The sequence below is a fragment of the Jaculus jaculus genome, chromosome X (genome assembly GCF_020740685.1).
Source record: "Jaculus jaculus isolate mJacJac1 chromosome X, mJacJac1.mat.Y.cur, whole genome shotgun sequence".
In the NCBI taxonomy this organism is placed as follows: Eukaryota; Metazoa; Chordata; class Mammalia; order Rodentia; family Dipodidae; genus Jaculus; species Jaculus jaculus.
In genome coordinates, this window is record NC_059125.1 from 44781612 (window position 1) to 44853700 (window position 72089).

The 72089-nt window shown below is 38.5% G+C and overlaps 1 protein-coding gene and 1 pseudogene across 1 annotated transcript; both read right to left on the bottom strand.

Annotated features, from left to right (window-relative positions):
- Positions 1-13654: 13654 nt before the first annotated feature.
- Positions 13655-14182, bottom strand: LOC101594120 (annotated as a pseudogene).
- A 19389-nt stretch (positions 14183-33571) lies between these two features.
- Positions 33572-36511, bottom strand: LOC101604582 (ATM interactor). Its single transcript, XM_045140572.1, is given in 3 exon segments — positions 33572-35804; positions 35806-36144; positions 36182-36511. Coding segments are annotated over 3 exon segments (2463 nt in total). The 3' UTR covers positions 33572-34010.
- Positions 36512-72089: the final 35578 nt, after the last annotated feature.

Here is a 72089-nt window from a genome sequence, read left to right on the forward strand (position 1 = left end):
TACCTTTTCAAACACCATGGATGTTATAGGTTTATTTAGGAGAACAATCTGCTCTGAGTTTAGTTTTGGTAAGTGATATGTATCTAGAAATTCATGTATTTCTTCCAGATTATGTAATTTTGTGGAGTAGAGATTTTGGAAGTATGCCCTGATGATTCTTCCAATTTTATTGATGTATGTAGTGAACTCTCCTTTTTCATTTCTGATTTTGTTCATCTGAGACTTCTCTCTTTGCTTGATCAAATTGGCCAGGGGTTTATCAATCTTACTTATTTTTTCAAAGAGCCAGCTCTTCATTTTATCAATTTGGAAAATTGTTTTCTTAGTTTCCAATTAATTAATTTCTGCTCTAATCTTGATTACTTCTTTTCATCTTGAGCTCTTAGGCTTGGATTCTTCTTGTTTTCCCAGTGCCTTTTGATCAGGTTTTCATTGGTTTTTATGTTTTCATTTTGCAATTGAATTTCTCTTGATTTCTATATGGTTTCCTTGGAGGCTTCCATTGTAGGAATAGGCATCCTTGGTGGAGGTCTTTCAATTTTCTGGCTTTCCTTGGTTCTTTTGCATTGTGGTATACCTACCTTAAGGAGATACTTTATTTTGTCCTCGTAGGATCTTCAGAGTGTGTTATGTTTTAAATATGAACCAGATTGGTATACTCGTGCACGGTGGGGCTATAACCACAGATGTGCAGATTGTGGAGACTGCAGGTACATCAAAGGTACTTAGGGAACTGGCCTACTCATTCCACATTCCACTTGCATGTATTTGTCATCCCATGGGTATGGTGAGTTTCAGAGCCAGATTCCAGGGAGCTGGAGAAACAGAGGCAAGAGGCCTGCTCCTACATTGGCCTGTGCATCTTCTGTCTCACAGGAATAGGGATGTAGATACTCAGGCTCCAGTCAGCATACCAAAGCTAAAGACCTGTCTTCTCAGCAACCCCTCCACCACAGGGACTAGGCCTCACCAAGCCAGGCACAGGGGCATATTCAGGGACCAGAAAAACTGAGAGGAGCCAGGGACCAGGGATCTGGCCTAGTCATTCTGCACTGCACCACACACACCCTCTTGTGCACACTCACTGGTGCAGGGTATCTGCAAGTTGGGCACCCAGAGGCACTTCAACCAGGAAGGCAGAGTAAGGGCCTACTTCTGCAATAAGCTCACAGGATCCAAGCCTACTTTATTATTTCTGAGAAATAATAATACTATAGCTATATATGATTCAGAAATATTATAAAATAATAGTTCCATTTGGACAGAAATTGCAAAATCTAAGCTACAGCAGTGCAATGATAATGGAAGTATTTTGAAGTTAATGCTAATTTACCAACTGACCTTGACTTGTAGAAATATGACACTGACCAACTTTAGTGCACATCCTTATAACTAAAAGATAGATCAGGATTCAGGAGTAGTGGCACACACAAGAAATTGTAGCAATGGGGAGGCTGAGGTCATAGGATCATGACTTCAAAGCCAGTCATGGCTAGACAGGAACACTCCATCTCAAATATGAATATGATATGCATATGTAAATATTATTATATATATTCATAAAATAGAATATAGTGTAAGCTTAGTCAAGTAACTGGAAAGTTTCTGTGGAAACTAGGACAGGCTATAAAAATCTACAACCCATACTTACACAGTTCTACGTCTGTTTAAGCTGTCTTGCTCATGTTAGTGAGGTAATAATGGACCATAAAACATGACACAAGTAGGGTTTAACTAGCTCCAACTTATGGAAGGGCTGGGGAGTGTTGGAGGAGTGGATTGGATTGTGTACAAAGGATTAGCCATATGGGAAAATAGCTTGTAATAAGAAAATGCCCAAGTCAGTCTATGGACCTTTACCAAGTTGGTGTGACTATGTGATATTAGCAAATGAGAAAGAAAGAAAACCATTCAATTCACACAGTATTGCCAACATCTCTCTCTCTAGATTCCTCTTCAAGTAGAACTTTTTTAGAAAGAAACTGAGAATAACATGTAAGAAACAGTAATTATTTCTCTGTTTTAATGTGCTTGGAACTCCAGACCACAGAAAATTTGCTGTAATAAAATTGGCACTAAGCAATTACTTTTATCAAATAGAAGCAGATAGATTAATGGAAGAAGGAATTAAAACTAAACAAACAGCTGAAATTCATGAAGGGGTCATTGGAAGAAATTGTAAAATGTTAGAAAATTTGCTACTAGCTAAGCCATAATTATCTTCAGAAGATTCAGTGGTGTGAATTAAGAGGCCAGGGAACATTCTATTGTGATCAATAAAAGGGCCTTTGAGTCTTAGTGGAGGGAAATGGATAGAATAGTGTCATGGGCTCACTTCTCATACACTACCAAACTCTTGCTTTGTAAGGTGCATCCTGCTTCTTTCTCTTCAGTAGTTGTGATAATAGGTATGGATTTGAGATTTATGTCCTTTTTTGCTTGGTTAGGTTAGCTAAATATTTGTACATTTTGTTGATATTTAAAAAAAACATTTTTTATTTGTCATTTCAATCATTTCTATCATAATCTTGATCATTTCTACCGTGTTTATATAGGGCATACTTACTCCTCACTCAAGAACCTCTTTCTTTTTTAAAACATGTCATTTCTTTTTTTAATTTGTATTTTTTAAATTTGCTTTTGTTTTTTATTTATTTATTTGAGATGGACAGACAGAGAGAGAATGAGGCTGAGAGAGAGAGAGAGAGGATGGGCACTCCAGGGCCTCCAGCTACTGCAAATGAACTCCAGATGCGTGAGCCCCCTTGTGCATCTGGCTAACGTGGTTCCTGGGGAATCGAGCTTCGAACCGGGATCCTTAGGTTTCACAAGCAAGCGCTTAACAGCTAAGCCATCTCTCCAGCCCTAATTTGTAATTTTTAATTTAAATATGGAGATTCTGGTATCATTCACTCTGGCATTTTTAAATAAGAGCAATTTTTGATTCTGTCTCCCCTACTTTCTGCAATTCTCCTCACACCTGTATCATATGTATCCTTTTGCTGTTCTTTCCCCTTACTTCCAGCTAATCTCTTTATATTAACTTTGGTTACAGATATATCTTTATAGTTTTAATGACCATTTACCTGCTATAAGCAAAAACTTGCAGATGTTATACATTAAGCCTCACTTATCAAAGAGAATGTGTGATTTTGGTCTTTCTTCCAGTCTCTTCACTTAACATACTCTTTCCAGAATCATCCAGTCTCCTGAAAATTTCACTTTTCTATATGCTGAATAGAATGCCATTGTGAGAAGGTTGAAATAAACCCATGCTATTGAAATAATTTTAGCTATCCTAACTTGAAGGAGATTTATACTTTTCAAAAAAAAAAAAAACTCCCTTGACAGAAGTCTGCCTTGGACAATCAATGGGCATGAATGAAGAATTCAATCAGTGGGAGTAGACCTTTGACCTGGCTCTCTGGCTTATCGCCTATTTTCATTCTCTGCTCATTTGTCAATGGGCTTCTTTACTGATTCCTGTTCTTAACTACTGTAAATCGATCCGTAATAAACATGGGTGTGCAAATATCTGTAGCAGAGTGTGGAGTCCTTAGAGTATATTGCTAGGAGTGGTATAGTTAGGTCATATGGGAGGTCTACTTTTAGCTTTCTAAGATATTTCAATACTGATTTCCACAATGATTGTACTACCCGCACTCTCACCAACAGTGGATGAGGATTCCCTTTTCCTGTATGTTTGCCAACATTTGATATCTGACTTCTTGATGATAGCCTTTTAGACTGGGGAAAGGTGGAATCTCAAAGCTGCTTTGATGTGCATTTCCTGATGGCTTGAGATGCTAAACATTTTAAAATTACTTGTTGGCATTTTGGGTTTTCTTTTTGATTTTTTTTAATTTTACTTTTGTATTTATTTTTATTAGATATGGACATATTTATTATGTACACAACACATGCTGGTATCATCATTTCCCTCCTCCCTGTCCCTTTTCTGAAGAGGCCTTCCTCATTGGGGGATGCAGATCTACCCTATGGGGATTATGGGTCATGTATTATGGGAGGGACAGGCAATGTGTCTGTGCAAAATGTCCCAACTTGTGAATCTAACAATCTTTCCACCCCCTCTTCCACAAAATTCCCTGAGCCATGCTGGGCACATTTTAAGTGTACTTCAGTGATGGGCACTTAGGAGCCTCTGGATCTCTGGTTTGGTAGGTGTTGAGTGTCCTCAGTATCTATTTCCATCACCCTTATGCTGATATCAGATTCACTAAGAAAGCAGCACTCCTGCTCATTTCCCCAGTTCCTCTGTGGTTTTAGCTGGGGTTAGGATGGAGTACATAGGGTCATTTATGTACTCAGGTCTAGTACCCATCTGAAAAAGAGAATCAGATTTTCGAACAGGGAATAGTCAGTACTGGTTAAATGGGATAACCATTATTAAGTTAGAGAGAGTTAAAAGGGTGTAGACCTCTTACAGTCTAAGGTTAGTGGGAGCTTGACAATAGAAAGCAGAATCATTATCTGGATATGATTCTGACTTGTTTCCCAGTTCCAGATATGGTTTCCTTTCCACTGAGCAGACATGTTAACCAATCCAAGAGCAGTTGGTTATCCACCATGGCTGTATGCCACTACAGCACTTGTGTGACCATCATGTCAGGTTGTTTGCTTCTGAATCACTTAGACTATGAGTTGCTTGGACAGATGTTGACCACTTTCCTCCGATGGCTCATGAAGCACCTTCCAGCACTGGATGGGCTAATTGTCTGGGGACTGGCTCTCATCTGGATTCCATCCAGTTCTCTCCATTGTCTTTGCCAACAATGCACGGTGTCTTCAGCAGTAGAGTCTTGCCATTAACCTCTGGTGCATAGTCAAGCGCTCTGATAGAAGTCTGTCTTGTTTGTTTTGGGAGATCTAGTAGGTCTCTCTCATCAACAGCTCACTGTGGATATAGACCACATCCAATTACAGGGAATTACAGGCCAGTGACAAGAAAAAAGGACAGAGAAGAAAGAGAAACTGGAGAAATTTGAGAATAGGTTTTGTCTTACCCTCTCCAGGGGTCTTCAAATCAGGTTCCACTTGAGGGTTCCCCCTTCTAGTCTGACTTCCAGAATATAGGATTCTATGATAACCATTCAATTTTGGTTTAGTTTTGTGTTCCCCCACTCTTTCCCTTCCCCCAATTCCTACTCTCCCTACTGTCCAAGCATTGAGATATTATTCAGTTATGTCAGCAACTTGGGACGAACCAGGCTAGGAACTGCAGATGAGTGAGACCTTGAGACAGTTGTCTTTCTGTGATTGTGTGAGTTCACTTAGAGTGATCTGTCCTGAGTTCAATCATTTTATTTTCCACAAATTTCAATGTGTCATTTTGTCTTACTGCTGAGTAGAATTCCACTGTGTAGCTATACCATGTCTTCATCCAATGATGGCACCTGAGTTGATTCTAGTTTTCAGCTATTATGAATTGAGCAGCTATAAACAAGGTTGAGCAAATATCTCTGAACTGAGATGTGGAGCTTTAAGGGTAAATGCCCAGTAAGGGTATAACAGGGTCCATTGGTGAGAGAGAGAGAGAATGGGAGCCCCAGGGCCTCCAGCCGCTGCAAATGAACTACAGACTCATGTGCCCCCTTGTGCATCTGGCTAATGTGGGTTGTGGGGAACCAAGCCTAGAATCAGGGTCATTAGGCTTCACAGGCAAGTGCTGAAATGGTAAGCCATCTCTCCAGCCTTTTTTTTTTTTTTTTTTTTTTTTTGGTTTTGGTTTTTCAAGGTAGGGTCTCACTCTAGCTCAGGCTGACCTGGAATTCACTATGTAGTCACAAGGTGGTCTCAAACTCACAGTGATCATCCTACTTCTGCCTCCGGAGTGCTGGGATTAAAGGTGGGCATCACCACGCCCAGTTTAAGATTGAAGTTTTTAATGCACGTTGACTTGACATTTGTACAGGGAGACAGATATTGATTTATCTTTATTCTTCTGCAGGTACAAATCCAGTTTCACCAGTCCCATTTGTGGAATAAGCTGTTTTTTCTCTTCAGTAAATTTCTGTCATGTTTGTCTGCGAGTTGGTAGCCAAAGCACTGTGGATGTACATCTGTGTCCTCTATTCTGTCCCATTGGTCTCTATGTGTATTTCATCACCAGCAACATGCTATCTTTATCACTATATCCCTATAGTATAATCTGATATCAGGTATTGTGCTGTGTTCTTTTACTTTAGGATTATTTTTTCTAGTCACCATATTTTGTGGCTCCATATGAATTCCTGGATTGTTTTTCCCAGCTCAGTGTGAAAGATCATTGGAATTTTGATGGTAATTGCATTGAATCTGCAGATTATTTTAGTAGGATAGCCATTTTCACAAGAATATGCTGATTTGTTTTATCAAGCATAGTTGATTAGTTCCTACTTTTTGTTCCGTTGGTTTCTTTCAAGGAGTCTAGCTTATTTTGTAATGTCAGAGATAGAGATATCTTTCTTCTTCTTCCTTATAAAATATTTCTTCCAGAATTTTTTTTGTAGAATTGGCTTGGTTGATTTAGATTACCTTAGTTTAATGTTTGTTTTAAAATATCTTTATTTATCCATGTATTTTGAAAGATAGCTTTGCTGCTATAGCATTCTTGAGAGATAGTTGTATATCTTCAGAGCTTAGCATGTACATTCCAATGTTTTCTGGTGCCTAGGGTTCCTGAGGTTATTCTTATAGTTTTGCCTTTGCATGTAAGTTGGTGTTTTCCTTTACAGCTTTTAGTATGAAGACAGAAGGGAGGGGAAAGTAAAAGAATAACTAAGTCAGTCAACAATAACTACATAACAGAACGAAACAAAAAAAAATCAAAAATGAAAAGAAAGAGCTGGACATGTGATCCATTAGTTATGGTGCTTGCCTGCAAAGCTTGAAGCCCCAACAAGGTTGTGATACATGCATCTGGAGTTTGTTGCAGTAGTTAGAGGCCATGGGGCATCCATTCTCTCTCTCTCTTTTTCTCTCTGTCTTCCTTTCTCCATCTTAAATAAATAAATAAAATGTTTTAAAATATAAAAGTAAAAACAAATCAAATACACAGGGCATATGAGTGAGGTTCTGGCCATATATATGAACAAATGCCCTTTGTTCCTTCCCTTAGTTTGCAGTCTGTACCAGTAGGGCCCCAAGTCTATCAGAGTAAGTCTACTGGTTGTTCAAGTGAGAATACTTTAGTAAATTACTTGTCACTTGCCTGGCCATAATAGCCCTTCCCCCTTGATAACCCCTGAGTATACAGAACTCCCCCTACAGGGCTTTGTGTGGGCTGGAGTAATATGAAAGTCTTACCCACCTGAGAATTCTTCTGTGTTGGCTAGTGATGTTGATTTCCACCTCAGTTAGAGGCAGTGAGTATCCTACATTCTGCTAGTGGAGAAGGGCCCAGAGTTTCCAATCCCTTCTCCATTTTCCCCACATGAGTGCTTACCCCATGGCCTAATTTTCACTGGAAAATGTCCTCATTTTTGGATCTCTGGGGCTGTTTCCTCATTAAATTGGTCTCTGGAGTCCACTGGTGGTAGGGTGGCTGTAGCCTGGCTTTTGGAAGGAAGCCTCTGGGACCCTCAGAAGGTGGTGGTGGCTTGTCAAGAGAATGTCTTGCTAATAATTGCACATCTGCAAGTTGGAAATTTCTGGGGTCATGCATTGCATAAGCCTCGGGATTGGTTCCTCAGAAAATCTTTACTTGCTTTTCTGTGATTACTGTGGGTGCCTAGAAGTTGGTTTTCTGTTGTGAGACAAGAATTGTGGAGTTGCCACAAAAGCCATTGTATGGAGCTCAGGGATTAGGAGCTGGTAGCTTCAAGGTGCATTGCTGGCTGGCTTCAAGGTGCAGAGTCCACACTTCGATCCATCAGTTCAAAGTCTGTTAGTTTCAAATATTCAAATCCTTTTTCTGGCACTCGTCTGCAGCCTCCTGGGGACTTTATAGCTTCAGATTTTCCTTTTCAGTACTACCTCAGGTACCAGCATGGTATAGAACTCAGGGCATAGTGCCTATTTGCTTAACATAATTGTATATTCCAGACACAAGTCTCTGAGTTCTGGTGTCTCTCTCTTTATCTTCTTTCTTTGGTATAATTTCTTTATGGTTTTCTGAGGATCTTCTTCATTTTCCCTCTTTGGGACAGATCTTTTTGTTGTTGTTAGGTTTTATTTTGTCTCCTCAATCTGGTCCTGTTTCCAATTGCCTTCTTATCCGATGTCCAGAGAATTTCTTAAGGTAGAGAGTTAGATTATTGATTTGAGAACTTCTTAATTAATGTTGGCATTATTTGATTATGTTCTCCTCCCAGCACTGCTTTGATTGCTTACTGGTTTTATTCTTCATTTTTGCTCATATCAGATAACTATAGAATTATACTGTGATTGGTTCTTTGCATTATTGGTTATTTATATGTATGTTGTTTAATATCTATAGAAGCATATTTTTTTAATTTAATTTATTAGTTTTCATTTCAGTGAATACAGGCAGTTTGGTACCATTATTTAGGCTCATCTGTGATCTACCCCCTCCCATTAGACCCTCCTTGTTAATGAAAATGGGTCGTGCATTGTGGAGTTAGCCCCCAGTTATTAGTATGATAAGTGTCTCTGCAAATCATGACCCAACATGTAACTCTGACATTCTTTCCGCCCCCTCTTCCGTAAGATTTCCCTGAGCCATGTTGGGTTCATTTTTGGTCTGAGAAGCATAATTTTTAAATGTTTCTTTTGTTATTGATTTCTAAGGCTTAGTTCCTTCAGTTGGAAAATATACATTTTATGATCTGATTTCTTTTTATTCAGACTTCAATTATAGCATAAAATATAGTTGATCTTAGAAAAGATCCACTCTGTACTTATTTTGTTTTAAGAACTGTTCAAAGTTTTGCTGCAGGAGTAGTATTACCAGAGCTGTTAGGGTCAATAATATATTACATTGAACTTATAGTTACAAAATTAAAGTAGCAAAGAAGTCTCTGCTTGGGATTCCAGCCCTCAGCACTGACACCCCTAAGAAGCTAGGTTCACCGACTTGTCCTCAATGCCAACTTTTTTAAAAAAAGTAGTAGTTAAAGAATAAAAAGAGACTTTTTCAATGTGGCCACATGAGGAACAAAGAGTTACTGTAAGCCTTCCATCTAAGTCCATGTTTGGGGTCCTTATATGAGGTCTAGGTTTAAGTATAGAACAGGAGGTATGCATAACTAATCAGTCTTGCTCTATGTGTGGCTGTATCTCTCTTCATTGTCTGGGCTCCTGGCTTTCCTGCAAGGTGGTCTGGAGTGGTCAGCATTGTTTGAAATATTTCTAGGGACAACAAGCTTCCACTCTGGATAGCAGTAGGCTTCAGCCTTTTCCATTTGCAAGCATGAGGTTCCTGGGGAAATTCCGATGGTGAGGATACATAGCCTCAATTCTCTGAGAGGCAAATGAAGAGAGACTAGTGGACCTTTAGAATACTTTTATCTCTTCCAGCAGAGCTACATTTTCAGGTAATCAGGAAATTATACTTAATAGATATATTGGGTGAGCATGGCAGTACCTGCCTATCACCTAGCACTTGGAAGGTGGAGGCAGGAGGATTAGGAATTCAACGTCATCCTCAGCTACACAAGTACTTCAAAACAGCAGCAGCAGTAGGAGCAACAAAAATTCAAATAGTTATGCTAATTTTCTACATCTACCATTGCAACATATAACAACATGAATGGCTTAAAACAGCAGAAATATGTTTTCTCACAGTTTGGAAGCATAGAAGTTTAAAATCCAGATAGTAGCAGCAGGGTTGGTTCTCACTGGAGGCTTTAGGGAAGAATCTTTCCCTTACTTCTCCCCTAGCTTCTGGAAATTATGCTAATCCCTGATGCTCCTTGTTTTATAAACACAACTTTAATCCCCACCTTCATTTTTACAATATTCCCCCTTTATGTCTTCACATGTTCTTCTCTCAGTGTACATCTGCATCCAAATTCCTCTCATCTTAAAAGACTACTGAAATGTGACCTCAATGTAACATGATTACATCTGCAAAAACCTCATTTCCAAACAATATCACAACCTGCAATTCTGAGTGAACATCAATGTTTTGGGATGTTATTCTACTGAGCACAGTAGTTAGTCAAGATAGGCACCTCTTCTGACAGCACCTTGGCAAAAATAGAGAATCCCATCCAACAAAATTGTATTTGAAGTACAAAAGGATAAAGACGAATAGCTTTATTATGCAAGAGCTCAGATAGTCATTTCCATGAACACTTACTGGAAGACAAGTTTAGGAATAAAAAGGATGGGCTGGAGAGATGGCTTAGCAGTTAAGCACTTGCCTGTGAAGCCTAAGGACCCTGGTTCAAGGCTCAATTCCCCAGGACCCACGTTAGCCAGATGCACAAGGGGGCGCACGCGTCTGGAGTTCGTTTGCAGTGGCTGGAGGCCCTGGTGCGCCCATTCTCTCTATCTATCTGCCTCTTTCTCTCTCTGTCACTTTCAAATAAATAAAAATTTAAAGAAAAAAAAGGAATAAAAAGGAGTGAACAAAAATTATGGAGAAAAAACTCAGTGATTTCTATATGTACTTATCAGTAGGATAAATCTAAAACATATATGAGGTATAAATTGCAGAAGAGACTATGAAAAGTATATACTAATTGTGGGGGAAATTTCTCTAGATGTGATTGTCAGTGTCCCATCTTTATCGCTGTAGTCATTCTACTTCAGTGTCTTCAAGGGGACTTCCATCTACCAATATATATACCTGAGGACAATTTTCAAAAAGTTACAATGAATTAAAGTCTATGGAGCAGGAGCCCTAAGCAAAAGATTGATGGGAGTTGGTAATTCTTAGATTCTTGATCCTTTGGGAGATCATTATAAGTTATGCTCATTACAATTTTTTCCCAAATTTCCCCACAAGATTAAATTTCAGTCACCCACAGATATAAATTGTTTAATAATTCTTTTATTTGTTACAATAACTTGCTATGTATTTTCTTTTTTTAAGAACTCATGGCTTTTAATATACATATGTAGATTTAATAAACATATCATAATCATATACTAACAAAATAATTACACACAGTACACAGGCCCTGGCCTTCAAACACGTTGACTCACTAAAGAGAATGTAGGTTCTTTGGGCAACTGGCTTTGGTGGGGGCAGGGGATAAAATAATTCTGGATTATCTTGGACTACAAAGTATTCAAATTATGATGGGAACACATGGGACACATGAGGCTTAGACTGTTTCTGTATGCTGACCAAAGGTACAATGTTAAGCATCAAAGTCATTAGAACCATAGACTTTTTTAAGTTGGCATGCAGAGATGTAGGTATCCTGGCATTTTAAAATAATACATTTCCATTCACTGAATACAACAGAAATTATGAGTGTAAACAGATATATGTATGTAAGGAGATACGTTAAAACAACTTTCTCACAAGATTTACAAAGAGGCACTTTATGCTGGGGAAACCCAGAAGACATGACCCGCAATGGGATAAATGATTCTGAATGCTTGACAGAAAATGTTAAGAATACAGCATTGTTTCTAGAATATTTCTGATGATGCATGATCTGAATCTGACTGTGAATGACTCAGATTAAATGTCCCTGTAAGATTCAAAAAAAAGTTGTAAAAATCAGGGAAAAAGTAAGAACTTGTCCCACCCATACTGAAGTAAAATAGACAACTGATCTCTAAAAAGGCATGTCTTGACTGGGGGTTGGGGGGGAGCTCCTTGCTTTAAAGAACACTGTTTGGGGAGCTGGAGAGATGGCTGGGCTGTTCAAGGTGGTTGCTTTCAAAGCCTCATGACCAGGGTTTGATTCCTCAGTACCCATGTAAAACCAGATGCACAAAGTGGTACATATGTCTTGAGTTTATTTGCAGTGTCAAAAGACCTGGGTGTGCCTATTCTTTTTTTCTCTCTCTGATTACAAATAAGTAAATTTTTTTTTCAAAAAGCACATTACTGGGACTACCACTTGAATATTATTAGGACTATTAACTCAATATGGATGGCATGAAGATTACCAGTACAAATGTTCATGCAAACTTCCTAATTTGAATGGGTGGATTGTGGTTATGTAAAAGAGACTTTTTTAAAGTGACAGGGTGTCATGTCCTCAATTTATTCGCAAATGGTGCAGGATGAAAAAAAAAAAAACACGTGCACTTCACTTGTCAGCTTACTAGACATTTGAAATTATTTTAAGAATTAAGGGGCTGGAGAAATTGCTCAGTGGTTAGGGTGCTTGCCTGCAAAAACCTAACAGCCTGGGTTCGATTCCCCAGTACCCACATAAAGCCAGATTCACAGTGGTGCATGCATCTGGAGTTTGTCTGCAGTGGCTGGAGGCTCTGATGTGCCCATTCTCTCTTTTCTCTCTCTCTCTGCTTACAATAGAAAAATTTTTATAAAGAAAAAAAAAAGAACTAAGCCAGGTGTGGTGGCACATCCCTTTAATCCCAGCAACCAGGAGGCAGAAGTAGGAGGAGAGCCTTGAGTTTGAGGCCAGTCTAAGACTACATAGTGATTTCAAGCCTGGCTGTAGTGAGACTCTGCCTCAAAACAAAAGAACAAAAACAATTAAAGATATAAATAAAAAGGATTTAAGTTTGACTATTCCTACCTCCTTCTCTGAACTGCTAAGGTCAAAATATCACTGCTGGGCTGGAGAGATGGCGCAGCAGTTAAGGCGCTTGCCTGCACAGCCAAGGAACCCAGGTTTGACTCCCTGGGACCACGTAAGTCCACAAGGGGGCGCATGCATCTGGAGTTCGTTTGCAATGGCTGGAGGCCCTGGCATGCCCATTCTCTCTCTCTCTCTCAAATAAATAAATAAAAATAAAATATTTTAAAACAATCATTGCTCACAGTCAATGATCTAGATTTGCTTTCTGCCACTAACAAAAGACACCCAGTGACCATTCTTATTTGACTACTGTTCTTTTGTGTTAACCCTTGCCTGTTAAGGTTTTAACTATTTTTCAATCTTTTGAAATAACAAAAAGAATATACTAGTTAAATCTATTTATTAACACTTTAACAGTTACCCTTAATAGTTTTGTGCATTTTGTCTATATGTGTGTGTCGTGTGTATACATGCAGTATGCATGCATGCTTGGGGGTAGGGTGTATATGCACATGTACGTATGACAAGGCAGGTTCTGTCCACTCCCGTCTTTACCTGGGTACTAGGGCTCAAGCTCAATTCCTCATGCTTGTGAAGCAAGCACTTTACTGACTCATCTCCCAGCCTCCCCCCCTTTTTTTTTGCTTTCTTACAGTTTTTTTTTTGTATTATAATGCCCTTGTATGAACTGGCATTCTTAGACAAAAGGTTATACAATTGCTATTTAGAAAAAATTTATTAAACATTATTCCTGTGACACACTCACCAAAAGAAAAACTTAATTTTTCTGAAGGCATCCTTTTGTATTATCTTCACTCCAATGTTTTTATAATAAAAAATACAAGTATGAATTTAGTAAAATATAGCATATAAAACTTCATGCTGAGCAAAAATAATTCCAAAAATTACCATACATCAGTTCCCACGGTACATTTTCCAATGTAAGTCATAGTTGAACATTTCACAGTTGGCTAGCTGCAGGCTTCCATGCTCTTCATCCACCGCACACTATTGCTCTAAGTTGGCATCGTTTGCTCGGGTCCACAGAAGGTAGCGAGAAAAAGAATAGCAGTCATTTTTCAAGGTTTGAGAAATCTGGTCCACCTTTGGTGTAGTTTCCTGAGATTTCTGCTCCACTGAAGTCAAAGCCGGGATTCTCTTTCTGGAATCTCTCTAGTGTAAGTTTTCTCTGCATTTGGTCTTGTACCCAAGGGTCAGCTGCATACTCAGATTCCAAAAGAGAAGTCCAACAATTTGTTGCATCTCTCTTGGTCTTTGTGAGGACAATGCGGACCATTTTTCTATCTTCCAATGCCCGTGTTCCCTCATCAGCTATTGTAGAATCAAAGCGTTTTCCCTTGAGGATCTCGCGGCCGCCCATCTCCAGGGCCACATGGAGTCTCTGCAGGCCGCATTGGATGTCCTGCGCGCGCGTGCCCGGGGGCACCTGCACCTCGATGAACACCTCCTCCATAATCTGGTCCCCACTGGCCCCACGGCGAACCGCAGGGAACCACGCCACTCCGCTCCTCAAATGGCGCGGACATACTCCAATCTCCTTGCTATGTATTTTCTTACTTCCTTACTGGTGCTTCTTGTTCTTCACAAATCAAGCAGTATACATAAGTCTTTGTACCCTGGTCTGCCTCCGAGGAGCCCCAAATTAAGACAATAGGCAAAGTAGATAGGGGCAGGAGAAAGTGCGAAAGAAATGTTGTATATATCAGATGGTTTCATCTGTGATTACTGGGAGTCCATGGGACTCCATGGAAATAATTTCAACTTTCAGGTGAAGTCACAGAAACACAGGCCTTCTTAAGAATAAGTTGTGGGCTGGAGAGATGGCTTAGCGGTTAAGCGCTTGCCTGTGAAGCCTAAGGACCCCGGTTCAAGGCTCGGTTCCCCAGGTCCCACGTTAGCCAGATGCACAAGGGGGCGCACGCATCTGGAGTTCGTTTGCAGAGGCTGGAAGCCCTGGCGCGCCCATTCTCTCTCTCTCCCTCTATCTGTCTTTCTCTCTGTGTCTGTCGCTCTCAAATAAATAAATTTAAAAAAAAAAAGAATAAGTTGTAACAGAATGGCACTATAAACTGAGACAAAGTAGGAGAAGTGAAGCAAGAACAAAGAAACATCTCAACTTCATCAATAAATACTAAATACAGCAGAAATAGTGGAATTTCAAGGGGAGTATATTATTTAAATGTATAGTTGTATAATTAAAGTAGCAAAGAAGAGTTCTGTAAATGATTATCTTCCATAAAGCTAATGCAAAATCTCCAGAAATGGGGCTGGAGAGATGGCTCAGAGGTTGAAGGTGAGTGCATGCAAACCCTGACTGCCCAGGTTCAGTACCCTAGTACCTACATAAAGCCAGATGCATAAAGTGTGGCTCATGCATCTAGAATTGGTTTACAGTGGCAAGAAGCCCTGGCATGCCCATACACTTTCTCCCTCCCTCCCTCTCTCTCTCTCTCTGTCTCTCCTTCTCTGTGTCTCAATAAAATAAATAAAATATTTTAAAAATTGAAAGTTACTAATTTTGTCAGACCTCTGTAAATTAAACAAAAGCTCATCTCAATCCAGAAAACAGCTTTTCTTTTTCTTTTTGTTACTGGGGAAAGAACCCAGTGCCTCATACACACTAGATTAGCACTGCAATACATCTCCAATCCATAATTTTAAACTGTATTGTTGTTGAGTACAGTGGCCACACTGTGTGCCCTGAGGGCTGGGATTACAAGTGTCTGTCAATGATGTCTTAAATTTGAGGTTAGCCTGGGATACATAGCTGTGTCAAACAAATAAAAACAGAGCAATGTAAAACTACACCTAAGAATTGTAAAATTGTAGTCTGTCTGCTGGTTTGTTGGAAGATTATACTTGTAAACTGCATATATTTTACCTGATATAGAGATTGTCCAGTTTGAAAAACCCTTTTCATAGGGAGATGGATCAAAAGAAATCAGACAATTTCTTCTTGATTGCTTGAAGTAGTGGATAAGAGTTGAATTAAATAATAGACTAATCAAAAATCTTGACAGGAGGAGCTGAGGAATGAGATTCTATAGGGGCTTTCAAAAAATCTGATATGTACCTAGAAATTTAGAAGGCCATTGTAGCAGACAGCTTCAGGTTCACTGAGATAAACTTCCAGACCAGGCACAGTTATGGAGAAAGGGATATTTATTGAAGCTTACAGATCCAGGGGAAGTTCCATATGGCAGAAGAAACTGGCCTGCCTTCACAGGACCAAGCAGAGAGAGAGAAGCACAAGCCTAAAAGTCAAAAGCCACAGCACACTCCAGGAACTCCATCTAGGCACACTTTTCATATCTTTAGATTGAAATCTGAGACCCACCACCACACCTTAAGATCCACCCAATGACATGGCCTCCAACCAGGTGGCTGCAGATGCAAACTACAAACAATAAAAAACTGAATATATTGGGGTCATCTATTCAAACCACCACAGCCATCTACACGCCTAAAGGGTTGTGTTGTTCTCAAGAAAGAAATAAGGAGTCCCTAAATACACCTGTAGCTGACCTTGAGGTTTGGTGTAAAATAAAAGCACAAGCTAAGGCAAAATTGTAAACTGCTTAGCTGAGTTGAGCTCATACTCAACACACACAGATGCAGAGAGTAAGAGAGGTATAGTTGTCAAGAGCCTTAAAGGAAATCTTTCTCTAATTCAAGTAAATCAAGGCACTTCTGTAGTCACACATGACAAATATACAAATGCAGGGGTTTACTTTTGGTGTCAGTTGGATTAAGAAATACTTAGAAAACTTGTAATGCACTACTTCTTGAGGGTGTTGTGCTTCTTTTCGCAGTCCTGGAGATCAAAGTGAAGTCCTCAAACATGCTCTTCTGAAGAAATACATCCTAGCATTATTCACAATAGCTAAAAGGTTGAAACAACTCAAAGGTTCATCAATGATGAATAAATAAACAAAACATCAATAATATTCATACAACAGAATCTTAGTCACAAAAAGAATGAAATACTGAAACCTGCCACAACATAGACACATCGTAAAAACATGTGAGATGACAGAAACTATCCAAAAGATTATGTATTATGATTGTATTCATATGAAAATCCAAACCACATAGCTTCTTAGTGATAAGATGTAGATTAATGGTTACTTTAGGTCTAAGAAGTGGGTCAGGGATTATGGGCTTCTTTTTGGGGTGATGAAAATATTCTAAATCATTCTGTGGTGATGGTTGACTATATCTGTGAATATACTAAAACAACTGACTTGTATATTCACTGTGGACTAATTAAATGACATGTAAATCATATTCATTTAATGAGATCATTGAAAATAGAACAAATACTAATTACTTCATGAAAAGACTTACATGAAAAGAGAATAGAGAGTAACTTGAATCCACATGAATAAACACAGAGAACCATCAAAGATTCAGCCATCAATATTTCCTTAGAGTCATCATGCTTTCAGGATAGTTGAATGGAGGGTCTCATGTCTATGAGATGAGGGAAGATCCTTTGTCTCTTTGGAGATCTTAGACCAGAGTCTAAGAAAAATAAATAAATGTAACATTTCTCTTGTGATAAATGGTGATAGAGGCAAATGCTTTATTTTTAATAGAAAATTAGCTTAATTCAAGTGAGTTAATTATACCACAATAATTCCATGAAATACCATGTAAGTCATTTCTATATAATTATTAAGGCTATATTAAAACATTAATATTGTCCTGATAGGTAAAATGAATAAAGCACAATACAAAGTTTATTCTGTGCTATGTTTATAGCCCTGTAATATAGGGAACATTAATTAAAAATAAGGAGGCAGAGTAATTGTAAATATATCACTAGTTTAAGAACATAGATCTTCCTAGGAGTATGAAGAGTACACATAGTCAAAAGACTAAAATAAAATGAAGAAATATGAAAGTAAATGTTACAATAAAAATTATATTACTAAATACAAATGGGCTATATTAATATATTAAAAGATTTCTAGGTTGATTCCTAAAGTAACATTAAGCACATAAAAATGAGTAATTCTGAAAAGTTAATATAGTTAAAATAAAGTTAAGTAATAGAGTTGATAAATATAAATAAGACAAATTCAAAACAAAAGTAAGAAGCTTACTTATCTTAATAGTAAATGAAATTTGAAGACAAAATTGTAAAACTAGGGAAGAGAATTTTGTAAAGCTAAGGATATAAGTCAGAATGGAATATGCAGGCCACATTTTCACCCAAAATTACAGAAGATAACAATAATTAGAAGCTTCCCATCATTGGGACACTTCTTGAAATATGTTCTCATTAAGTGCAGTAATTCATCCTTTTAAAAAGTAAAGAAAGCTATAGAAATCCTACACTGGCTGGTCAATTTATCCTTCTTGATTCGTATTCTTCTCTCTTCTCTCTTGCTCTATACCCTGGGAAGCTAGACACTTATGTAACATCCTAAACTGTGATTCAGTCAATGGGGAGCATAGTATTACAAGAAAGAAGAGGAATGCCACCAGGATCTCTATCTCTATAGCCACCTCCCTTTAGAGTTTGTGTTTGTTTTTTGAGGTATGTTGTCCCTGTATAGCCTAGGCTAGCCTCAAATTTATGGCAAGTCTCTTGTTTCAGTCTCATGAATGTAGTAATTACAGGATTGTACCACCATAGGTTACTAAAACTTCACTATCTATCCTTCTGTATATTTTCTTTTCAATGACTTTTTTCTCTTTTATGTTATGAATTCTGCCTATCATTTGGCATGAAATGTTAGTTTGTATTTCCTCTTTGACTCAATCAATAATTTCCTTTAATTTGCATGAAATAGGGACATTTTTCAACTCATATTTTTGAAACATATTTTACTTATTTGAGGGAGAGAAAGAGGCAGAGAGAGAGAGAGAGAGAGAGAGAGAGAGAGAGAGAGAGAGAGAGAGAGAGGGAGGGAGAGAGAGAGAAAGTGAGTACGGGCACATCAGTATTTCCTGACATTGTACACAATTTCAGATAAATGCACCACTTTGTGCATCTGATTTTATGTGTGCACTGAAAAATCAAACTTGGGCTGTTAGGACCCTACTTGTATCTTGACTATCTAGTTTCATTATAGTGGTGCACGAAAATGCTGTGTTTTCTTTACTTAGGTGTGTCTGTTTCTTCCTAGCCCAATGCATGGTAATTGTAATTTCTTTTTCATCACTGTTTAATGGTTATTTTATAAAAGGCTTTCTGTGTGATCTTGGACAACTTAGTGTGAATCTGTCTCAAAATAAAAGGAAAAAAAAAGACTTGGGATATAGCTTATTTGTAGAATTCTTGTGTAGCTACAAGGCCTTAGGTTCTATCTCCAGTATTATAATTTATATATTGCAATCTCATTCTCTCTCATTCCCTTTCTGTCTCTGTTACTTTGTCTATCTCTCTCTCTGTGTGTGTGTGTGTCTCTCTCTCAGGGTATATGAATACAAAAGGAAGATATAATCCCAAATTATGAAAACAGGAGGGTTAAAACTTTTTGATATCATTCTGCTGTTTAGACTAGGGATAAAGATGATTTTTAAATTTTATTTAGTATCTATGTTAAAATATGATTAAAAAACTAGAAGTGGAACTAATTTACATATTATCCAACAGACATTTACATTTATATTGGGTAAATTATACTACAGATAGGTAGATTCTTAGCAATTACAGGGGAAATGGAGGCCAGCCCACTTTCTCATCTATATTTCATACAATAAGATAAAACACTATTATGTATAGTTGGTATTTAGGATGCTCACTTTTGGCTCCTATGGAAAGTATGATTTTATACATCAGACTTTACTCACTTACCTCTTAGATGACTTGCTGTGTATCAGGTTCAGTGGTTTCATTGACAGATATTCATTCTAAGCACCTGTTCTCAAAGTAAAATGATAATAAATAAATAGATGTGCCGAAAAGATTCAAAGTTACATAACAAGTATTTGTAGCTTGGAGACATAACAGGCAATTTTTCTAACTTAGTGTTGTCTGGTGAGAGCTTCCCTAATGCTGGACTTCACAGCTCTGTTAGCTCCCACTGGCCTTTCTTACAGCCTACTTAGTTGTCTTGCTGAGCTAATACTTAGCTCAAGACCAAAACATGATGAGTGTTGTGTCTAGCAGTGCAGCATTTTTCAGCTCTAGGGAAACCTTTGTCAGATTCAGCTTCTTTCTGTTTCAAATGAGTATTTAACTATCCAACTACCCTGAGCTTCAAAAGCTATGAAGGGCTGGGAGTTTCTAGAATTTTCATTTGATGAACTCTTCCGATTATTCTATAACTTAATTAATTGCCTTGCCCCTAGGTATTGATACTATATATTATCTCTAGAGCTTAGGAAAGCCCAGCGTCTTCTCTTTAAAGATGGTCTGAGGCCCCAGAAGTTTAATGCTCAGGCTTGCACAAATTGGAAAGAAAATCAGGGAAACTCCATAACTATATTTCACTGCTTGTTTTTCAGATTCCTAGAATTTTGCTGAGTCTGCTGTTAAGAAAGTGTGCTCACCCCCATATTCCATCTAATTAACCCTAAATTAACATTCTAGTTAACTCACAGATGGAGAAGGCCAGCATGCATATTTCATTCAGTATTTATGCTCTCATATTAGTTCTCATTGACTAAGGTAAAGATCTTTCAGTTGTTATGTACAGAAGGTATAGCTACAGAATATTTAGATTGGAGTTTTCATTAAAAAAATGTGATTACTGTAAATCAGCATTGTCAGAAAATAAAAGTCATACCTGTTTTAAGCATGAAGGCTGATTGGAACATTAGTGATTGTGGGGAAATGAAATGTTGCAGGTCCAGGGCTAAATTATCTTGAGCTATTGTAGCCCACCTAAATAGGCATTTATTGTACACGGGGGACTATGGCATAATAGTCTTGTGACTATTCCATACATCCTTTGCAGAGTAAGGTACCTTTTGACAGGCAGTTAGTTAAGGGAAGAAACCCAAAGAGAGAACAAGGAGATGCCATTCTGTCTGTCCTGACAGAACTGGAGCTCATGTCTCATCCTGTCTCACCCAACAGGGGTCCAAACACTCTCCAGCAGGAATCTCCCACTTCTTTCTCAGCTCAGCTTCTTTGGATCAGCCCCCTTGAGTCCAGGACCCAATCAGATCTTGACCTCTTGCTGAGTCCAGCAACCAGTAAGATCTTGACCCCACAGCTGCTGCCTCCATGAACCAAACAGGTTTGGGCTCCTCCTGTGATGTTACCCACATAACTCAGCTCCCTATTTTTCCTGTGGCTTGACCTGAACATTCATGTTAGTCTGTGTCTCCTCTTACCAAGAGGGAACACTCCTCTCATCCTGGGTATATTCCTGCTTTCCTTCTATTTATGTCATGCTTTTGGTACTTTCTTATTTTGATTATGACTTTTCTTTGATCTCTGAGTCTTTCACTGTTTCTTAATCCTTTCTGATCTTTTATTTGAAGGAGTCCTTTTGAGTCATATGCTTTGAATTTCATTTGTGAGTGTGTCTCCATCTCTCCCTTTCCGTCAGGGCAAGTTGAAGGATTCTCCTTTGGCTTTAGTATTGCAGCTAGCCTTCTGCCTGGATATTAATTCTCTCTATAATAAATCTCAACTCATATTTTTTCCCTAATTAAACTTAATAATTCATAATTTACATGTCTTGGAGAGCATTTTATTAATTCTTTGCTAAAATAGGATAAAGACCCAAAAGTTGAGGTTCTTAGGCCTGGGATTCCCTCCTATGTCCCCAAATCTTGCATCATGGACAGACCCCCAGCTTTCCCCATCTCACAGGCTAATAATCTAATCAGATAACACCTGATGTCTATAACATAGATTTATCCCACTTTCCTGTAACATGCCTAGCTGATGTTTCTCTCAATATATTTGGAAGAATGTTTTGATATGTGATTTTTTTGTGGGGGGTTCCATTATAAAAGCATCATAAGAGTAGCATGGCACATGATACCACCTGAATTTGTGTTGCTGAGCCATGGTCACATATATTTGGTTATAGGATAAAATAAACTATCTCTTATTGTTTTAATGTGAGAGATTATTTATTTATTTATTTTTCATTGACTTTGATACTGGATTTGAAAGCAATGGAGTCTCTCAAGCTGGTGGTTCTTGAGTTTGTTTTGTTATTTTGTGACTTGCAAATAATTATTAAGTGCAGATATAGCCGAAGGGCAAGTTAAGTAAGATTTATTTTAGGAAAAAGGTTAAGCAGGAAGCTTCCAAGTTAGGAGGGATCCTGAGCAGGTTATATGCATGGTGATATGGATTCAGGTTTCTTATAACCTTGGGTATATACATTGGATGTCGATTTTGGAAACACTTCACTGGATAAGTTTAAGTATATAATATATAGAGGACCTTGATTGGTTGGCGGGTCTTGAGGAAGAATGCAGACTCAGAATGGGCCAAATGGTAGGAAAAATCTTGCAAAAGTTCTGAGGAAGTAAAACAGAGCTGGCCATGATCTCCATCTTGATGACTCAGGTTTAGGTTCAGACTGGAGTTGCCTTCTAGTCTTTTAAGGGGAAGGTTCACATCTCTCTTCTTTTGGGCCTATGTCCCTAACTACCTACCTACACATTAAGGCTACCTTGTTCTTAATCTTTATCAACATTACCAACATGTGTATTTTTATGCTAATTAGGATCCCACGCCTGTAATAAAATTGGCTTTAAAATTTTTATTACAATGATACTTGTATATTTTTATGGGGTGCAGCATAATACAAAGTATGCGTACAGCCTGTTCTGATCAACACAGAATAATTAGTGCTTCCATTTCCTTATTGTGTCATGGTATTTGGAGCCTTCAAGCAATTCTAGATCCTCATAAAAATTATGTTATTTTGAACTAGTCACTTCACTGGAATATAATTGTTTACTGAAGAAAACTGTGGTGGTGAACTATAAGAACAACTTGTATGTTCTAAAGTTAATCTTACAACTGTGCAATTTACCCACTTAAAACAATGTGAGAAGCTTTTCTTTGCCTTGGTGCATCTTTGGACTGAATATACAGATGACCAATATTAAAAAGCAATGTATACTGATGCTGATTCATCTTACCATATGCTCTATGCTCATTATAAAAGTTAAGGGAGGACACAGGAAGCATGTAGGAAGGCAACTTGCAAGTGACACCATCTAAAGCAATCCTTAAAAATCAGAATGAAGCCCAGCATGATGGTGTTGCAGGATTTGGGAGATCAAGAGAGGCTCCCCAAGTTTATGAACCCTAATTTTTTGTTCTGCTCTATCTTTAAATTTTTATTATTTATTTATTTATTTGCATGAAAAGAAAGAAACAGATTGACAGATAGAGCAAAAGAGAGAATGGGTATGCCAGGACCTCCAAATGAGCTCCAACTGCATGCACCACTTTGTGGATCTAATTTTATATGGGTAATTGGGAATTGAAACCCAGTTGTTAGGTTCCGCAGGCTTTAATTTCTTAGCCATCTTTCCATCACTCTATATTTTAACAAAGAATTGATTAAAATGAACTCAAGAAAGATAAACTAAAAATTATTAAGTCTATTTAGGGAGAATTTGCTAATTGTGGGTTTTATTCAAAGGAGATTGGGATCTAGGAAGAAGGCTGTAACAGAGTCATTAAATGCTTAGTAATAGGAAACATGCTCTCATGTGATAAACAATGCGTAGGTCATCATTTAAGAAAAGCTAAGGATTTTAGGGAAAGACTGGAGTAGAGATACAAGCATGTAGAGGAGAGTTCAAAAAGCTCATTTAAGAGAAACTGGGGCTTTCAAGGAAAAGACTAGAGTAGAACCACAAGCACATGGACAAGAATCCATAAAGCTTATTCAAGAGTAACTAAGGCTTTCAAGGAAAGACCGGAGTAGAGCCACAAGCACAAAGAGAATAGAATTTAGGAGCTCGTGTAGGGAGACTTAGAAGGAATACCCATAGAAGCCACCTTGAGTTTTGCCATGGAAGATAGTTAAAGGAGAAAATGGTAATGACTTAAAGAAGAATAACAGAGAGAAAATATTAAAGCACATACCAAGAAATCCAGATGAGAAATCTTAAGGAAGTGAGAGATTCATACCCATCATGTCCCTGAGTTTAGAGAAGTTTCATGCCTAATAGGCTGTGATGGTTTGAATGGATGGCCTCAATATATTCAGGATTTTATTAAAGTTTGTGATTTAGATCTGCATCTACCTGGATGGAGGAGGTATCACTGTGGATGGATCCTATGATCTAGCCCTAAGGTGTGAGGGTGAATTTGGAATTCCAGTCTACAGATATGCAAAGTGCTTGAGCTTTGCCTGGAGTTTCTGAAGTGTGCTTGCTTGCTTTTTGGATGGTGGCTTTTGTCTCTCAGTATGGACCTGTGAAAGCAGACCAGCTTCTTCTGCCATTATTGAACTTCCCCTGGAACTGTAAGCTTCAAATAAATCTCTCTTCCTTCCATAACTGTGCCTGGTTTCGAAGTTCATCACAGCTATGTGAAGGTGACTGCTACACAGGCCTAAAGTTATAAAAAAAAAAAAAAACTCGCATGGTGTGTGAGACCATAGGAAAATCATACCTGTAATTAAAGTGACAAGTTGCCCCAAGGTATGAAACAGAGGCAGGCAGAGAATTATTCAGACCAAGAAACAATATTATATTCTCCCCACACTGCCATCTATTTAGGTTGAGAGGGCAAGGAAGACTCACATGTATCCAAACAGCACAGAGTAAGATCATAAGAATGAGAGAGAGAGAGAGAGAGAGAGAGGGAGGGAGGGAGGGAGGGAGGGAGGGAGGGAGAGAGAGAGAGAGAGAGAGAGAGAGAGAGAGAGAGAGAGAGAGAGAGAGAGAGAGAGAGAATCCAGACAGAGTGAGGGGAAAGAGGGCAATTGCCTTTATAGCAACTGAAAATGTATTCTTCCATCAGATCCAGGTATGCAAGAGGAAGACCTGATTGTTGTTTAGATTTTGAGGGCAGACCTCAGAGCCAGCCCATGTGGGCAATCTATGTTGATAGCAGTCTAGATTGTGAGCTACAGAGGAGACTATACATCAGTCTTCATCAGACATGAGCTCCATTTCTGCCAAGAGTTCCATTCTTGTGCCAGGGTGAGGTGACAGGTGGGGTGGCATCTCCTGGTTCTCTCTGAGCCTCAGTTTCTAATTGAAACTGCCATAAAGAAGCTAGCTTTCTCATATTCTTCTTCAGTGACATGCACTTGGGAGGCAGAGGTAGAAGGATCTCTGTGAGCCTGAGGCCACCCTGAGACTACATAGTGAATTCCAGGTCAGCCTGGGCTAGAGCAAGACCCTATCTCAAAAAACAACAGCAGCAGCAACAACAATAAAAGCAGAGTTAATCTAAAGGAGTCTATAAATCACTAGCCTGGTCAAGTGACCACACCCAACCTAAAGACATGTTAGGGAGGTGGGAACAAAAGTTTTGCCTTAAGGAAATAATGTACTAGACCAGTAGAAGCCCTTCCCTCTGAGGAAGTGGCTCTCAGATTCTCCCTGCATATTCATCCTGCTTCTCTGAACTCCGTGTTACATTTTCTTTTTCCTTTCTCTTCTTTGGCTGCTGGCTAAAATACTAAGTATGGTTGCCTTGATATTTGGGGATATATTTTTCACTTTTCTCTCCATAAATCTCCTTTTACTTATTCATTCCTCCAAGGTTTTGGGAGACAGAGATATGAAAATCTTCATCACCTTCATCAGGCCTGACTTAACACCATGGCTCTATTCATGATTGTGGACACTAATTCTAAGGCAATATCTGTTTTTGATGAGTCTTAGTAAAGCCTTCTCTTTCATTCACATCAGCAAGTCAATTATCTCCAAGTTTATCTAATTTTTACCAGGTTTGACTTTCAAAATTCATGTATATAATGCTAAAAAAGCAGAGGTGATGTTGGGTTTCCACTTTTATGCCTGTCTTAGCAATTCTATGAGAGATGTTTTGAAGCTTCTCTTGAAATATCTGTGTCAAAGATCTGGTAATTGTTTTGCATGGTTTTCCAATGAAGTGTGAAATCTTTCTAATAGCTGCCAATAGCTTGCTGTTCTGTATAGATATGAACACTAAAAAAAGGACTTTAACAACAGCTTTTTGATTTTCTTTCATTGTCTCCCATTGTTGTTATTTTCATTCCCTGTCTAGTTACTTTGGCCATCCAAAACATTAAGCACTATACCCCAAATAGCCTAAGGAGTTAAGAGTAGGTAGAATCAATAATTGAATCCCTTCAGACTTTCAAAGTAACATTAAAATTACAATAAGTATATATTCAATAGTTAAATATAAAGTCTTTGAATTTTATTCTTCAGTAGACACATTGCTAGGATCTTAAGATATGTAGATTAATTAAAGGAAGTGGGTATTCTCAAGAAATAGTGGAGTGGAAATACAGATGGAAACAAGAACACTGGAAAATCAAGTACTTGGAGAAAAGATAACCAGAGGAGACTGAACTTGGGGTATTGTGAACATAGGTATGCCCCATCATTATTAAGTTTCTAGGATATAAAATGACTCAATTTTTAGCATTATGCAATAAGTATATATCACATGAAATCATGCCAACCTACCCTTATTATGACATTCATAATGACAATGTTATAAACTTTGACATATTATTTTACTATTACGAAGTTTACCCATAGAGAAAGAAGGGCATCTGTTTAAATGTTCCCAGATAGATTTACAAAGAGATTAGTCAGCTAAATCATTCCTTTAAAGCACATTATTTTTAAGAAGATACATGAAATTATTACTAAGTGTTTAATTAGTTTATTATACTTAATACGACAGTTTAGGTCAAATTTATGATGCATAGTGGTTGTATTTCATATTTTATATGTAATTCTTATGGTATATTGGAGTCTCTTTTGGGTCATCAATGTCCACAATATATTTATGAGTATTATACAAAACTTGACATATAATTTTACTCTGTTAAAGTGCTTTAGTGGTTTGTAGTTTAAATGTGTTTCATGCTGTTGTTTGTATTTATAATTTAATTTTATCACACTCTTGGTGAGAAATACAATTAGATTATTGCATTGTTCCTTGGGGAGGAATGAGAAATTGTTTTATGACTATATGATCTTTCTTTAGAAATACAAGAAATATGTTGCAGTACAAATTCGTAACCACCTGTGCCACTTGCTACTTTTCGAAGAAATGTTGGATTTCTTTTCTTCACCTGAATATAACCCCCTTCTGGGAGTCATTACTTGCTAAGATACTTTATTGTTCTGTGTTTGCCTTTACCTGCTGTGATGGTTAATCTCTGGTTGTTAACTTTACAGGTTTAAGAATGACCATGAAACAAATCTCTTGACATGTCTTTTAGGAATTTTTGTTTAGATTAGATTTATTGAGATGGAAAGTTCCACCTCAACTGTGAGTAGCACCATTCCATGGTTTGTGGGTACCGTACTATATAAAAAGATGAAAACTTGCTAAGTATAAGCATTTATCTCTCTCTACTTCCTTCCTATAGATGTGACAATGTGATACCAGCTTCCTGCTCATGCTGTACTTTCTCTGTCATAATAGACTTTCCTTTGAAACTGAAGCTAAAAATAAACTCCTCCCTGAAGTTGTTTTTGGTCCAGTATTTTGTCCCATAAATAAGAAAATAATTAAAAAAGAAATGTCCACATTCTTATAACCACTGTAAGATTTTCTTTTTAGGTGAAGATAGGGGTTGTATGAACTTCTACTGGATTAAAAAAAAAAAATCTTGGGTTGGGTTTGGTGGCACACACCTTTAATCCCAGAACTAGGGAAGCTGAAGTAGAGGGATCAGTGGGAGTTAGAGGCCAGCCTGAGACTACATAGTGATTCCAGGTCAGCCTGCACTACAGCAAGAGCCTACCTCAACCCTGCCCACTTCTTCTGCAAAAATTCCCCAAAAAACTATTTGCCTCATACATGTCACCAGTGTTAGTCAAGCTAACAATTTTATTCAAGTCTAGGTTGGTGAGCCAATGAATGGAATTAAAATTACTTACCGGATTATAGGTGAGAGTTATTTACAAGAGCAGAAACAACATGCCAGTGATGACACCACTGAAGAAAATATCTCTTTCAGAAACCATTAAGTTCTTTTATATACACAGGAAAGGATAGGGCCTCATGAATACTCCCTACCTCCCTATAATGGAATGTTAACAGACCAAATATAGTGCAGGTCTCCTGTAGGTATTAAGTAGCTGAGAGTTGAAGAAGCCAAAGGCCATGTCATGCTTTAAGAGCAGCATTCCACAGCACTCCTCATCCTCTGACTCTTACATTTTTTTGTACTTCTGCGGTGGTCTGCAATGAGCTTTGGAAGAGCAAGCTTTCAATAGACATTTATTTGTGGTGCTTTGTCCAGTTAATGAGTCTCTGCAATAACAGCTTCCCACTGCAAAAAAAGAGATGTTTCCCTAGCCAAAGATGACAGCAATAATATATTGGTATAAACATAAATGTATATAATGGAATTTACAGACATATCATGATCATTTAACAAAGGGACAACAGAAGCTTCCCCACTAAACCTTATGGCCTTCTCTCCAGTATCAGACTTAGAGTACCAGATATGAATTCCCTCCTGTGGAGTAGGTTTTATATCCAATAAGAAAGCAGTTGGCTACACCCAGAACAGTTGTGCCACTATTCAACCAGTGAGCACACTTTGCCTATCATGTTAGTAGTGCAGCATTCAGGGTCTCCATCTGTGTATGACTGATTGGGACAATTATCCCTCAAAACATACAAAGCACTTTCTGGCAATACAAAAGATAGCAGGGAGGAAGATTTTAGTTCAGTCACAGCTTGATTTCTTCATAGCCCACAAACAAAATATGCTATATCTTCAGCAATATGATTTACCATTGAGTTCAGGTGGGTAATCAGCAGCAGTAGCAAAATTCTGTATTTATGTTGAATGCTGACTGTGGTATTGTATGCCTTTAATCCCAGCACTTTGGAGGCTTAGGTAGGAGCATTGCCGTGAGTTTGAGGCCAGGCGGAGACTAATACTGAATTCAGGATCAGCCTGGGCTAGAGACCTTACGTCAAAAAACAAAAGAAGAAATATGTTGGGTACAATGGCATGGATGGGAAGACTGTGATAGTAAACTTTTCATAATCCATACTCCTGTATGAGGTGTTTGTACAAGACTGCCATGTATCTTCCTACCTCCAGTAGACTTAGTTGAGCATGGACTGGCTCTCTTGCTCTGACCAGCTTAGAGACAAGGATAATCTGGCCATGTTCTCACCTTCTATACCTGCACAGGCTCCCTGAGTGTCACAGTAACTGGGTCTGAGCTGTGCTTTGCCACTGCCTCTCTGTTGGGCATGCTTAACTGCTAAGATAGTCCTGGGCTGGAGAAACACTCTCTACCTCCAGTATGCATTCTTTTTTTTTTTTTTTTTGCATTTTTTATTAGTTTTCTATTCAGCAAATACAGGCAGTTTGGTACCATTATTAGGCTCATCCGTGACATACCCCCTCCCCATTGGCCCCTCCTTGTTGAGGTATCCATTATGCATTCTTGTAGGAGAGAAATAAGCATAGCTTACTCTTTGGCCTTGAGCTTGTGATCCTCTTGCCTCAGCCCACAGAGAACTGAAATTATAAGCATGTTTCATTATGCCTGCCTACTCACATCTGAACTAATTTGTAGAATGGGATTGTCTGTAAGATATTTTTATTCCTTTTGAAAATGGTGACAGCATCTCTAATATCTGGGAAGTGGCCTGGTGCTTGCCACACAACAAAAGCTCAAAGCAAAACAAAACTGAAACAACTTTATATGAAGGGTTGCAAAATATATCATGCCAAACTGCACCACTTTGAAATAAGATTTATTTTGAGGTAAGAGACATATAGGCAAATAACATGTGTAAGAAGGGCACTTTGGCCTTATTTTTTTCTTCCTAAAAGTGAAAGGTAAACCCCACAAAATGAAAGGTGTATTTCCTACAGCAAAAGGAAAGAATGAGAAGCTGAGACTTAGAGAATTGTAAACAAATATTCCTTTGAAAAGAAGGCTTAGTCTCAGAGCCATTAATTTACTGTAATCTTCTCCCTTGTTCAACTTAATATAAAAAGCATATAGGCTTTAGCACTTCTTTGGGTGTTCATTGCCTTATGAATCCTCCTGTGTCGTGTCAAATGTGTAACTGTTCTCTTGCTAATTTATCTTGTGTCAATATAATTGTCAGGCTCAGCTGATAAAGTCCTAAGAGGATAGTGGTAAATTTTTCACTCCCCTTCAACACGATATCAATATAAGCCAGTATCATTCTGAAACACTGATGGATGGAGACACATGCGAGAGCACCGTGTAATCAGAATGGATATATAAACAGAAATTGCCATATCTTAAAACCAAGCCAGCATCTCATGAGTGGCTGCTGTATGTTTCTTGGTTATCTTTTTTGTGTTGTTTACCAATTAGAGCTTTGCCCTCATTCTAATCTTCCTTCTTTCTGGAGATATATTAAATGATCACAGAATTGCTGTATTTCCTAAGAGAACATAATCCTAAGCAAAGGCCCCCTCGAACTCTGTCACCAAAGGACCAGGCAAAAAGCCCAAATCCTATAAATCCTTTCTTAATATCCTTTACTGAGATAGCCTCTCATGATTCTCTCTCTCATTGCAATGAGTGATAAACGCAATTTGCTCAACTATAGTTATTTCTGGTGATCTATGCTGAAAAAGCACTGACAGTTTGGATATTCTTAGTAGAATTTTTGTAATAATAGATAATATTTTTGTATATTGTTTAAAAAAATTGTGAGTAGCTTCATTTCTGACTTTTCTCATTGCTTAAGTTTTCAAAAATATTTTACAAAATTTGAATTTTACCTACTTTTCCTTTGCAATATTTATTTCTTATTCTGTTTGTATTTTATTATCTTTATTTGTATTGACTATGGGATGTATGTATGACTAATATGGAACTTAATATATATTTTTATTGAAAATAAGTACCCTTGCCCTGTTTCTAGTTTAATGGGAAATTATTAAGCTTCTCATTATGAAACATTATGTTAGCCTTTAGTTTGGGATGCATATAAAGACTTGTCTTGGTTTGAATTCTCACTCTGTTACTTAATTGCTATGCGGCCTTGAATAAGGAACTTTTATACATTTGACATCAATTTCCTCATCTGAATATCATGGCAATCAACACTTTATAGGGATTTGTCATAATTAAGTTCATTAACATATGCTAAAGTATGAAAAATTGCTTAAAAAAACACTGCTTGCTTCATAATCAATTTAATACAGATAGTTTAATTATACAGTATAATACAATAAGATATCTTTAGAATATAAAAAATAGTACAAACAATATATCATCAATTATATTGGTACTGTTTTATTATTTCCATCATTTGATTTAATCAAGGACTTAATAAGTACAAGAGGTTAATTATTTTTGAGGTAGGGTCTTGCTATAGCCCAGGCTGACCAGGAATTCACTATGTAGTCTTAGGCTGGCCATGAACTAAGAGAGATCCTCCCACCTCTGTCTCCTGAGTGCCAGGATTAAAGACATTCATGAGTACACCAACCATATAGGTTAAATTTTATTATATGCCTTTGCAAACACTAGGGTTGTAACTCAGAGAAAGCATATACAGGGACCTTGGGTTCTATCCACAGCACAGTGAAAAAAAAATCAGGCGGTATCTAAAGCAATATTCATTTGGCATTTTCATTTGATGGACTTATAATTCTTTTTTTTTTTTTTAGAGAGTTCTAGCTTCCTTTTAATCACCAAATTTCAGTTTTCATGAATAAACTTAGGACATTTCAGGTGACTAAGGTACTGTGGGAACAGTTCTTGTACATGAGGAACAATTACATGCTCCATTTTTGTTCCTGTAAATAACTATAGCATTGCCACGGAAACAAATTTAAAGCCACAGATTACTGCATGCCTATTTACACAAAGCCACAGACAAACATGCATCCCTCCTCTACTAGGAGGCCTTCAAAAGACTTTGAACATTAAGGCAGTGACAATTCCAAAGCAATGAAAATCTAAGTTAAGGCTTTATGTTTGTTCTGAGACCCATATTCCTAGGCAGCTGTGCCCAAAGTCAGTGTTTATGGGCTTTCATCTGCCTGGATGTGTTATTCACCCATTCCCAAGTCTTTCACAGATGTATGGGATACGCATTAGCAGCAACACCACGATGTAATGATCATTAGATGTCTTAGGTTCTGAGGACTCAGCCTCCAGCAGCACAAGCATGCACCATGGAAACAACAGCACGTGAGGTAAAAAACTCACAGGCCGCGCTGAACTTACTTCCCTGCAAGCTGAGCAGAGAACCCTCAACCTGTGCTTCACCTGGCTCTCCTCTCAGCAAATGTTCTTGATTATTGAAGTAAGGTTTTCACCTCTTTTTTTTTTTTTGGTTTTTTTTTGAGGTAGGGTCTCACTCTAGCCCAGGCTGACCTGGAATTCACTATGGAGTCTCAGGGTGGCCTTGAACTCATGGCAATCCTCCTACCTCTGCCTCCCGAGTGCTGGGATTAAAGGCATGTGCCACCACGCCCGGCATCACTTCTTTTTCTATAAAGAATGTTTGGTATCACAACAAAATGCAGAACACCATACTTTAAATGGATCTATTCTATGATTGATAGCCTCAAGGCACAGATAAATATCCTGGCTAGACCAAAGCAATTTTTAAAATTCAACAAAGTCACTTTAATTACAGAACACACTTGTCCTATCAAGCTTGAAAGTGCAAAGCATTGAATATGGATGTTGGGCAGTAATTTCCTTTCCTCTTCCCACGTTTTCCTTTTATTTTTTGTTTTTAGAGGTAGGGTCTTGCTCTAGCCCAGGCTAACCTGGAATTAAGACTCAGGTTGGCCTTGAACTCATAGCAATCCTCCTACCTCTGCCTCCCAAGTACTGGGTCTAAAGGCATGTGCCACCACATCTGGCTTCTACTGTTTCCTTTTTAACAACAGGGATGAGCTTAGATACAGCCTGTAGGTAGATTATGGGAACCAACTCTGTAGTCCACTGGCCTGCTGTGGAGAGCAAGAGGGATATGATATATGGAAATATGTATTTGGGCTTCTTCCCTAGCATACAACTCCTAAGATCCTTGTAATATGGAGAATAGACATTTGTGCTTATATACTGATGATGTTACTGTTGGCTGGTGGCCCTAGGTAGCTTCAGGATGAGGATTAGTCACAAGATCAGGTATGATCAGGTATTTTCTTAGTTCTATACCCCAAACTTCAGGGACAGGAGAGGGGCTGAAGGTTAAGTTGATCACAGCTAGTGATTTAATTAATTGTGCCCATTAACGAAGCTCCCATAAACCTCCAAAAAATTGGGTTTGGAGGGTTTCTATATAGCTCAACATGCATAGGTCCCTGGAGGGTGATGGGTGTGCCTAGAGGAAGTGGAAGCCCTGTGCCCCTGCCCACATGCCATATACTTTGCAGTATCTGTTTCCCTGAGTTCTGTGAGCGGCTTTACTAAATTAATTGAACTCAAGGCGGGGGTGGGGGGATCCTCAGGAATCCCAGTTTATAGCTAGTCAGAAGCTCTGGAGGCTGGCCTGGGGAAACTGATATATTTGGTCATAGCAGTCTTCTGAGCAGTGACGGTGAGAAAGCAGAGGAAAACTTTTTACAAAGCAGGAAGCAGCCCAGGATGAACACCCACGCTCATGTTCAGATGCCTTGCTGTTACCAGGATGGCTACTCACACTAAGCGCTGTGGCTCCTGCACAAATGGCAAAGCAGCCACCCTCTGCGAGGAAAGGACCACATGCTCAAGGTGGCAGTGATTACAGTGCATGTGAAAGGAAAGCAAAGATTTCAAGAAAGGTGCTATAAAAGCTAAAGCAGCTGTAGTTTCCCTCAGCGTTTAAGTCAGAAAAGCAGTGTGCCTGCACGCAGGAGTGCCCAGGCAGATGCAGCGGCCGAAAGCGTCTGTGTGCTGCCACCTAAATTTGCTGCACTTGTGGAAACATTTTGAAGATTTGCAAAATTTGCGCCCTAGTACATGGTATGGTTGGCTTCTCCCAAACGGCTGTATAGATTCTACAGTATGAAATACTTCAACGATGGAATGACTAGCTATAGAAGAGCAAACACAGGCAACACAAAAACATTTTTAGACAACATCTTACAGTGTATAATACATTCATATTTATATACAAACTTCATGTTTACAAGTATGGAAGGCAAAGAACTGCAGAGACTAAACAGCTGCACCATTCATGACATTCCTGAGGCAGTACTGTTGTCCTTGTTCCCCATGCTCTAAACCTGCTGGGAAGGAGTAAGTGTCATCTCCAGGTGACCACCACCTTCAGAAGTTGGAGATGGAGTGCAACTCAGGACATGTCTGGGTTTCCACAGAGCTGAACTGAGACTCCATCGTGTTCCAGGCTAGGTCAGCCAGAAGGAAGTCATCCATTGCTGTTTGGGTTTCATTGCTGGTGAAGAACTAGCTCCCCAGGGTCTCAAAGCCAGAACTCATGGTCTGTGTTTCTGCACTGTTCAACTGAACCTTACTCTCTAAAGTAGGCATACTTCTGGCAGTGGAGGCTCCTTCGGTTTGGGTTTCTGTATCAGACGAGTCGGTGCTCATGGAGAAGCTGGAGTGTTTCAGAATGCTGCCAAGGGGCATATGAGGGCTACTGTCTAAAAAGAAGTTTAAGTCTGTCTGTGTCTGTGTGTCGAACATCTCAAGGCCTAAGAAGTTTGAGTTTCCCCTGCACCCATAGGGCTGTGCAGAGGGGTCTGCAAATAAGAAGTCAGTTTGGGTTTCTATATCCAGGGATTCCAAGACTGGTTCAGTGGTCATGGTGCTAAGTTCACTCTCTTCTGTCTGAGTCTGAATATTTGAGGCTGAAAGAAACTCTTCAATAACAAAATCAATTACAGAGTTCTGGGTGGGGCCAGGTGGAAGCTGTGTATCAGACCCAGGATTTGTGTCAGACAAAAGAGTCCGGTTTTCTAGTGTCTGACTAGGCAGGTTACTTGACAAGATGTTTTCTAAGTCACTTAGCAAGTCTATAGTTTGGGTCTGATTATCTGTCATGTTCTGTGGAGGAAGCATGCTATTCTGTGTACTGAAGTTCAGCATGGGTGCAGATTTTTCAATAACTTGGTTTAAAATCTTAGAGTCATTCTGAGGTAACAAACCATGAGTTATTGTCTCTGCTACTAAGCTGCTATTCATCATGTTGTCTGCAGGAACACCATATGATGAATGGACACTCTCAAAGATGTCTCCACACAATCCACCTTGGTCCACCTGTACATGGTCATTTGAGGAACTTTGCATCCTGCTGGTTTGGGTTTCTCTAGAAATCCCAACTGGCTGGAAACAAGTGTCTATAAATGTGTCAGTCTGAGCAGCTATGGATGAAGTGACCTTTGTGCTGGGTATTAATGTCTGGGTATGAACACTAATGGGAAGGGACACTTGAAAATCAAATGATAGATCAGTCTGAGAACAAGACGACACAGAGGAATCAGGGCCGAGCCATGGAGCACAAGGTATCAAGTTTGGTGAGGCAAAGGACACATCCGTTTGCACATTGATTGAAGTAATGCTGTTCTTTTGACATGCATTTCCTAGTTCTTGTAAGGGATTAGATGGACTTTTACCCAAGTTCACTTGAACCCCTGTACTCACTGGATCAACAACAGGACTGATGATTTTTGGAAGAGGTAGGCTCTCCTTCAGAGAGCAGGCCTCTGAATGTAGGCCGAGGATCAGGGTTCCTACTGACAAGGGCACCAAGTGCACAGCACTCGCAGCGGAGCCCTGATCCACATCTAACACCACAGGCTGGGCGGAAGAGTCGGCTGTAGGCACAAAGACAGACATGGGAGAAAACTGCATGACTGGAAGTTTAACCAGAGCCACTTTGGGCTTTGGCAGAAGCAACTTCTGAGGATATCTTGGAGGTGTTGTGACACTCTGTTTTTTGGCATTAGAGCTGCAAGAGTCTTCAAAAGATGCTATGAGTTTCATCTCTGAAGCTTCTAGTTTGTGAGTGTCTGGTGAAGGGGTTGGTTGGCCGTTCAGTGATTCAGTGGTCATTCTGGGTAACTTCTGGCTTTGTAGGTAGTTTTCCATTTTCCTTTTTTTTACTAGGTGGATCCCTGTGTTCTGCAGGGATCTCATGGCCGGTTCGGTAGATGTGAGACTGCAGAGCTGTTCTGCTGGCATAGGGACAGCCACACGTGCACTGGAAGGTCTTGCCACAGTCCTCTGCATGTCTTTTCAAGTCCCATTCAGTCCCATAAGAGTTGCTGCACTTGCTGCATTTATGCTTCTTCTCTGCATGCATCTTCATAAAGTGCTGTTTTACGAGAGAAAACTGAGAAAATGGTCTGTCAGGACCTCGAGGACATCCTTCAATTGGACAGCAGTAAAATTTTGGGACGGTTTTCAAATCTTTTCTTACTGTTGGATTTACTATGCCATCCAACAGAGTTATTCATGTGGAAGACTGAACCTCTGACCTGCAGCCGGTGGCTCTTGACCAGGTGCATGTTGAGCGCGGGGCTGTTGGGCAGGATCTTGCCGCAGCCGCGCACGGTGCACAGGATGTTGGTGCGCACGGCCCAGGACAGCTCGCTCACGGACGGCTGAATCAGCTCGCGGGCCGGTGGCCCCGGCGCCGTGGGCTGTGGCCTCACCGCTGCAGACCGCGGTCGGCTGCCTCTCAGCCGGGGATCCGACGGTCCCCACAGGCCTGAGGCGGCGGCGGCCTCCCTCCTGGTCGCCGGGGAGGCTGGGATGCCTGCCGCCGCCGCCGGGGGCCCAGCCGCCGCCGCCTCCGACGCCGCCATCGCTGCAGCACACCTTATAATTCTTAAATAAGATGATATGCTCATGTTTTACTTCCATTTGGACTTACTTTTCCTGTATATGATAATATATACTTTTATAGCAAGACATTCAAGAACTTCCATGATATATCTCCAGCTGTTGTTTCCAACTTCACGTATCTCCTCCCTGCAGCCCTTTGTTCTGGATATATGATACTCTACATGAGTAGTTTTGCCATGGTCATTGTGAAATTTAAATGATTTGTGGATTTTACATCATTGTGAAATGTACAGAATAATAATATCTGGAGCAGTGTAAATGTGGTGTGTGTTCCTGAAGTTGTTTTTTTTTTTTTAATTAAGGGTTTTATCAGAAGTAAATACTGAATTGTAATCATGTTTCCTTAGAGGAATTTTTGGACAACTGGTATTTTTATAGACACTACGTTTGTAGAGGATTTTTTTATTTAATATTTATTGCAATTGTGGGGATTTAACCCAGAGTTACATGCATGCTAAGCCAGATCTCTACCACTGAGCTACATCCCAGCTGAGTTATCTTTCAAAACATAAGCCTGATCATATGACACCTTCATATAAATTAATCATTGATTATAACCCAAGACATTCAAGACCTTTCCTAATTTAACTGTTCATTTGGAGTATTTCACTGAGGTTATCTAATGAGTTTTGAATTATCTTTGTAATCAGAAATAATTTTCACTGAGCTATGAATTTTTAATTTATTGTTGCTTTCTTGTACCCCTAGTATTGGGGCATAGCATTGGAAATGTTGTCTTTTATTGCTGTGAGTCTTTTAATTGATTAGAGCAATTTCTTGACAACCTGCATTCCTTTTCTGAGCCCCAGGATGCCACTTAGTTAAGGGATCATTAATGACTTTTTATACTGCATGTGTAAAAATTCCAAATATTTTTAAAATGCCTCAGTATTTAGGTCCTTGTTTTATTTATTTCCTATTTACTGAGCATACATGATAGGCAACAAAACAATATTTTCAGACCCTCTTAGGACTGCCTGAGAATGCAGAGATATATTGAAATCATGTCAGAAATACATTTCCCTTTCATTATATATTATGCCCTAGGTTTATAGTCTCTCTTAAGGAAACAAAATTATTTTTTGATATTCTTCCCTTGTGAGATAGGAGAGGATAATAAATATTCCTTTTCTGTAGCTTTGCATATGGGCTGGAAAATGATTGGGTGAAAATTGTTTCTCACTCAAGGTTACTCTGTTGATATTAGCACCACTGAGGCATGCAGTTGAATATCAGGAACACCACATTCATACAAAGATTAATTAGATGTTAAAGTTAAAAGGGAGAAACAGATGACTCCTCAGCATGGTATTGGAATAACAAGTGTGGTCCATGTTAATGGCTAAGCTAGTGTTCAAAGCTAGGTTTTTGAACTCATCATGTATCAAGTTTAAAAAAGCTTGTAGCCTTATGAGTAATGAAATTTGAAAATTAGAGAGAGCTACATAATGATCTAGAATTCATGAAAAGGAAATAATTATTTGCCATAAAAGTTAATTCACAGATGTCACAAAAGGGGACAATTTGAGGAGAATAAACCACTGTACTCCTCACCTTTAGTCACATAATCATAACATGCAATTATGCTAGAATGGCCTGCACTGTGTGGTCCCACTACTTGATGGCAAGTTCTTTAATAGTAGTAGTGTATTATAATATATTAATGGATATATATTACATATATATATACATATATATACATATAATTTATTTATTAGTGCATGAAAGAGAGAAGAAAGGAGAGTATGGGTGCACCAGAGCCTCTTGCCACTGCATATGAACTCCTGACGCATGCAATACTTAGTGTATCTGTCTTCATGTGGGTACTGGGGAAAGCAGATTTTGGTAGAAGCATCTGTAATCACTGAGCTATCTTCCCAGCCCTAGGGTTTTGTTTGTTTTTTATCATTTTGTACTGTTGTGATTCCAAGGCGTTGTTCATGTTAGGCAAATTCAGCGCTACTGACCTATGCCTGCAGCCCAGTCATGTATCTGTTTATTAAGTTAAAACTCAGTTGATGGTGGACATGAATTGCAGCTCCAAAATTCCTTAAATTTGATTGGCTAATCAGGAGATAGCCTTTGTATACCACAAAATAGCTGCACTCCCTTCTAGTCCCTGACTCTTGCAAAAGAATTTCACCAATAGCTATTCATCCTTATTCTGGAACATACTGGAAAGGGAATTCAATCTAGTTAAGTTGGCACATCAAATAGTCATCACAGATATTTTTATATGCCATCTTCTAAAATTTGAATATGCTGTATGGAAGCCACATGTGGCTGTTTAAATTTTAGTGAAAAGTCCAGAGTGCATGGGGTGCTACAAGGGTTCATACATGTTCATGACACACATACATACACACACACACACACACACCTGCATTACACACATCTACACAAGCAACAAAAAAAAGATTCAGTTCCTCTGACACACTAGCCAAGTTTTGAGTGCTCAAAAATCAAAAAGTGGACATTATGTTGTCAAAGAGAGAGATGTCTTTATCTCATTTTACAAAATTCTATTATACACTTTATCATTTTGTCTTTTACATGTAAGTTTATCTTCTGTAGTTTAAATTTCAGTTTTAGGACAAAGTAGGAATCATAATTTGCTTTTTCATGTAGCAATATAATTAATGGAAGCATTATTATTATTATTATTAATGTTATTATTATTATTATTATTATTATTATTATTATTATTATTTTGGTTTTTCGAGTTAGGGTCTCACTCTGGCCCAGGCTGACCTGGAATTCACTATGTAGTCTCAGGGTGGCCTCAAACTCATGGTAATCCTCCTACCTCTGCATCCTGAGTGTGGGATTAAAGTGTGCACCCCGTGCCCAACTCGGAAGTATTATTATTTGCTGAAAACCCCATCTATCCCATGTGTTCTCATTACCTTGCAGTGGCTTGCACCTTTGTTATAAATTGAGTGACCACATGTATGGTTACTTGGGCACCCTGCTTACAGACTTTGTATTCAATTTTTGTATTTATCTTGGTTTTATTCTTCAAATTCCTCTTGACATTATTTTTATTGTTTAATTTTTTAATTTTTATTTATTTATTTGAGAGGGACAGACAGAGAGGGAGAGAATAGGTGTGCCAGGGCCTCCACCCACTGCAAATGAACTCCAGATGTGTGCGCCCCCTTGTGCATCTAGCTAATGTGGGACCTGGGGAACCGAGCCTCGAACCGGGGTCCTTAGGCTTCACAGGCAAGCGCTTAACTGCTAAGCCATCTCTCCAGCCCTCCCCTTGATATTTTTATTTTTATTTATTTATTTGAGAGCGATGGACAGAGAGAGAAACAGGCAGAGAGAAAGAGAGAATGGATGCACCAGGGCTTCCAGCCACTGCAAATGAACTCCAGATATGTGCACACCCTTGTGCATATGGCTAACATGGGTTCTGGGGAATTGACCCTCAAATCGGGGTCCTTAGGCTTCACAGGCAAGTGCTTAACTGCTAAGCCATCTCTCCATCTCCCCTTATTATTTTTATCTTTGTGTATATATGTGTGTACATGTTAGTGCTATTGCACATGCCACGGTCTCCATGCCACAGCACATGTATGGAGGTCAGAGGACAACTTCATGTGTTGATTCTTACCTTGCACACTGCTTAAGGCAGGGTGTCTGGCAGACTAGTTGGCTTGACTGGGATCACAGATGCTTACCACTGTGTCTGCCTTTACCTTGGATCAAGGGATCTGAATTCAGTTTCTCATAGCTGCATAGCTATCACTTTTTCCCACTGAGAGATCTTCTCAGTCACCTTTCAATAACTTGATTGTTTGCATTTCTCTATGCATTTTAGAATCAGCTTGTCAATTTACCCAAACAATTTTCTGGGTTTTCATTTGGGATTGCATTAAATCTCTAATTAATTAAACTTTCTTTTGCATTTAAATACTATAAAATCCTTCCCAATCTGCCCAATTATGTTCTTAGACATTTTTCTATTTCCCTGTCTTCTCATCACCACTAAATGCTGTCTTTTCAAATATACCTTATCTGATGCAAGAAAATAATATGCTGTTGCTTTAATCTTAGTTACTCCAATTTCTAATGAATTCAAGAATCTCTTCATATTTTTTTCTTTTAGAATTTCCTTTCCTATGAACTGATGTTTTACTTAAATTATTTTTTGCTAATTATTTATAGATTAATTTGTAGATTGCAAATATACTGGGAACTACACTATCCCACCCAGATGCTGTTTCGGGAATAATTCCACTATTTTCCTAAAATGTTATCTACTAACAAGGCACAACAGTCCTCTGCCTGTAAATTTCCCTTAGAAAGAGAATGCTCCATCATCCAAGGTTACATTTCACGATTGGTTAATGTGGAAGCATGGCCATGTGAGTATTTCTCAGAACTCCCTCATTGGATTAGCTGAAACTGATGGTACATCTTTATCATATTCATTTTTTTTTTCTCTAAGTAAGGTCTCATTGTAACACATGCTGACCTGAAATTAACTATGTAATCTCCTGGTGGCCTCAGACTCTCAAACTCAACAGTGAACCTTCTAACTCTGCCTCTCATCTCTGCTGTCAGAGTGCTGGGACTAAAGGCATGTGCCACCATACCTTCTTCCAAACTTTATCATAGTTCCACCCCTGTACTTAATTTTGCTTTCTTTGTTTTAACACAGGTAGTTTTTGTTCAAGAACATTCCTCAATGGCCTTACTGTGTGTAAATCTGAGAATATTAGAGGATATTTCTCTAGGAATCTAACCTATGACACTTCACATTGTAAATGGTCATATATAGAAGATTCTAGAAGGTTATTTTGGAGATGGATAACTTGCAAATTGACTGGAAATAAGACTTCAATGCTGATGCTAAGTGGAATGAAGTCTGGCATGTTACGTTGGTAAAAGTATTAACATTTTCACCATTGAGAAAATCTATGAAATAATTAGAGTAGCAGAATGATCTAGTGGGTAAATATCACATACATTTGAGATGTATAGGAAAAATAGTAGTTTTATGTATGATTGGATTGAATAGCTGCTGTTGAGGAGCACCATACTCTATATAGGCTATTCGACACTCTAATGCATCAATTAGTAATTAAAAAATTCACGTCACATAATTTGGTACTGTACAAAGAAGCTCTTATAGACATGGAACATACAATGTTGAAAATTATGTCTGGACTTGTAAGATGTTATGACATAAATGTAGTTTATTTTTGTCCCAAATATATGAAAATTTTGATCCCCAATATAATGGCGTTGGGAGATGGTAGGGCCTATAAAATGATTACAACTGGTTGTTAGAAATCAAGGTAGATTTTTCTGGCTTATTTCTTTTGCATATAGTTGCTTTCTCCTCTACTTTTTCTCCATGTTCTAAGTCAGTATAACATCCTTGCTGTGGCCAGTCTATCCTTGATTTACAGTCTCCAGAGCCATGAAATAATACTATTTCCTTTACAAATTACCCATCCTCGTGTATCCTGTTATAGCAACAAAAAATGGACTGAATCCAGGGACCATCAGAAGCTGAATTCTCAAAAGGATGTTGTTGCAAGGATACAGGGCAAAGCCCATAGGAATTTTTAGAAGGCAAGATCTCAGCCAATATATTCTTACATGCACACATAAAGACAAGGTTTAATTCTCCCATTTAATCTTTTCTGTCTCAATACACATAGTTCTTAGAGGTAGAAAAATTAGAGAAATTTGAATGTATTACTATAAAACTTTTCACAAAATAATCTTGATATTTTCAAAATGACTTGAACTGGAAGTTCCAGTGTGGTCTTCCCATTTTTCTTTACTTATCTTATTTTTTAAAACTACTTAAAAATTATCCAATTCAATTAACACGTTTTGATATTCCTACCTAGAGGAATTTCAGGAAAATCTTTCAAAGACATCAAAGGGAAAATGTGGTTTATAACTCAGAGAAACTGTACCGCCTTCTTTTCCCATACTGAATTATCACATAACCTTAATGGAAAGACTGAATAATAAGAAAATTCACTTAAAGGGCAAATGCTTATGGGAAAAGAAAACAACATGGTATTTAGAACAGGAAATTAATGTTAAATAAAAAGCAAAATAAAAGACCCTGTAATTGAATTACTAAAGCTGCTTCACAGGACACCTACCTACATTGAAAGGAACAATCTCCTAGAAGTCAGTATGGACAAAATAATAGAAAGATGGCTTTTATATGCCTCATGAGCCAATGTGGCACCTCTTGACAATGAAAGACAAATTAAGAAGATACTGTTTTCCATTGTCTTATATTAAAAGAAACCAGAAATATACAGATACCATTAAAAACTAGTTGTCAGTTAGCTCCCCACTTTCCACTCTCTTTTCTGACATAGTTTTCAACATTTTGCAGAAAGTAAATGGATCAATGAACTATATTTCTGCAAATATTATGAAACTAAATGATCTTCTTTATAAAATTAAAATGCTAATTCTTATTTTCACACTGCAATACAGACTCATGTTGAAATAATTTACCTTGAAATAATCTTTCAGCAGGGCTTTAATGGACACAGAAGGTAGATATTTGAACTTCTCTCATGTAGTTTCTAATCTCAATGGGCTGAATTTGCAGTGAAGTAAACTAGTACACATGGACAGGACCATTAAAAGTTAGCCATCTAAACTTCAAAGTAACTCAGATTCAATTGCAGAACTTGTTAAAATACATATTATTGGCTCCACCAGTAATATTTCTGATTTAATAGACCTGGGGTAGGATGTCAGAATTTCTGTTTCTATAAACTTTCCACTTACAATTGAAGTTGCTGCCTGGTAACACTGACTGTAGGCAGCTTTTTAGAATTCACTACAACTGATGATGAAGGTCTGTTAGAAAGAAACAGGGAGAAATGAGAGCTAAAATCAGGATGCTTAACACAGTAAATAACAAGTGGTAAATTTACAAAGCTATTTCCTGTTATCTTCCCAAACTTATTGTGGTTAAATGAGTTTAAGTAGTATCATTTCCATTTTTTGATGAGAAAAAAAAAAAAAGCTAGCAAATTATCTGAAATACCATACCCATACATACCACAGACCTGCTGCTCCAACTACCTGACTCAGAATGAGGATGGTTTACATACATGTCTGTGTAGAAGAATGTTGTCATGAGAACTCCTGGAATAATCTAGAAGGAGTGTGCCAGGGCCTCCTGCTACTTCAAATGAACTCCAGATGCATGAACCATTTTGTGCAAAAGACTCGTCGTGTGTACTAGGGAATCAAACCCTAAGCATCAGGCTTTGCAAAAAAGCTTCTTTAAACTCTAGGCAATCTCTCCAGACCCAAGGTTGTGTGTATGTACATGTATATATGTATATGTATGCATATTCAGTGTTTCAGCCTTTCAACTAAAATCCCAAAAAGAAAAGTAAAAACAAATGTTAATTAGTCTGTATTTTCTCCACACGACACTTCTGATATGGAGGCAATATGGAAGGAAGCAAAGTCAGAAGACGTTTTGGATTCAAAACTTAGCTATGCTGGGCATGCACATGCCTTTAATCCCAGGACTCAGGAGGTAGAGGTAGGAGGATCGCTGTGAGTTTGAGGCCAGCCTGAAACTTCATAGTGAATTCCAGGTCAGCCTGAGCTAGAGTAAGACCCTACCTTGAAAAACCAATAAATAAAAATAAACAACATAAATGTGTGTTTGAATTACCAGGGCAAATGGAAAAGCGCATGAGGTAGAAATAAAAAGTAAATATGGAATACAGAGGTACTATTGGCATCTAACTTCAGCTCTGTACCACACAGACATGAGAAAGGCGATAGGACTGTAAGCTGCTACAGGGATAGGTGTAGGGGCTGCCAGAGGACAGCAGACATTTCAAAGGAGACTGGATTCTGATGAGGAAAATGCTGCTGGATGACAGCCCTGGACACTAGTTGCCACCAAGAAGGAGGAACTCCTTAGCACCTGGCTGCTAACTTTGGTAGTTTTGTTCTTTATCATTAGTGTCTTTATAGGAAAGATGGTCTTCTAGATACAGCATGCAAAGAATGGCAAATTCAATTGATGGATCTGCCACATGCTGAAACATAAAATTTTGGAAACCATGCATGTAAGGCAATTAATACATGATGACATTTCACAGGTCTTCCATTTAAATTGTCCATCCTCGTGTACACACACAAATACTCACAGATAGCATAATACAAAGATCTTTTAGAAAGTTGAAATATATAGTAAATGATTGACGGGGCAGAATGATCTCCGTTTTTTTTAATTTTGTTTTTGTTACTTTTATTTACTTGAGAGCAACAGACAGAGTGAAAAAGAGGCAGATAGAGAGAGAGAGAGAGTGGGCACGCCAGGGCTTCAGCCCTGCAAACGAACTCCAGATGTGTGCGCCCCCTTGTGCATCTGGCTAACTTGGGTCCCTGGGAATTGAGCCTCGAACCGGGGTCCTTTGGCTTCACAGGCAAGTGCTTAACCGCTATGCCATCTCTCCAGCCCATAATGATCTCCTTTTTAAAGAATGATCTCTTTTAGTGACAAAGGACATGATGACTGATGTTACAGTGGCATATTGCAAAATGCGATCATGCTAACTCTCATGCTAACTAAGGATGGGTCTTGGCACATGTCACTGTATTACCTCTCTTAAAGCAACATGTTCTTCCTCAACATCCTGATGGTGCTGGCCCACTGGAGTAGGCTAGTATGCTATGTAGGCTATGTCACCCAGTGCTGCCTGCTCCTGCCCAGGTGACTCCTTCAGATCTGTAGTTCTGTCCAAGCCATTGTGTTCTTCCAGACTGAGGAGGAGCTAAAGTCACAAAGCACTGTCCAAGTGGTCCGCAGCTGCTATATGTATTGGTCATGAATGTCAGGAACATGTCAACTGACTCAACGCTTAGAAAACAAAGTGTGTGCTTTGTTCTCATAAGAGGAGCAAGCTAAATTACTATTGGTTCATGTAGTAAGACTGAGAGATTTGGAGGAAGGGGGCAGAGAAAAGAGTAGGGAAAAGACAAAGGTGAGGCAACTATGATCTAAATACATCAAAACTGTCAAAAATTAGAAGACAAACTAGCTGGAAAGAAGGGATACAGTGGAAGGGGCCTAGGAGAGGGAAAAAGGGAGGGTTACTAGAGGGGACTACAATTACATGTATTGTATATATGTATGAATGCTTTCAATAAAATGTTTTTAAAAACTGAGCTGTGGCCAGGGTGTGGTGGTGCATGCCTTTAATCCCAGCACTCAGAAGGCAGAGGTAGAAGGATCACTGTGAGTTTGAAGCCACCCTGAGTCTACAGAGTTAATTTCAGGTCAGCCTTAGCTAGAGTGAGAACCTACCTCAAAACAACAAAACAACAACAACTACAAAATCCTGAGCTGTTATCAGAGATATTTAATGCATATTTAATGTATTTAAGTACATTTCATTTCATGTTCTTATTATCAAAAGTTAGCTATGCTACAAACCTACTTGCTAAGCCACTACTGCAGGAGGTCTTTCCATCTTCTAATCACTTCAATTTCTTTCCTCAGTGTCTTAAGATTTTTCATTATAGAGATGTTTTCATCCATGAATAGGAAAAGTCTTAAGGACTGCATTTTTGAAGGTATTATGAATAGGTTTTTTTCTGATTTCTTTCTCAGTGAAGTTATAATTTATATATAGAAAAATTCTGATATTTGTACGATGATTTTTGTCTCATAGTTTGCTTTAAGTATCCACCTGGACTAAGAATTTTTGGATGGAAGTGTTGAACAGCATATATGTTAAAATAGTTTAGGGAGACTTTGTAAGGGTGGATAATGCTATGCCCAAAAGCCATAGAGTGTGACAAGAAAATTTAAGTGCCAAGGATGGAATACCTTTCAGTGAGTTGTTGGTCAGGAAGGTTCCTGATGCTCCTACCCCAAATATTGCAGGATATTGTCTTAGTTGCCCACTAGAATTAGATGGTAAGATTCTATTGCTGAAAACACCACATGCTTTGATTGTAGGTCACTGAGAAATCAAATTTTAGCTAAAATGAAAGCATCCTCCTTATTGAATAGCTGTCATGATGCTGTAAAAAGATATTCAGACTGTTATGGAGAAATATTATCAATGGTCTCAACTAGCAGTAGATACTGCAAGTTCTATAGCTGGCCATCCAGGTCAAATATACCAACAGGTGCAGTAGTATCATGCCTTTATGAGGAAACAAACTTCTCAGTTCTTGGATTTGTGACTTGCTCCATAGGAGGTAATCCCTATCTGTTACTATAAACCTAATTAAAAGCCTATGGTTGGGGTGGTTATAAGCTTCAGTGGGGGAACTACTACTGTTGTCTGGCTAAATGGATATATTTTATCATCAAACTTGCCTCTAAATACTTATGTTTATGCCCATATACTAACATTACTCTTACTTTTATTTAGAGAAGCTTCTCTTTTTAGATGGTGGTGATTACTGGGGTTACTCAAAACTCACCCAAATGCTGAGAGGGAATGAAGTGGTGTCTTTGGCATTCAGTGACATATCTCTATCACATTCTACTTGGCTCAGGGACCATTGTGGAAGAGGTGGTGGAAAGAATGCAAGAGCCAAAAAAAGAAGAGGAGTGCTTTCCAATATAGTCTTCCAGACACAAAGTGGCTGTGGTATTCATGACCTCCCAATGGCTGAGTGTACCTACACAAGACCTGTATAATAGGCAGAAAATGTGAATACATCAACACAGAAGAGAAACTAGTTCAAACGAAGTAGGGATTCAGTGCAGGGGAAATTTAGGAAGCAGAGTAAGGAGAGTGCTGGGAGGGGATTATGATTATGGTGCATTGTTTATATGTAAGAAAGTTATCAGTAAAAGGTAAAAAATGCTATTATGTCATCTACAATAGGCATGATATGACTTCATTTTTTATTTGTACATCTTAATTCTTTCTATAAATTTATTGGTCTGGTTAAGATTTTGAGCAAAACATTCAATAAGAGTAGACAAGGGAGACACTTTGTGTCATTCCAAATTTTAGAGGAAATGCTCTCAATTTTTCCCATTTACTATAATACTGGCTTACTGGCTACAACTTTCCTGCGTATTCTTTATTATGTTACCAAATGTTCTTTCTATTACTAATTTCTTCAGGGCTTTTATCATAAAAAGATGTTGAACTTTGCCAAAGGCCATTTCTGAAATTGATTGTTTATGTTTTTCTTTGTCTTTTACTACATTTATTTTTATGCTATCTTACACTTATTGATTTGCATATGTGAACCCCACCTTGTGTCTCTGGAATGAAACCAACTTGATCATGGTTTATGATTTCTCTCAATGTGCTATTGAATTTAGTTTCCCAGAATTTTATTGAGGGTTTAAAAAATACTTTCTTTACTCACTTGAGAGATGCAGATTAAGACTGACAGAAAGAGGAAGGAACAGAAAAAGTGATTATCTATGTCTCAAGGCCTGTGGCCACTGCAAAATGAACTCCAGACACATATGCCAGTTTGTGCATCTGGCTTTACATGGGTGCTTGTGAATTTAACGTAGACCATTAGGCTTTGCAAGCAAGTACCTGTAATTGCTGAACCATCTCTCCATCCCCTTTACTAAGGATTTTGCATCTATGTGTTTGGATTTTATCTCAGCTCCTTTTTACTATCCCATGTGTTGTGAAACTCAGGTATTTTTTATTTTTTTGAGGTAGGGTCTCACTGTAGCCCAGGCTGACCTGAAATTCACTAAGGAATCTCAGGGTGGCTTTGAACTCACAGTGATCCACCTATCTCTGCCTTACAAGTTCTGGGATTAAAGGCATGCAAAACCATGCCCAGTAACTCAGGTATTTTTGATTAAGCTTCCTACTTAGTCTTCAGCAGGCAGAGAGTCCTGATGGAGAAGGTGTGCCACTGAGAGGTTCCAGGACTGGAGAAATGGCTTATCCATTAAAACACTTGCCTGTGAAGCCTAAAAACCTAGGTTCAGTTCCCTGGTACCCATGTAAGACAGATGTACAAGGTAGCATATTCATGTACTGTTCATTTTCAGTAGCTAGAGGCGCTGGCATGGTCACTCTTTATCCACCTCTCTCTCCATAAGTAAACAAAATGTTTTTAAGTTTCTTTGCTATGTGATTTAATATGTATAATATATTTGAATATTCAAAAATATGGTAGCAAATAATACATAGACAATGGGGGTGAATAGTATATAAAAGTAACTTGGATCATGAAAGAAATATTTTGTATTTCCATAGGTAGCGTTTACTGCATGTGCTTATCAAAATATATAGAACTACATACTAATCCAGAGACTTATCCCTCCCCACAACAACAGGCTGCTTCTCTAAGAACTGACATGGTGAATATCAGCAATCCCAGTAAGTATGGCCCTCAGTGGAGTGGAGGCAAGAAGGAGGGTAAAAATGGTACCAAAATATTATGTGTCCATACAAATTTTCAACATAATAATAATAATAAAAGAGTGTGAGTTTTATGGTATATAAGTTGCAATTCTATAAACTTGGCAAATAAAGATTGAATTCTAGGAAATCGCCATGGCCTTTAATACTTATCAGCCTGAGTCTGCATGTGTTGGGGAAATACTGAAAGCTGTCAACTTATATTGGATGAAATCCTTCAGACCATAAGTATTTGTAGCATGCAAATAGCATCCAGCTGCTCAGGCAACCAGTAAAAGGGTAAATAATTGTGTTTGTGTATATCCTATTTAAGACAGTGAGGGAGAGCAACATTTCTTGCAACTACACACCTATGTTGCTGCTACACACCTATAATAAAAGTACTTGGGAGGCAGAAGCATGAAGATTTTTAAAATTCAAGATCAACTTGATCTACTTAGTGAGTTCCAGGCCATCCAAGGCCAAGTGTTCATAAAGCACGACCTTGCTTCAAAAAAAGAAAGGGATTAAAATCATGATACTGATAAATCTGGTATATCCAAGACACTTGTCTAAGGACGTTATATGTATAAATTATGTAATTTTCACAAAAGCCCTGTGGTAGTTGCCCCAGTTCTCCAAAGGAGAAGCCTAATTATGTCATGGGTTGCTAAATTGCTGAAAGTCACACAGTTAGTGAGTGAAGAAACTGGCATGCAGACACAATTTGGTTCTAGAAGCCAGACTTCATCCCAATCCACTGCCTTTGTAATCATTATTGGATACTTAGGGAGAGCATTAGAAAATTGTTTCCATCATCTATAATTTCAGTCAAATTTAATATCCCTTATTACTTCTAATAACAAAGAGCAATATTCTGTTCACCCAAATTGAAAGGGAAAAACCAGGCTGAGTGTTCATAAAGTCACCCATTCCCAACTGTACTAGCACTAGTCTTCACTTTTATTTATTTATTTATTTGAGAGTGAGAGGGAGAGAGAGAGAGAAAGAGAGAGAGAGAATGGGCACGGCAGGGCCTCTAGCCACTGCAAACGAACTCCAGACGCTTGTGCCCCCTTGTACATCTGGCTAAAGTGGGTCCTGGGGAATACACGAACCAGTGTCCTTAGGCTTCACAGGCAAACACTTATCTGCTAAGGCATCTCTCCAGCCCTTCACTTTTGACAAGGAAGAAAAAGATAAGACTTTTTTTTTTTTTTTTTTTTTGGAGAGACACTTCACACTGCCAAAAAGGAAAAAACAAAATAAAAAAGAAGCTTTTCTAATCAGGACTGGGAGCAGGACTGATCTATGGGTATAAACATAAACATTTAGGAGGCTGTAAAATGTCTTCCTTTATGCCTAAACCTAAAGTAAACACTCAGTAATGGTGTGTGGCTGTTTTTAAGCTGGAAGACAGTGTCCAAAATAATCATGTGTGTGTGGGGGGGGTATGTGTGTTATAGAGGGCCTTTAGAAGTTTATCATCCTCCATAGTAGTGGCAAGTGGATTTTCATGGATTTATTGAAATCTTTGGTGCATGTTGATTATATTATCCACATAAGAATGTTCCTGTGCATAATTTTGAGGAGTTACAAAATCTTCTTGCCTCCTAGCGGTATTGTTACTTATTTGTTGCTTCATTTTGCCACCTTCAGAGAAGCTGTACATTTCTAAATGTATCTGTTGCTTTATGCTAATCATATCACTAGTTTGTTGTTAAAATGGAATTATAACAAAGTCTTTGGATCTTGGTAGCTATTGTTGATATTGAAATCTAAAGATGGATACTACCACAGGTTCAAAAGATCAAGCAGGACAAACTTCTTATTTAAAAAGTATGGTTAAAAGTGAAAGAAGAACTTTTTCTGTGAAGTATGCCAATGGGATCCTTGAGCCCACATAGTATGTCATCCTGGATTGAATATTAGAAGTTGTCACAGTTATAGTTTCCTGGTTACTTCTGTTGCTTCCTGAGGACTTAAAGCAGAAAAAGAAATTACAAAACTCAGTCTGGGCAGTACTGGAAATTGAAAACAAATATGTTTCTCAGCTGAAATTAGTTATATCTGGCATTTTTTCATATGCACAGAGGGAAATAACTGTCTATATTCTAGATATTTTCAGAAGCAATAAACTTTTATAGCAGTAAGTGATTGAGAAATACAGGCCTGGAGAAATGGCTGAGCCATGAAGGCGTTTTCCTGCAAAGCCAAAGATCCAGGTTTGATTCCTTAGTACCTATGTAAGCTAGATGCACAAGGTGCCACATGCATCTGGAGTTCATTTGCAATGGCTGGAGGCACTGCCATGCCCACTCTCTCTCTCTCTTTCTCTCTCTCTCTCTGCCTATTTCTCTGTCAAACAAATAAATGTTTTTAAAAGAACTATAAGGCTTTAAATGTGGAAAAAAGAGGCAGTGATAATGATAAAATTAATCAAACCTTTATCTTGACTGTTCTGACCTGAAAAGTAGATTAAAAACAGTGTCCATGTTACAGATTTAATTAGGAATAATTATGCTTCAAATTTTGTGTACTAAACTTTTCCTCTATTGCCATCTCTGAGCTTGGAACTCTGATATTTGTGATATATTTAGAGGCTGCCATTCAGAAGTAATTTTTCCACTTAGACAGACACTTTTAAAGTGGAAATACAGCCTATTTCAGTGAGGTATAAAACATCGCCTTGCAGTGCCTACCAATACCTTCACAAGACCCTCATAATAGAAGAAAAAGATAATGACATCAAAATAAAAGAGAGACTATCGGAGGGGATATGATGGAGAGCGGAGTTGTGAAGGGGAAAGTGGGGGAGGGAAGGGAAATATCATGGTTTATTTCCTGTAAGCATAGAAGTTGTCAAAAAAATTTAAAGATACAAAAAACCCTTTGATTAAAGAACACAGCAAATAATTTATTTTGAAAATTCTATTTCAAAAATGCATTGGTGGGGGACTTCTGGTTAAGATGGCGGCGTAGGTACCACGCCAAAGCAGCCTAGGGGGGAAAAAGACCAAAAAAACTCAGCAAAATACACACTTTTACTAAAAAGTGAGGTGTATAGGAAATTGAGGGGGCAGCGGAGAAGTGGAAGAGTTATAGAGCATCCAGAGCCTGCACAGGCGGGAACAGCGGCTCCAGGGCGGCTCGGCCACCCGCCGCAGCCACGGAGCGGCAGAAGCCGCCGGACTCTCAGCTCGAGCCGCAGGACAAGCCAGGTGCGGGATTTTCCCCTCACACCGCGCTCTCCGCAACTCGGGAAACGTGAGGGGAGAACGGCAGTGAGCAACGGAGGGAGGAGCAGACCGCGAGGTAAAAGCACACGTGGAGAAGTGATACAACCAGAGCAGCCGCGGCTCCCTCCCCTCCCCCGCCGCCTGAACCCAACTCCAGCGAACGCAACAGCGGTCCGGGACCGGCCACGCCAACTTGGGCTGACGGCGGGACCCAAGCAGGAGCAGAATTTGGCAGCAACTTCAGCAGCTCCAGCACTGGTACCAGTGGCCCCAGCAGCAGCAGACCCAGGAGCGGCAGCGGTGGCAGATCCCGCAGCAACGGCTTCGGGGTGAGCAGTGGCAGTGGACATGGCAACGGCAGCTTCAGCAGCGGTGGTGGCTCCAGGGGTGGCAGCTACAACAGCAGCAGAGGCGGCAGCAGCGGCTCAGTTTACCCCGTAGGAAAAGCAAGTGCCCAGCTCCAGAAATCAGAACAGCAGCCCGACTACCCAGGCAGCAACTTGACTGAGACCACAATCACCCAAGGTAACTGGGATTGCACCAGGGAAGGGTCTCACTTGGTCACAAGCTGACTTGGATACCTCAACAGACCAGAAATCTAAACCTCTTTATTGATAGAGGATCTGGTCACATACATACTCGGGGCTGTCTTTGATTGAATGTCTACAGTGTTTAGTTAAATTTTAGAATCTACCAGTATTTTATTCCACTCAGCAGGCTTGAATACTCCTATAGCAGGGAAACTCAACCCCTAAGAACATCTTTGTAGATACTCTGAGAGTCTTAAGAGCCACACCTAATACCTTAAGGTCCTACCCTGAAAATATATTACATCAAATCAATTGATACAGCTAAGAATACACAGCTAGCTAGAAAATCCAAGCATTAACTTAATCCAAGATGCAAAAATATATACATTATAACACAAGAAACACTAAAAAGCAAGACGATATAAATCCACCTAAAAGTATTAATGCATCAGAAATGTCCTCCAGTGAGAAAGAGTTAGAGGAAATGCCTGAGAAAGAGTTCAAAAGAATAATTATAAATATGTTCAAAGAGGTCAAAGAACACATGAAAACAATCAAAGAAGAAATCAAAGAGGAAATCAAAGAGGAAATCAAAGGAATCAAAGAAGAGGCAGGACACCAATTTAATGAAATAAAGAAGTCAATACAAGACATAAATAGAGAAATAGAAATAATAAAGAAAAACCAGTCAGAATTACTAGCAATGAAGAACACAGTTAATGAAATAAAAAACTCTGTAGAAAATCTCACCAGTAGGATGGATGAGGGAGAGGACAGAATATCTAAGCTAGAAGATCAGGTGGCAGACCTAATGCAGTCCAACAAAGAGAAAGACAAACTTATAGAAAAGTATGAGTGGGAATTTCAAGATATTCGGGACACTATGAAAAGATCCAATATAAGAATTCAGGGCATAGTAGAAGGAGAAGAACTCCACTCCAGAGGCATAGTAGGCATCTTCAACAAAATCATAGAGGAAAATTTTCCCCAAATTGGGAAAGAGGTGCCAATACAGATAAAGGAAGCCTTTAGAACCCCAGCCAGACAAAACCCAGAAAGAAACTCTCCTCGCCACATTATACTCAAACTTCCAAACACACAAACCAAAGAAAAAATATTGAAAGCAGTTAGAGAGAAAAATCAAGTTACCTACAAAAGCAAGCCCATCAGGATTACAGCAGATTACTCAACACAAACTTTTAAAGCCAGAAGGGCTTGGAGTGATATATTCCAAGTTCTGAAAGATAACAACTGTCAACCGAGGTTACTTTATCCTGCAAAGTTATCCATCCAAATAGATGGAGAAATAAAGACATTCCATGACAAAAGCAGGTTAAAGGAGTATCTGAAGACAAAACCAGCTCTACAGAAAATACTTGATAGAATCCTCCATGCTGAACAAAAGGAAAAGCACACATATAAGGAACCTAGAAAAAACCAGCTATACTCAAATACCAGTTAACAGAAGAGAGCACAGGTAGAACAAGTAACACACACACACACACACACACAAATGGCAAACATAAATACACACCTTTCAATAATATCTCTTAATATCAACGGTCTCAATGCCCCAACGAAAAGACATAGATTTGCAGACTGGGTTAAAAAGCAGGATCCTACAATTTGTTGTCTCCAAGAAACTCACCTTTCTACAAAGGATAGACATTATCTTAGGGTGAAAGGTTGGAAGACGGTGTTTCAAGCAAATGGGCCTAGAAAACAAGCAGGGGTTGCTATCCTAATATCAGACAGGGTGGACTTTAGTCCGAAGTTAGTCAAAAAAGATAAGGAAGGTCACTTTATATTGATTAAGGGCACACTCCAACAGGAGGACATTACAATCCTAAACATATATGCACCTAACATGGGGGCTCCCAAATTCGTCAAACAAACACTATTAGAACTAAGGTCACAGATAACACCAAACACAGTGGTGGTGGGTGACTTTAACACCCCACTCTCATCAATTGACAGGTCATCCAGGGAAAGAATAAACAGAGAGGCATCTGGACTAAATGAGGTCATAGAAGGAATGGACCTAACAGATATATACAGGACATTTCATCCAAAGGCTGCAGAATATACATTCTTTTCAGCAGCACATGGAACATTCTCTAAAATAGACCATATATTAGGACACAAAGCAAATCTTAACAAATTCAGGAAAATTGAAATAATTCCTTGCATTCTATCTGACCACAATGGAATTAAACTACAAATCAGTAGCAAGAAAGGCTATAGAGCATACACAAAATCATGGAAACTAAACAATACACTACTAAATGATGAGTGGGTCAATGAAGAAATCAAAAAGGAAATCAAAAAATTTATAGAGTCAAATGATAATGAGAACACAACATACCAAAATCTCTGGGACACAATGAAGGCAGTTCTAAGAGGTAAATTTATAGCCTTAAGTGCCTATATTAAGAAATTAGAAAGGTCGCAAGTAAACGACCTAATGCTTCGCCTTAAAGCCTTGGAAAAAGAAGAACAAGGCAAACCAAAAAGTAGTAGACGGGAAGAAATAATAAAGATTAGGGCAGAAATTAATGAAATAGAAACAAAAAGAACAATCCAAAGAATTAATGAAACAAAGAGTTGGTTCTTTGAAAGGATAAACAAGATTGATAAACCCTTAGCAAATCTGACCAAAAGAAAGAGAGAAGAGACACAAATTAATAAAATCAGAGATGAACAAGGTAACATCACAACAGATTCCAGAGAAATTCAAAAAATTATAGAGACATACTATAAAAGCATATACTCCACAAAGTATGAAAACCTGAAAGAAATGGATGATTTCCTTGATCTAGATGACCTACCTAAATTAAATCAAAATGAGATTAATCACTTAAATAGACCTATAACAAACATGGAGATCCGAGCAGTTATCAATAATCTCCCAACTAAAAAAAGCCCAGGCCCGGATGGATTCACTGCTGAATTTTACCAGACTTTTAAGGAAGAGCTAACACCATTGCTTCTTAAGCTTTTCCAGGAAATAGAAAAAGAAGGAATCATACCAAACTCCTTCTATGAGGCCAGCATCACCCTGATAACAAAACCAGGCAAAGATAGAACAAAAAAAGAAAATTACAGACCAATCTCCCTCATGAACATAGATGCAAAAATTCTCAACAAAATATTGGCAAACAGAATACAAGAGTATATCAAAAAGATCATTCACCCTGACCAAGTAGGCTTTATCCCAGAGATGCAGGGATGGTTCAACATACGCAAATCTATAAATGTAATACATTACATAAATGGGTTGAAGGACAAAAATCACATGATCATCTCATTAGATGCAGAGAAAGCATTTGACAAAATCCAACATCCCTTCATGATAAAAGTCCTACAGAGACTGGGAATAGAAGGAACATATCTCAATATAATAAAGGCTATTTATGACAAGCCTACAGCCAACATATTACTAAATGGGGAAAAACTGGAAGCTTTTCCACTAAAATCAGGAACAAGACAAGGGTGTCCACTGTCTCCACTTCTATTTAATATAGTTTTGGAAGTCTTAGCCATAGTAATAAGGCAAGAGACACTCATAAAAGGGATACAAATTGGAAAGGAAGAAATCAAGTTATCATTATTTGCAGATGACATGATTCTATACATAAAGGACCCTAAAGACTCTATTAGCAAGCTGTTAGAGCTGATCAAAACCTACAGCAATGTAGCAGGATACAAAATAAATACACAGAAATCAGTAGCCTTTGTATATGCTAACAACAAACACACAGAGGATGAAATCAGAGAATCACTCCCATTCACAATTGCATCAAAAAAAATAAAATACCTTGGAATAAACCTAACCAAGGAAGTAAAGAATCTATACAATGAGAACTTTAAAACACTCAAGCGAGAAATTGCAGAAGACACTAGAAAGTGGAGAAACATCCCTTGTTCCTGGCTTGGAAGAATCAATATCATGAAAATGGCAATCTTACCTAAAGCAATCTACACATTTAATGCAATCCCTATCAAAATTCCAAAGGCTTTCTTCATGGAAATAGAAAAAACAATCCAAAAATTCATTTGGAATCATAAAAAACCTCGAATATCTAAAATAATACTGAGCAACAAAAAAGAGGCTGGTGGTATCACCATACCTGATTTTAACCTATACTACAGAGCCATAGTAACAAAAACAGCATGGTACTGGCACAAAAACAGACATGTAGATCAGTGGAACAGAATAGAGGACCCAGATGTAAGCCCAAGTAGCTATAGCCACCTGATATTCGATAAAAATGCCAAAAATACTCATTGGAGAAGAGACAGCCTCTTCAGCAAATGGTGTTTTGAAAACTCGATAAATATCTGTAGAAGGATGAAAATAGATTCTTCTCTCTCGCCATGCACAAGAATTAAGTCCAAATGGATTAAAGACCTTAACATCAGACCGGAAACTTTGAAACTGCTAGAGGAAAAAGTAGGGGAAACTCTTCAACATATTGGTCTTGGCAAAGACTTTCTGAATACAACCCCAATTGCTCAGGCAATAAAACCACAGATTAACCACTGGGACCTAATGAAATTACAAAGATTTTGCACCGCAAAGGACACAGTGAAAAAAGCAAAGAGGCAACCTACAGAATGGGAAAAAATCTTCGCCAGCTATATATCTGATAGAGGATTAATATCTAGGATATACAAAGAACTCAAAATGTTAACTAATAAGGAATCAAACAAGCCAATCAAAAAATGGGCTAAGGAGCTAAATAGAGAGTTCTCAAAGGAAGAAATACGAATGGCATATAAGCACCTAAAAAAATGTTCTACGTCACTAGTCATCAGGGAAATGCAGATTAAAACTACATTGAGATTCCATCTCACTCCTGTCAGATTGGCCACCATCATGAAAACAAATGATCATAAATGTTGGCGGGGATGTGGAAAGAAAGGAACCCTTCTGCACTGCTGGTGGGAATGCAATCTGGTCCAGCCATTGTGGAAAACAGTGTGGAGGTTCCTAAAGCAGCTAGAGATTGATCTACCATATGACACAGCTATAGCACTCCTAGGCATATATCCAAAGGACTCATCTCATTTCCTTAGAAGTACATGCTCAACCATGTTTATTGCTGCTCAATTTATAATAGCTGGGAAATGGAACCAGCCTAGATGTCCCTCAACAGATGAGTGGATAATGAAGATGTGGTACATTTATACAATGGAGTTCTACTCAGCGGTAAAGAAAAATGAAGTTATGAAATTTGCTGAAAAATGGATGGACCTGGAAAGTATTATACTAAGTCAGGTAACCCAGGCCCAGAAAGCCAAGTGCCACATGTTCTCCCTCATATGGGGATCCTAGCTACAGATGACTGGGCTTCTGTGTGAGAATGAAAATACTTAGTAGCAGAGGCCAGTAAGTTGAAAAGGAGACATAAATGGTGGAGAAAGGAAGGGAGGAGGATACTTAATAGGTTGATATTGTATATATGTAATTACAATGATTGTAATGGGGAGGTAATATGATTGAGAATGGAATTTCAAAGGGGAAAGTGTGGGGGTGGGGAGGGAGGGCATTACCATGGGATATATTTTATAATCATGGAAAATGTTAATAAAAATTTAAAAAAAAAATAAAAATGAAGTTATGAAATTTGCAGAAAAAATGGATGGACCTGGAAAGGATTACAATAAGTGAGGTAACCCAGGCCCAGAAAGCCAAGTGCCACATGTTCTCTCTCATATGTGGATACTAGCTACAGATGATTGGGCTTCTGCATGAGAATGAAAATACTTAGTAGCAGAGGCCAGTAAGTTAAAAAGGAAACATAAAGGGAAGAGAAAGGATGGGAGGAGGGTACTTAATAGATTGATATTGTATATATGTGAGTACAATGATTGTGATGGGGAGGTAATATGATGGAGAATGGAATTTCAAAGGGGAAAGTGGGGGGGGGGGAGGGAGGGAATTACCATGGGATTTTTTTTATAATCATGGAAAATGCTAATAAAAATTAAAAAAAAATGCATTGGTGAATAAAACCTGATCAGGAAATGTTTAAGTGTTTAAACATTATTAATAAATAATTGTCTAATGTGCTATTTTTTTAGGAGTGAGAGTGAGCAAGAATTGGCATGCCAGGGCCTAAGCCACTGCAACTGAACGCCAAATGTTTGTGCCAACTCATGTGCAAATGTGACTTTGCACTTGCCTCACATTTGTACACCTGGCTTACATGGGATCTTGACAGAGATCAAACATGGGTCCTTGGGCTTTGCAGGCAAGTGCCTTTACCACTAAGCCATCTCTCCAGCCCATGTTCTATCTTTTATAGGGAAACCCAGAGTTCCCATGTACAGTTGTTCTTCAATATCCTTGGACAGGAGATTGGTTCCATGGCCATCTGTAGATACTGGACTCTGTTGATGCTCAAGTTCCTTATATAGCACTTACATGGTACATAGTACATATAGTGTTTGCATAGAGTCTGTATACTCTAGTATACTTTACCATTTTAAACATCTTATTTTTATTTATTTATTTGAGTGTGAGAGAGAGACAGAGAGGGGTGGGGAGAGAAGGGATGGGCTAGGCCCTCTATCCACTGCAAATAAACTCCAGAATCATGTGCCACCATGTGCATTCTTGAAGTCAAGGCCTCAGAAGACAAGCAAACTGTAAACGTCTAAAATTACCAATTCCAAGGAAGTACTCAGGTGAGAAATATTTGGATTATTCAATATAGAGACCATTTAAAAATTATCTAGGGTTTTGGGAGACTCAGTCTTCAAAGTTATTGCCTTGTAAATATTAGCTTCTGAGTTTGATCCCTATAATTGATTTAAAAATATTAATGTGCTAGTGTGTACTTGAAATCCCAGTATTGTAGAGTTGAAGACAGATGGATTCCTGGTGCCTAACTGGTGAACTTCAGACAGACTCTGTCTCAAAAAATGGAGTACAGTTGAGGGCTGTGGAGATGGCTCAGTCAGTACAGTGCTTGCCTTGTGAGCATGAGCACTTGAGATTGAATGTTTAGCATCCACCTAAAAGTCTGGAAGACCTTCTTGTAATCCTCAGTGCCGGGAGGCAGAAACAGGTAAAACCCTGAGGCTCATTGGCTAGCTAATCTAGAAGAATTGGTAAGACCTGGGTTCAGTGAGAGACATAAGGTAGAGGTGGACAGCAATTGAAGAAGACACCCTATGTGGACCTCAGACCTCCACACACATGTATGCACAGAAAAGTGCATGTCTGCACATATACAAATGTGACCCACAAATATGTAGACATATATGCATATGCACACCCACCAACACACACCATACACAGATATACATGGCAGTAAATATTGGCCCAGATCTGGAGGAATGATACTTGAGGTGTATGGCTTCTATATTTATGTGCATACATTTGACCCCCATCCACATTAACACACACAGTTTTATGAACACACACACATGTATAAAAGTGTCTACAGGTGATGTGAACAAAGCTTAGCCATTAGTATATATATATATTAGAGAGAGCGATGGAGAGAATTGGTGTGCCAGGGCCTCAGCCATTGAAATCAAATTCCAGATGCTTACACCACCTAGTGGGCATGTGTGACCTTGCACTTGTCTCACCTTTGTTCTTCTGGCTAACTGTGGGATCTGGAGAGTAGAACATGGGTCCTTAGGCTTCTCAGGCAAGTTCCTTAACCATTAAGCCATCTTCCTAGCCTGAGATTAGTTTTAAAAAGCAGAGTTTTCAAATAAAGACATTGGTTTGAAAGAAAATTCTTTGTTGTGGTAAGCTGTCTGGGGTATTGATGAATGTCTAGCAACATTACTGACCTGTGTCAGTTATATGACTGTCATGCTACTCCTCAAGTTGTGACAGCCAAAATGTTTCCAGATATAGCCATTGTTGTTAGGAAACAATAAATTCAATTAAGGGCTGTTCGTGGCCCAATAGAGAGTCTGTGCATCCAACTAAGTTGATAATTATTCCTAGAATTAATCAAAGAATTAAATTAAGTCCTGTATCTCTGTTAATGCCAAAACTTAAAAGTAATATAATATGCTACAGGAAAGGGTGGAGTCACAGGTGTTACCAAAGTTTTCAAGTGAAGAAATACTTTAATTCATTACTGAAGTTTGCAATGAAGCCTTCTTATTGGATGGTTCAAGAAGTTATTACATTTGCCAATAGTGTCATACACGTACATTCACTAGTAAATGTACTACTAACTTATTGCTCCAAAAATATTAAATCTGAGGACAGTGTATGAATTAATGAATTCATATGTGTATGGACTAACTTAGAGAAAGCTGAGGCTTGAGTCTTTTGGGGGATTGTTGTGGGAATCTTCCTTTGCTTTGCTGGCTGGGTCTTGTCTCAAATAAAAACTGATTTTAATATGTAATTACTAGCACCTGTTAGTAAGCACACTCTATAATCAAGCAGTAGGAGGTCAGCAAGTTTCTCGTCTTGCCTCGCCTTTTTTACACATGTCTGTGAGGAACTTTTGGATACTGGGGACATTCTTCTTCTAGGAGAGAGCTAGGTGTTATTGGCTTCTGCTTTCTATAGTTATCTATGTAAGTTTTCATGTCTTTGTATGCTGCAGAAACTTTATATCTCCTACAATAATGCCATCTATTGGTGTATATCTATCAATAATACCACTGTTCTGTTGTGATGACTGTACAGGCACCTTTTGAATTTTCTGTGTTTTTCTTTCATCCCACAGTATTGTGTATTAGGCATCAGGCAATGTTGAGATGAAACTCAAATTGGCACTAGTTTCCTGAATATTCCTTTGTTTTCTCCCCTCATCCTTTTATGTTTTGGATACATCAGAGGATCCCTGTGTAATTGCTTTCTTTAGCTCCTCCATTTTATGCTTTTCATTATAATTTCTTACTACAATATAAAAATTCATAGGCCCTTTCATGTATCTTGAACACCTTTTAGAAACCCTGGTCATGAGTTTATAACTGCACCCGATGTGACTTTTTAAGACTATGAGATGCTAAAATCTACTGTGCCTTTTACTGCCAACATATCACTTCATTCTGAAGATCCTGCCAGACTCATTTTAAGAACCCTGTTGTTCCTAGGGCAAGAGTGCAGCTTGATATTTCCCTGCATGCATATAGGATGTCAGTAGGAAAAATCAGGACTGTGTCAAATACTTAATGAAATGTTAAATGAAATGACATATAGATATACCTACCTTGCCTTCTAACGAGATTTAGAGCGAAATTAGGAAAAATGTTTTCATTCTGCTTCAAATGTGCTTTGACTTCAATTTGGACTGGAAGAAGAGTTGCTAGAATAGTACAAAGAAAGAATCTCCATATACTCTTCATCTAAATGTCATGCATAATAATATTTCCTCCATTTGTTCTTTATATGCAAATAATTTTAAGTTCAAGTCATAAACAGAAACACAAGATTCTCCCAAAATCTGCAAAATATGGCCTCAAGTATTGGACCTCCTTCATACACATCCCTCTTAAGTGGCTTTCTACTATCTAGTCACATTCTTCCTCCCACACAAGGCTATATGTGTCTGCCTCCTTCACCAGACACATTCTGAGAACTCCAGAGAGCAACCACTGTCTATTATTTATCTCTCAATCCCTTGCCTACTGTTGAGTGCCCAGCACACTGTAAACTTACTCAGTTGGTACAGAATAAATTTCTTCTTTTATGGGATTCAGTTTGCTGTTGTTCTAGTTGTTTTAGAATTGATCTGCTTCTGAAACAGGTGCTCCCTTTCATCTATAATTTCTGCCAGTAAATACAGATCATCAGACATACAAGACCATAGCTGAGACACCCAGCCCCTGAATCTATGAGTTTGGTGCCAGAGAACATATGAACATAGGAAACAGATCTCCTTCAAGAAGGAGGAAAGGTATCTAGTATTCTAAAGAATAACTTAGCTGGGTGAGGTGACACACCTTTAATCCCTGCACTTGTGAGGCAGTGGTAGGAGGATCTCCATGAGTTTGAGGCTACCCTGTTGTCAGAGGCTGCATGTTCAAAAACTACTATAGCTATAGAAGGGCTTAAACTTCAGCCTGAGGAAATTAATGAGACCCGATCTCAAAATAAAAATTTAAAATAGGCTCATGCTAGTAGTTCAATGGCAGATCACTTACCCTAGACTTAATCACCAACATAACCAATATTGAAGTGTAGACATGGCAGGATTTTAATGTGTACTAATTGTAAGTGATAATGGGGTTTATCATGACATTTTTTTCAAGGTAGGGTCTCACTCTAGTTCAGGCTGACCTGTCATTTACTCTGTAGTCTCAGGGTGGCCTCGAACTCACAGTAATCCTCCTACCTCTGCCTCCCGAGTGCTGGGATTAAGGGCGTGCACCACCTGCCCAGCTTGACATTTTTTTAATAACTGCATATAACATACTTTGTAAAGAACATCTTTTTAAATGGCAGTTTATTGGGTATAGGACAGCAAATCTGTAAGAGTCCCAGATCATCTTGTATTGGAATAGGGTCATACTGCTGGTTGACTAAGCATTGAGAGTTTGCAGAAATCAACAGTGAATTTGCAACATGGTCCATTCAGCTCAGATCCTGGAACAAGAGCCTGTTATTTTCTCAGGAAAAATAAATATTAAGGAAAAAATAGCATGAGATCCAGCTAATGAAATATGGGACTAAAGAAGTGACTAGAATGTCAATAGAAATGCCAAAAAAGGGAGAGGCATGCTTCTGTATGAGTAGACCTCTATTATAATTATATCTTCCCATTGTGATGTGAAAAACATTTCTTCAGTTAAGGAAAAGACCACTTCATGAATTCTGTCTCCACAGTGTTGAAATCTGAGTTAAAAACCCATGCTCCTTTGCAATATGAATCAGGTATATTATTAGAGATAGATATTTGAAAAAAATAAAATATTTTATTTATTTATTTGAGAGAGTGTGCATGGGTGTGCCAAGGACTTCTGCTACTGTAAAAGTATTCCAGACAAATGTGCTACCTCATGCATCTAGATTTACATGTGACTGGGGAGTTAAACCTAGGCCATGAGGCTTTGTAAGCAAGTGCCTTTAACCACTGAGCATTCCCTCCAGGCCATGTTTGGACATTATAAAGGAAACAAAATTGGTAGGAGTTTCTGTTTGTCAGAACCGATAATAGCTAAGGCATTTGAAAACTTAAATTTACCATGCTAAAATGGCAGTGTGATTGGCAGGAGTAGTTTTGTGGCAGACTTAAAGTCTTGGCATTTACTGTTGGGCACAGGCAACAGAAGTAGTTTTTCCTCAGACCATTTGATATGACCTTGACCATTCATGTAGAAAAGAATTATTTGAGTTGCCTATTTCTGTTATCTTTACCTGTATATCTACTTTATAAATAAAATAATAAATAAATTTGATTATTTGCAACTGCCTAATACAATCTTACAAATAGCTACTCTATGCTTACTTCTTCTAGGAGGCAAGAAATAATCAAGTTTGAAGCTATTAAGAGATAAGGAAAGTATATGGCACCTTCAAGAAAAGTAGAAATTTGGTATGATGATTCACGCCTGTAATCCCAGCATTTTAGAAGATAAGAGGATGACAATAATTTGGGGCCAACCTGGTCTATACAGCAAATCTTTATTAGTCCCTTTCTCAATAGTACTGAAACACAAATTAAATAAAAGCATTCTTGGACAGTTCATATCATGTTTGACTCCTCACCTCTTCACACCCATGTTGAAATCACAATTTGCCTTTCATGAGGGTTACTCCAAGTGAACCAACTCTACTGCATTGAATAAGAGTATTTCCTCTGAGGAACTCATAAGTTTCATTATTACATCTGAAAACAGATGACATGGTCCTTTTAGGTGTTTCTACTCCTATCCCAGAGTTCTTATCTGGATGAGAGAAAGGCTAGAGATAAATTCTAATATCAAGAGCATAGTAATTATTTTGTTTTTTAAACTAGATTTAAGCCAGGTATAGTGACTCATGCCAGTAATTTTAACATTTTGAAAGCTGAAGCAGGAGGATGGTCACAATTTCAAGGTCTGTCTGGGCTGAAGAGTGAGCTCCAGTCCAGCCTGAGGTACTAAGTAAGAGCCAGTGTCAAAAAGGGGGAAGAGGAGGAAAAGAAGAAACAGATACCTTGAAAATAGATTTTTCAACGAGTGAGTGCCATAACCCATAACCTTAAAAATGTATTTTTTCAAAGATTTGGGGAAAAAAAATCTCTTCAATTTCTACGTCAATTATGAGAGGGTATGTATGATGGTATGATGAGGAGAACGTGTTTTCTTATTTTCACTTAAAATGAGAATATAGACAACAATAACTGGAGAAATGGTGAAGGAAAGAACAGAAATGTTGTCTCCTATTTTTGTAGTATATATTTTTATGTGTGTATTAATCAGGAATAAAGAGGCTGCTATAGAGATACACTGAACTGGCCATGAGCCAGCATGCTTTCTCTGAATTCTCCTGGAAATACTTCCAATTATTTAAAGGTTTCATGATAATGAGTTGGCCCATCTCAGACCTCCAGAAGGGCAAATTCTGGTCGTTTCTAGGAGCTAGAGAGTGTCTTTTCCCTAGAACTGTCAGCCTCTATTTGTTTTCATTATTGCAAGTCAAAGCAAATAGAATCCCTAGGTGCCCTAGGCAGAAAGGATGCTGTACCCCCTATCGCTGCTGTCTGCAGACTTCTGAGCTCATGCAGAAATCTTGCCAAGAGAGGGATGTGTCTGTCATGGCTCTCCCCTTCGAGGACTGAGGCACATTGTTTTGAATTCTTTCAGAAGATAATATTGTCATACAAACAAAATTAATCACTACTAGCTTATTATCAATCAAATGATGGCTCCATAGTCTCAAAAATTTCAGCTCTCACAATTTTTAGGCTACTTGCCTCCTGGGCTTGAATTTAGTCACAATCTTCACAAAATGCTGCATCCAGGTCACTGTCTTTGGAATTTGCAGGAACCAAAGCTCTCACACAAAGGGCTGCAGATAATTGTTTTTTGGAATTTGTGTTTACACAAGTCCTTTTCCTGTTTTACTCACTTGGGCTCAGCTCTGCAGCCTTGCAAAGCTGCTCTCCACAGCAGATGTTCTGCCTCTCACTGGATGTTTTCCCCTGTGCACTCATTCATTTATCTCACCATTCCCTCCTTTTCCACAACACAGCCTGGAAATACGATTTCTCCTGCTCCTGCTTCCTGTGCAGTCCTTTCTAATGGCGACTCATCTGCTGCTTCAATCCACAGACCACAGCTGCCAATTTCTGCATCACCCTCTGTATTGCAGTCATTTTTGCTTCCATGGCTCTTCACAGCTGGACCCTAAAAGCAATGATGACTAAAGCCTTCATTTTTTTTTTTTCTCTTGACACCCTCTCCCTATGCTTAAGCTTTTTTGTCACAGTGGGAGACAGCACTACTAGAAAATTTCAGCCAGCCAGCAAGGATGTTGTAGAGTAATATCTGGTTCATTCCTCTCTTCTTTTTTAAAAAAAAAAATTAATCAGTATATGCTGTGCTTATTCTTTATTATCTGATTCATTATTATCATTAAAGGAACATATCAACATGTGAAACAAGTTCTTTCATAAGAGCATTCTCATTGATCACCACATCTGGAAACTCATTCAATAATGTTTTTATATAAGTGAAAGAACATTTAAGAAGTTGCTTTTGTATATACATTATCCTTGTGTCTATGGTCCTAAGGCCTCTTGAATAGTATTGACATGGAATTTTGGGGTGTCTTTGAGAACAATGAAGCCTTCCTTGGACCGTGGTTGGGCAGTATTACAGAAGCTGGGGTGCCACACACTCATGATCACACAAAGCTTCTGGAATCAGTGGTCTCCCTGCTCTTCTTTAATAAATTTCAGTGAATATAATCATAGCACTAGAGTGTTAAGGTTAGAAACATTTAATTATAGAGCTTCTAGAGATAGAATTTATAGAGCTTAAGAAAAAGAAAGAAAACAGAGCTCCTGCCAAAGGGGCAGGAAAAATGTTCCAAAAGACCACATTGGGATCTTTTAAGGGAGTTTACTGGATGGGTGTTGAATTTATTAGTTCAGATTTGATGCCAGGTGTCTAAGTACTGCCAGGTTTTCAAGAAAATGGGGTGACCCCTTTTCATTCCTATGAAAGGGAATTACCCTCCTCAGAAGATGATTATCTCTTCTAAAAAAGACCTTTCTGATATTGCTGGCCTCAAGCAAAATGGAGGTTGCAAGGACTCCTTTAGGGAGAAAGAGATAAAGGGGAAAAACAGACTCCCTTACAGTCTCAAGGATATTTCTCTCTTTTATTTTTGAGAACTCTGCCACCTTTAAACTATCTCAGTATTTTGTTTTTATTTTTATTTTACACAGAGAAGTCATTCCTTTCCTTTTCTCCAAAGGATTATGTGATAAACTGCTGTTCTTGGAGGCAATCATCTGAGTGTCAAAAATGGGAATGTGAAAATGATGAGCATACATGATTAAAAAGAGAGAGACTTTCTGAGCAAGATCAGAGTTCTATGATTTGAGTGTTGTATAACAATAGTCATAGTTTACTTGTGATGATGTGTTAGAAGTAATCTTTGAAAAAAGCACCATATTAAGATGTGATCTTTTCCTCTACTTACTAATTACAGTGCTATGATTTTATTGTGTTCCCCAAATGTGTTATGTGTTGGAAACTTAATTTCTTAACATGCTATTGTTGGTAGATAGGGACAAATGAGACATGTTTTAGTCCTGGAGCCATCATTAATTGACTTATTCCCCTCTCCTGTAACTGTGCTTTCACTTTAGTGGAAACTAGTTAGTTGCTGCAAGCATAGGTTGTTTAAAGCAAGTTCAGTTTCCTAGTCTTCTGCTTGCTGATATTCCACGTGCTAACTTTCCCACTGCTTTCATCTACACATTGAAGCAATGAAAGTCTCTTGCCAGGCACAGCTATCTGATGTTGGACTTCCCAGCCTCCAGACCCGTACGCCAAAATTAACCTGCTTTCTTTAGAAATTACTCTCTCTTAAGTATTCTATTACAGCAACAGAAAACGTACTAAAAGATCCAGGACCCCACATTAACTCCTCACTCTCCAGCAGCCACCTGCACAGATCAGCCCCACTGTAGGTGCAGGAAGAGTGGGAAGTTAGGAGAGCCAATGCGGCTTCACTATCTATCTTTTAAATATGTCAGCATCAGAGTACATGTTCTGAAGAGCTCTAAACAACTTAATGTCTGCCCATTGCCCACCACCTCTCTCCATGTACCCATGAGAACCACTCAAAACCTGCACTTTAAAATTACTTTTCAACTTCAAAAATGCAACTAAAATGATGAAAATAGCAACTTTCTTTCTTCCTTTTTTTTTTTTTTTGAGGTAGGATCTCACTCTACCCAAACTGACCTGCAATTCACTATGGATTCTCAGGCCAGGCTCAAACTCACAGTGATTCCCACTGCCTCTGCCTCCCAAGTGCTGAGACTGAAGGCATGTACTACCATACCCAGTGTAAGCTTCTTGATATAATGTAATTACCACATTTTTTTTCAAAAAGTTTCTCTACTATCAAGGAAATGGAACATAACTCTCCCTCCTACTGTGTGGCACTCATACAATGAATTTCTTCCTACACAAAAAGATGAAGGAACATGGGATACAAATAATCATAATTATTAATATTTAAAGAACATTTATGTGATGTCTGGACAGTGCACTAAATATCCAGTCAATGTACCTGAAGTCTACACTAAAGTGCCATTCATATCTCTGTAGGATCACTGAAGCAGGTAAGTCTCATTGTCAGAATTTAAGTTAAGGATTAGGAATTTTCCTTTTAGCCTTAAACACAATTAAAATTTTTGAGCCTTGTACTTGAATATTTTGTTAACAATTTTCAAGTCACTGATAAAGTCCCACTTGGATAGATAAAGGGAATAAACAATGTAAAGTCAAAGCTTCCATCTTATCCTACAGGGAAGCTCTATAGTATCAATTATATCTTAGAGTTTCTGTTGATGGAAGATGAGAAAGCTACAACTTTTCCACACCTACTAGACATTGGCTAAGACCCTCCTCCTTGAAAACATCAATTACAGGCATTCCAGGATTTTAATATGTTAAAGCAAAGTAGCTCAATAGCCATGAGGAGTTCTCCTATAAGAACACAGCCATTATGCGTCAATAGAAGCAAAGCCATCCCCAATCTTGGAGGGGCTCCTGGAAATGTAAAAGAGATCTGAGCTGATCTGGAAAGAATCTCAATAGTGTCTGATAATATCTTTTCTTTTCTCTTTGTTTTTGCTTTTCCAGCTAGGGTCTCACCCTAGCTCAAACTGATCTGGAATTCACTATGTAGTCTCATGGTGGCTTTGAACTCACAACGATCCTCCTGACTCTGCCTCCTGAGAGCTGGGATGAAAGGTGCCACTACACCCGGCTGATAATTTCTATAATGGAACCTCTATTATTTTCTCTATTAGTTATTTCACATGTGTGTACTTACTACATGAGGACATTTTACATTTACATGTAGCAAACATTGTTTGGATTTACTACTTATTTGATAATGAGGAGAAATCATGGCCACACAGATGAATTCTCAATTCATATCTTAGCTTCTCTGAAAATTCTTCATTCCCTGTCACATATGATGGATCTCATTCTTGCTTTAATTCCCAAAGACATCAACTCCTACAGAAATTCTCTTTTAAATCTGAACATGGCAAATATCCCAAAGGCTTTTTTTTAATCTTAAAAAAGATTAAACCTCCAAACAACTCTACCATTTTAGAACCAAAGACGTTTCCACTTCCTTAACTGTCCACTTGCCTTCTTCCTAATCTACATATTGAATAAAGAAAATTTGAAGATGACTTTGTAGGTAACTTCTAATAAATTGGCTAGTGAATTCAGAATGCATGTAAGTGTTCATCTTACCTCACAGCATCAAGCGGGAGCAGAAGCTCTTTGCATGTGCTGAGAATGATGTACTTATATATCCAGAAAACCATTTCCCTTCAGTGGCTGCCCAAGGCTGGAAGATAACATTAATGCAGAGTCATTAGGCTCAACATACGAATATATAGCAAGGATGGAAATGAAGAGATATCTCTAAAATTCCTTGAGCTGCAAACAGAAAGTAGCAATACAAGATATTCCAAATTTACCAACTTTTTATTTAATTATGTCCAATAGTTTTGATTACTTACTGTGGACCAGGTTAGCAATATGGGAAAGTTCAAGATGTCTTATCTAGGTTACCTTTGTAACTACTTTTTGATGTGAACTTTTTTTTTAAATCAACACTTTATGATCAGGGAGTGTAAATAATATTTCTAAGGGCAGATAACCCAGTAGTTGTAGCGATCTGGAACCTGAGTGTAAAAACAAACTGAAGGTGCAGATTCTTCAATAATGCTCTCTCCCAACATGCATGACCTGTTTAATATCAGTGAGAAACCGACAATGAAGACAATGTTCCTCTCAATTGAACCTTTAGTATACCTGAACAGCATCATGAACTCAAAAATTTTAAATCCCTCTTCAAACTCCCTGATTATGTATAATTCTGTTGAAGTTTGTTAATTATAAATAGAATACTGATGTGTAAAAACAATAGGAAAAATAATTTAGGAAAACTTTTATCCTATTAAACAAAATGACTTAATGTACAGTGTTTGAGAGCATTAGAATCAAATAGCAGTATACACTAAAATTGGGAGCTATGTAGATGAACTTCTGTTTTACAATCAGTGATACACTGTTAATCCATATATGTCTATACGTAAAATAAATACACATGTAGTTCTATAATTAGGAATGTTCATTATTTCAATCTTGCTTTATCCATATTAAACCTATTTAATTAAGTTTCTAATTAAGTAACTTCCAACTGAAATACTAATTAACTGTGTATTTTGTTCATTTAAAGCAATGCAAATTTATGGGATATATGGCTGTTGAGGGAGACCACTTAACAACTTTTATTTCACCTGATGTTTCAAACTTTGAACATTTCTTAAATTAAATTTAGAATAAGAAACTCTCTTTTTTTTTTTCTTTTACATAGGGTCTTTTAATGTAGCCCAGGCTGATCTGAAACTTTCAATTTTTCTGCCTCAGCCTCCCAAAGGCTAGAACATGAAATTGTGCATTCTCTCCTCTCTTATGTTATTTATATCCCAGGAGGAAATAGATGACTTGGTTAGGTTAAATATTTGAGGAATATTTAATCTGAGGGCTATTTACTCAGAGGTAGACAAGTTATACTGAAGCCATCATGGGTGATACAGATCCCAGGAATAGTTCCCACTATCTGCCCTCAGCCCAAGAGCCTTAGAGAGGGAACTGTTACCAAGAACTAAAGCCTTAGTTATTGTTTCGAATGGCTGCTGATATGCACCATCCCTGGTAGAGTCCAAAAGGAAGCTAAACATCAAGAGAGTCTCTTGATGGTCCAGCTCTGAGGGTACAGAGCACTCAATGGGAAGAGCATCCCTACAGTGTGGACATTGCATCCTTGTGGCAGTTTGAATGTGATAGTTTGATTGTATGGCCCCATAGACTAAGGTGTTTTATTAAGATTAAGTTTGTAACCTGAGCCCCAAGTAGGCAGATCCTTGCTACAGGGGTTGTGTCACTGAGGGTAGATCTGAGTCTAGCCATATTAGGTATACTGAGAGCAGTTGGAGCTCTGGCAGTTTTGCAGTGCTGGCTGTTGGTGGCATCTCTCTGCTTGGATCTATGAAAAGGAGCCAGTTTATTTCACCATTCATGTTATTTTTTTTTATTTTTTTTATTTATTTGAGAGCGACAGACACAGAGAGAAAGACAGATAGAGGGAGAGAGAGAGAATGGGCGCGCCAGGGCTTCCAGCCTCTGCAAACGAACTCCAGATGAGTGCGCCTCCTTGTGCATCTGGCTAACGTGGGACCTGGGGAACCGAGCCTTGAACCGGGGTCCTTAGGCTTCACAGGCAAGCGCTTAACCACTAAACCATCTCTCCAGCCCACCATTCATGTTATTATCCTGGATTTGTAAACCTGAAATAATCCCCTTTCCTTCCATAAACTGTTTCTGGTCTGGTGTTTGTCCCATAAATATGAGGCTGGCTGCCACAGATCCCACCACCTCTATGTCTTCTACACATATCAGAGTGTAGCTAAGGTGGGAAAAATGCTCTCACTGTTAGAAAAGAAATCATTAGTGAAATCTGTCAATAGTTGAAAGAACCAAGCTAGAGCTTCTGGATTATTTCTATGTTCTTTGGTCAACTATACCCCCACACTCCCCATAATGATGCCTTCTCAAAAAATGATGAGCTGACTCAAGAAGATTTATGTCCTCAGTGTTATATAAAATTAAATATTGAGGGGCTGGAGAGGTGGTTTAGTGGTTAACCGCTTG